Source organism: Hylobates moloch, unplaced genomic scaffold (genome assembly GCF_009828535.3).
Source record: "Hylobates moloch isolate HMO894 unplaced genomic scaffold, HMol_V3 SCAFFOLD_1, whole genome shotgun sequence".
NCBI classification, from domain to species: domain Eukaryota; kingdom Metazoa; phylum Chordata; class Mammalia; order Primates; family Hylobatidae; genus Hylobates; species Hylobates moloch.
In genome coordinates, this window is record NW_026652276.1 from 38,079,985 (window position 1) to 38,152,073 (window position 72,089).

The 72,089-nt window shown below is 40.1% G+C and overlaps 1 protein-coding gene across 1 annotated transcript; it reads right to left on the minus strand.

Moving 5' to 3' along the window:
- Positions 1-24,976: 24,976 nt before the first annotated feature.
- Positions 24,977-49,770, minus strand: ICOS (inducible T cell costimulator). Its single transcript, XM_032753353.2, has 5 exons — positions 49,661-49,770; positions 30,571-30,906; positions 29,753-29,859; positions 28,668-28,752; positions 24,977-26,991 (listed from the first exon to the last, which is right to left on the minus strand). The coding sequence occupies exons 1-5, from the start codon at positions 49,716-49,718 to the stop codon at positions 26,978-26,980; spliced, it is 600 nt and encodes a 199-aa protein (XP_032609244.1). The 5' UTR covers positions 49,719-49,770; the 3' UTR covers positions 24,977-26,977.
- Positions 49,771-72,089: the final 22,319 nt, after the last annotated feature.

Below are 72,089 nucleotides of genomic sequence, written 5' to 3' on the forward strand. Positions count from 1 at the left end.
GAGAAGTACACACGGCACCGTATTTGTTTTCTTTTATCCGTCGCCCGCCTCCCACTCTTCTCCCCATGTCCCCAAAGTCTATTGTATCATTCTTATGCCTTTGTGTCCTCATAGCTTAGCTCCCACAATTCTCAAAAGAAGATACACAAATGGCCAACAAACATATGAAAAATGCTCAACATCACTAATGATCAGGGAAATGCAAATCAACCACAATGTGTTACCACCTTACTCCTGCAAGAATAGCCGTAATCAAAAAATAAAAAAACAGTAGATGTTGGTGTGGATGCAGTGATCAGGGAACACTTCTACACTGCTGGTGGAAATGTAGATTAGTACAGCTGCTATGGAAAACAGTGTGGAGATTCCTTAAACAGCTAAAAATAGAACTACCATTTGATCCAGCAATCCCACTACTGGATATCTACCCAGAGGAAAAGAAGTCATTATTCAAAGCACTTTTTAAGGGCACAACAAGGAGAGCTTGAGTTGAGTAGGGTGCTTGAAATGGTAATATTTAGTGCCTCGAGGCACCAGTGTATGCTCTTGATGATGAAGATAATTGAAAAAGGGGAAAACCCGAGTGACTTCAAGTAAGCCTATATTCACAAGCCTACAAAGTCAGGCTGGTAGTCTGAGTTAAGGATCTTTTGTGGGTTGAGCTTGACTTAATATCCCACCCCTTCCTTTACCAACAGTGCATTCAAAAGAGAGAAATGAAAACTGTATTTTGGAAATCACATAAAGGAAAGAAATCGGGTCCATTTGGTCTACATAAGAGAAGATGGAGAAGAGGTTTGCTAACCACCTTCCAGGATGAAACATGACATCATACCAGGGTTGGTGGATCTGTCCTAGTAGGGCTTCAGTAATACTTGCATGAATTATTTTCATTAACAGCAAAAAGAAATGGGTTTAAATTTCATCAAATAAGAGATATATTCTAGTGAGAACTACTAAAAACCTACAGGAAACACCCATCTCTAAGAATGAAGTAGAAGGCAGGAGAATGGATTACATTTCTTCTTGGGGTCATAATGTATATGAGCACATGAAAGTTCATCTCACATATAATTGTTTTTGTGGTTTCTCTAGGATTATTTGGAATGAAAATTATTGTATTTGTCTATGTGTTCCCAAGTTCCTATCAATATATTTCACACAAGGAAGAGATAAAAGCTTCCTGTAGGTCAAGAGATTGAGAGCAATCTGGCCAACATGGTGAAACCCCGTCTCTACTAAAAGTACAAAAAATTAGCTGGGCATGGTGGCATGCACCTGTAGTCCCAGTTACTCAGGAGGCTGAGGCAGGAGAATCGCTTGAACCCAGGAGGCAGAGGTTACAGTGAGCCAAGATTGCGCCACTGCACTCCAGTGTGGCAATAGAGCAAGACTCCATCTCAAATAAATAAATAAATAAATAGCTTTCTGTGGCTACAAGCTTTCCTTACTGACCCTAAAGGCACCAGAGGATCATGAAAGTGGAACGAGAAGCCTAAGAGAGGGGAGGAAAGGAGAGATGAGAGTGCTCAGAATCACAAAAGGCCTTGGCACCAAGGAAACAAACGACACCTGAATCAAAGCAGAAATCAGGGACTCCACATTCACCAGAGCCCAAGCTGCCCCATCAGAGGAATAAGAACTGTAGACAACACTAATTACAAAGCGCAAAATGAAGACAGAAGACAGATTGGTCTATACCAGGCCAACCGAGGCCAAGTTTGTAGAACTCCTGCCTGCTCTCCATCCCAAGGAGATTACCCCTCCTTGTGAAATCCCAAGTCAAGACAGAAAATGTAATTTTTAGGGTAAATTTGCTCATTAAATTGGCAAACAATATATGTTTTCGAAACTTTTCCTCTTTCTCTGAAGCTACCAGACTGTCTGAAACTTAGAAAGAACAATGATATCTGATGAAAATGTTCCACTATCGATTCTCTAGAAGACACCAGAAAAACCTGTTACTTGAGAAAAGCTAAGTTTATTGAACTTGTTGAAGTAAGGGAGAACAGTCTCAAAATAAACAACTGAGGCAGGCTATCTCCAGAGTTTTAGGGTCTAGGCTGGGTGACTTTAAAGTAGATATCACAAGGCAGAAAGCTAGTTGGGACTGGGGAGAATATATGACAAAATACATTGACACAGTGGACACAGGGAGGCAGGAGCATTAATGCTGGTCTTTCTGGACAAGCTGTCAGAAGTAAGCCGCTGAGCTGGCGTTACAGGTTGGGCTCTCCATGAAGTCTGCTTGGGGCAGCTTAGTATTCAGGATGATTATTAGGAAGGCCTTTGAGACCACACCTATGGAATAGATGAGGAGGAAGCTCATTGGCCAGAGGGAGAATTCAAGCTGTGATGCAGCCTCCACAATGCAGCCTCACTCCACATTAGCCAGAGGGAGAAGTCAAGCTATGATGCAGTTTTAATCAATGCCCACCCCCAGCCCAGGCAGCTCTGGATTTAAAATGACCCATCAGAAATGCCCCACATTGGGCCATGCTATAGGACATAGGCTGCACCTGAATGAAATTGCCTTGAGCAAAGCAGCTTTCTGCAGCTAAGCAACCCCTGAGCGGAATGATGGATACAGGCTTTCTCCCAGTAGTATTCCCAGCAGAGAGGGCAGGAGTCTTTCCCTGAAGAGGGATCTGGGCAGGGTGGTCCACAGTCTCATCAACCATGAGCATGCATTCCCTGAAAAAGCAGCTATTAGTGTTGTTTGGTCTTAGCATTGTTTAGCAGAGGAATTGGAAACTCTGTCTGGTCTTATTGTTTAACACAGGGACAAAGAATTAGGACAGTTTCAGTTTGCAAAACAAGTTTAGCTTTTCTCCTCCCCACATCTAAATTTATCTGGAGCTCAGAGAAAGGGGTACCCTTCCTTTCTATCAACTGCATTTTGCATCCCATTCATCCTCACCCACATTTCTCCATTCATGTGATCCTTTATCCTACACGTATTGCATTACCCCTCACCACTGATAACCTCTTCTCTACCTAGAAATTTCCTCAAGTGCAGTGAATTTTTTAATATTATTTATTTTGATTCATAAATTTCTACATAGTCATTCACCTTCTTTTTACCAACAAATGTCTTTTCTTAAAAAAAAGAAAAGTTCCTACTCGTTCCTCTTCTCCCACCAACTCTTCCGGTTCTAACTTTGCTCTTCTATTGAAACTATCCTCTGGTAAGTCACCGATAATCTGCCTTGAAGCGTATAGGATTTGCTTATCTTGACCATCTTCTACTTGAAACTCACTCTTTGCTTCTTGTATTCTGCAGGCTTCCTTCTGCCTTTAAGACATTTATTTTTTAAGTCATGTTCACTGTCTCTTCTTCATTATCACTCAGAAATGAAGATGATTTGCATTTCTGTCTTCTCCACTCTAGCTACACTTACCTAGTTAATGTTTTCTACTCATGCAAAGAACACTGCCATGTGAATAACATATCCCTGACACTCAATATCCAATGGCCAGGAAGAAATCTGCAAATGGTCGATTTGCCAGGTTCTCAAACCTGTCATCTCTAAAAATAGACACAACATATCAAGACTTCAAGACCACACTTTTTGTACTTTCTGTCTATATTCCTAGGTAGAACCCTATTTTATACAGAATATAGTTGTATATTGATCAGGGTTCAGTCAGGAGAATGAAAACCACATCACTTATTTAATAGGAAGAATTTAATATGGGGAATAAATTAAACAGGCATTAGAGGATTGAAAGGGCAAAACAAAGGGAACAGTGAGGTAAACAGTGACTGCAGAAAGCAGCTACCACTCCTAGGGCTAGTAGTGCAAAGGGTAGAGGTCAGGCTTATCAGAACCTAGAAGCTTGGATCTGGGGAGAGGGCACTGCCCAGTTGGTGCTGCGGCCTCAGAAGCTCAGACGAGGAGCCTTGTGATGCCGAGACACAAACCTCTGAGGAGAGGATACCAACCAGCTTGTGTTTCTGAGGCATCTGGATCACAGCTGCATTTCAGGAATGTGAGAACCAACTAGAAATCAGAATGCATTGTGGCGGCCTAGTGTAAAAACCATTGTTGTGGTGATCCTGACAAGAACAGCAAGCAAAACAGGGAGAACTATGCCCGTTCTCCCTGCTCCAGACCTCACATGAAGCAGTTGGCAAAACAGAAACACAGTCTGCAGAGTCTCAGCCACAGCATCCCAGGGCAGGGACTAGAGGGTGAATTTAGAACTCACAGGCAATAATTTAATAACCAGCATCTGTACCACAACCCTCTAAACCAGGGGTCGGCAAGTCACAGCCTTTAGGCCAGATGTTCTATTAAATAAAGTTTTATTGACACACAGCCTTGTCATTTGTTTCTGTATTGTCTACTGGTGCTTTCAAGCTACAATGGTAGCATTGAATAATTGCCATAGAGATTGTATGGCTCACAAAACCTAAAATACGTATATCCGCCCTTTACAGAAAAAGTTTGCTTATCCTTGTTTTAAACTGCCAAGGCTGAGGGACTTTATTATGTTGACAACTCTGCTTCCTTCATCCTCAACTGAGAATCATCTGCCAACTTCTACTGGTTACACCTCTACTATATTATCATCCTTTCTTGCCTTTATTTCCTCAGTTGTCTTCTCTCCTATTGACCATCTCCTTTCACCTGTCGTTAGTCAATTTACATCCTGCTGTCAGATTATTCTTTGGAAAACTCATGTCTGGAAATGTTCCTGCCCTGTTGAAACACCTCCAATGCTCCCTCCATTTGATTAAAAAATATTAAATCTAAAGCCTTGACCATTGTCTGGCTGCAAACTACATGTCCTGGCTCATGGCCCACCACTGTCATGCATTCAAGTCCCTGGTCTCTAACAAACCCTACTCCCTATTTTTGTGATTTTGCATTGATTCCTCTGGTTTGAAAGAATCCAAAAAATAACTCTCCTACTCCCTACATGAGCTAAAAACCAGTTGAGAAATAGACTCTCAATGGGAGACATAAAAATGGAGATCCACATTTTAGATATAATGCTATAAAAGCTAGGATGGAGTATGTGGCTGATATGTGACTCTATGTCCCACACAGATCTCATTTTGAATTGTACTCCCATAATTCCCACATGTTATATATGGGAGGGACCGGTGGGGGATAGTTGAATCAGTCTTTCCCGTGCTGTTCTCATGATAGTGAATAAGTCTCACCAGATCTGATGGCTTTATAAGGTGAAGTTTTCCTGCACAAGCTCTCTTTGCCTGCTGCCATCCACATAAGATGTGACTTGCTCCTCCTTGCCTTCCACCATGTTTGTGAGGCTGCCCCAGCCACATGGAACTGTAAGTCCAATTAAACCTCTTTCTTTTGTAAATTGCCCAGTCTCAAATATGTCTTTATCAGCAGCATGAAAACGGACTAATACAGTGGCTAATTTGTGCAATAAAAAGGGTATACTGATACTCTCTACTATGCTACCTCCCATTCATACTCTAGTGAGATCTTGGGAAAGCCCAATGAAGGGAAAAACTTGGCTCTGAAAATTCAAACACTATCCGGGATCTCTGCCTCACACTGATAGAGAAAATAATGGAGATTTACATCCCAGTGCTTGGAATTTTGTAATAGACCAGCTCCATCAAACAGATAAACATGGACCAATGGGCGTCTCCTACTGGTCAGAGTGGGTGGAATAAGAAAGAAAATGGGCAAAAGACAAGGGCATTAGCTAAGGACCCTCCTGTTTAAAAAAAAAAAAACAGATTGATGGGGAGCAGGAAGTTCTCCAATCATTTCCCCTTTTTTTCCTCTTACCTTTTGGAATTAACATTAACCTTGAAGTATATCAACCAAGACTGTGACCCTCCTCTGCAAGGGAGGAGACCAGCTATTCATCAAAACAGTCCTATTCTCACCTTCATGGGCTGCTTCTTCAATACCACCTACTGCTTATTTGGTGTCCTCCTGTGACTACTGATAGGAAACATAAAATTGCTCCCAGACAGTACATTAATTAGATTAACTCCATATCTGCACTGTATCCAGGGCTGACAATTTTCTCCCTCTTCTATTTCCCGTCCCAAATTATCCCCAACTCTGCTGCCCAATATAGCTCACCAGAGGTTATGCAAGATGATTAAATGGCAATACTAATATATTTCACTAATAAATTTCTAACAACATAAAGATTCCCAAAATTTTCATATAAACTCCCTCACATTGTGAAATTCCCAGAAGAAATGGAGGTCCAAAGATTAAATTCTCTTGCAAGTTAAAGTCCAAATAATCTAATGTGCAAAAGCATTAATATCCTTAATTCTTTCTCCCCAAGTTATTATTCCACTTAGGCTCAGCTAAAGGGCTCAGGCTTAGATAGCTGGTGGAGTCTAAATTCCTTCAAACACTGCTGCCTTGGATTTTAGCACTACACCCATAAAATTTAGAAATCAAGCAAATCCCAGCCCTTAAAGAGATCATCTCAGACAAAACTGTTTCCTGAACACAATACTTAGTCTAGACTCACATTAATGTGGCCAAGGACCATGGCAGTGAATCAGTGGTACTATGGGAAGAAGGGTAGTCAGAGAGAAGGAAACAACTTCTTCCTGTTTGTTGGCTGCATATATATCTTTTGTGAATAGTATACATACCAGTTGGCATCTTCAAATCTTGTGCCCATTTTTAATTGGGGTGTTTTTCTTCTAATTATTGAGTTATATCTTCTGGATATAAGTCCCTTGTAAGATATAAGTATTAACAATATTTTCTACCAGTCTATGACTTGTCTTTTTATTTTCTTAATAGTATGTTTCAAAAACAGAAAGTCCAATTTATGAAATCTAAGTTATAATTTTTTCCATAATTTATATTTTGGTTTCCTTCCTAAGAAATCTTTAAGTCATAAAATTTTGTCTTATGCTTCCTTCTAGGAGATTTATAGTTTTGATTATTTTATTTAAGTTTATGATCCATTTTGAGTTATTATTATTATTATTATTGGAGATGGAGTCACACTCTGTCATCCAGGATGGAGTGCAGTGGCATGATCTCAGCTCACTGTAACCTCCTCCACTTGGGTTCAAGCGATTCTCCTGCCTCAACTTCCCAAGTAGCTGGGATTACAGGCACGTACCACCATGCCCAGCTAATTTTTGTATTTTTAGTAGTGACAGGGTTTCACCATGTTGACCAGGATGGTCTTGAACTCCTGACCTCAGGTGATCCGCCCACCTTGGCCTCTCAAAGTAGCTGGGATTACAGGTGTGAACCACCACACCTGACCTTGAGTTAATTTTTGAGTATGGTGTGAGGTAAGGGACAAAGTTTAATTTTTCCCAACAGATGTCCAATTATTACAGAGCTATTTGCATATAAACTCCCTCACATTGTGCAATTCCCAGAAGAAATTAAACTCTGCCCCTCAGCCCCCTGCTGAATTTTGCTGGTCCCTATCTTAAAAATCAATTGACTGTATATGTGGGATATGTCAATCTCTGTGTCTATCCTTATGCCAAAGTCACACTTTCTTGAATTACTATAGCTTTCTAGGAAGTCTTAAATCAGATCATATAAATCTACCAACTTTCCTTTTTTTTTTTTTAGTTTCATTTATTCTATTTCCTTTGCACTTTCATATAAATTTTAGAAGCATCTTGTGAATTTATACCAAAAATCCTGCTAGGTTTTGATTGGCATTTTATTGACTCGATTGTCATCTTCCAATTAATTAGCATGGTTTATATCTCTCAATTTATTCAAGTTCTCTCTAATTTCTCTTTTTGTAGTTTTCAGTGTTTTTATTTTAGTTTTCAGAACACAGGTCTTTCACATCTTTTGCTAATTTCATTCTACGTTTATAATATATTTCACTAATTTTATTTCACTTTAAATTGTTTTTTATTTATTTCCCAATTGTTTGCTTTGTTGTGGCATATAAACATGATATTGATGTTTGTATATTAACATTTTATTCTGTGACCTTGCTAAATCACTAGTTCTTAAAGCTTTTTATAGATTCCTTATGAATTCCTACATACACAATAATGTAGTCTTGGTATAAAGACAGATTTTTTTTCTTCGTTTCTAATCTGCATGTATTTTACTTATTTTTCTTGTGTTTTTGCACTAATGAGGACTGTCAGTACAATGTTGAAAAGAAGTGGTGATAGCAGACATCCTTACCTTCTTCCTGTGGTAGAAAGTATGGTGCTATCTGTAGGATTTTCTTAAATGGCCCTTATCAAATTGAAGAAGTACCTTTCTATTTCTAGTTTGCCAAGAGTTTGTCAAATGCTTTTTCTGTATATATGATGATCACATATTTTTCACCTTTATTTTATTAATATGGTGAAGCATGTTAATTTGATTTTTGGATGTTAAACCAACTCTGCATTCCTGGGACAAAATCAACTTGGTCACAATGCATTCTTCTTTTTATGTATTGCTGGATTAATTTGCTAGATTTTGTTAAGGATTTTTGTCACTATGTTCAAGAAAGATAGTCTAAAGTTTTTTCTTGTCATGTCTCTGTCCAGAGTAATACTGTCCTCATAAAATGAGAAGTGTTCTAACCTCCTCTAATTTTCTGAAAGAGTTTGTGTGGGATTGATGTTGTATCTTCCTTAAATGGTAGACTGCACCAGTCAAGACACATCTGGATACAGTTTTCATTTTGAAAAGTTTTTAATTACAAATTCAATGCTTTAAATATGAGGATATTTAGGTCTTCTTGAGTCACTTTTAGTAATTTGTCTTTCAAGGGATTTATCTATTTCATCTGTGTTACCAAATTTATTGCGATGATGTTTTTCATAATATACCAGTTAATTTTTGTATTTCTAGTAGTGATGAGGTTTCACCATGTTGGCCAGGCTGGTCTCAGCCTCCTGACCTCAGATGATCTGCCCACCTCAGCCTCCCGAAGTGCTGGGATTACAGGCATGAGCCACCGCGCCTGGCCATCGTTTTCATTTGTTTATTAATAAAATGCATCAACCTTTGATGATCAAAACTTAGCTTGGGCCCCTGAAACCTAAAGTCATAGCCACTGCTTATGACATTATTATTCTATTTGGTAAGAATTGAGGGCAAGTGATCTGGCACTGCCTCCTCAGACCTAGCACTAAGGTTTTGAAGCTAGACTCTCACACAGTAATGTTTTCTGGCACTAGAGAGCTGCATTATTCAAGGTCCTCTAGAGGGACAGGATTAATAGGACAGATGTATATAAAAAGGGGGGTTTATTAAGGAGTACTGACTCATACAATCACAAGGAGAAGTCCCACAATAGTCTGTCTGCAAGCTGAGGAGCAAGGAAGCCAGTCCAAGTCCTAAAACCTTGAAAGTAGGGAAGCGGACAGTGCAGCCTTCATTCTGTGGCCAAAGGCCTGAGAGCCCCTGGCAAACCACTGGTGTAGGTCCAAGAGTCAAAAAGCTGAAGAACTTCGAGTCCAATATTAGAGGGCAGGAAGCATTCAGCATGCGAGAAAGATGGAGGCCAGAAGACTTAGCCAGTCTAGTCCTCTCATGTTCCTCTGCCTGCTTTTATCCTAGTCGTGCTGGCAGCTATGGTTCCCATATTGAGGGTGGGTCTGCGTCTCCCATTTCAGTAACTCAAATACTAAACTCCTTTGGCATCACCCTCACAGACACACCTAGGAACAATACTTTGCAACCTTCAATCCAATCAAGTTGACACTCAATCAATATTAATCAATATTAATCAATATTAACTATCACGGGAGCTTCGTTGCTGTATTAGTTTCCTGTTGCTGCTGTAATAAATTACCATAAATTTGGCTAAAAACAACACAGATTTATTAACTTCTAGTTCTAGAAGGCAGAAGTCAGAAATAGGCCTCACTGGGCTAAAATCAAGGTGTCAGCAGAGCTGCATTTCTTCTGGAGGCTCCAGGTGTCAGTCCATTTCCTTGCTTTTTCTGACATTGTCTGCATTCCTTGCCTCATAGCCCCCTTTCAAACATCCCTCCAACTCCTGCTTTCATCGTGACATCTCCTTCATGACTCTCCTGCCTCCCTCTTTCCCTTGTAAGGACCCTTGTGATTACAACGGGCCCACTCAGATAATCCAGGTGAACTTCAAGATCCTTGACTTAATCACATCTGCAAAGTCCTTTTGCTGTGTAAGGTAACATACCCACAGGTTCCAGAGATTAGAATGTGGACCTCTGTAGGGCAGCATTATTTTACCTAAAACAGCTGTCTTTGTTATTTAACGTTCTGATCTTCCGCTGGAAGGCCTGCCTAAGAAACATGGTAAAAGCAACAAACACTGACTCACCTACTTGTTCCTAAAATGATGTAATTCTTACTTCAGTCTTACATGAAATATGCCAAGTTGCATCTGAGAAATTAAAGGTCAGGTGAAGCTCCCAGAATTTGCTAAGATCCTCCACCAAAGCTGCAAATGTGCAAAGACACCTGCCTCACAAACTCTAAGACTATATATACTTGCTCCAGTTAACTGTTCTGACAGAGTTGAAGAGCTCCCCTGGCCCAAGGTATTAAAACTTCCCAATCAAGGATCTCAACCTTCATGTATTGTTTTGCTCTAGAAGTGTCCCAATGGCTGTCGCCTGCCATTCAGTTTAAGAAGACTAAGTAATAATGGGTTAAAGACTGGGAACCTTACTCTAATAGAGCACCCTACTCATAAAATATAAGGAAAGTGAGATAATTATTATTATTTTTTTTTGAGATGGAGATTCGCTCTTTTTGCCCAGGCTGGAGTGCAATGGCATGATCTCGGCTCACTGCAACCTCTGCCTCCCGGGTTCAAGCGATTCTCCTGCCTCAGCCTCCCATGTAGCTGGGATTACAGGCCGCCTGCTACCACAGCCGGCTAATTTTTTGTATTTTTAGTACAGATGGGGTTTCACCATGTTGGCCAGGGTGGTCTCGATCTCTCGACCTCGTGATCCACCCACCTCAGCCTCCCAAAGTGGAGTGCAGTGGTCATTCTCAGCTCACTGTAACCTCCACCTCCTGGGTTCAAGCATTTCTCCTGCCTCAGCGTCCAGAGTAGCTGGGATTACAAGAGCCTGCGACCATATCAGACTAATTTTTGTATTTTTAGTAGAGATGGGGTTTCACCATGTTGGCCAGGCTGTTCTCAAACTCCTGACCTCAAGTGATCCACCATCCTCAGCCTCCCACAGTGCTAGGATTACAGGCGTGAGCCACCGTGCCCAGCCAATTATCCTTTCTTACTCTCCTCCACCTGAAATATCCCTCCAACATTTGTACATCCTGATAGTGCCCTATTTCCATCTGTCAAAGTCTTATTCACCTTTTAAGTTTTAATTCACATACAGCTTATTAATTAAAGATTCCTACCTCTCTTGTATCTCCCAGCCTGTCAATACAATATAACAATTTTCACTTGGCTTAGGTTCTTACTATGTTCAATATTGTCTCTTTTATCTCTATGAAATTATAGTTCCTTGAAGGCATTAATCAGGATTTGCACTGATTTTGCCAGACAAAGCAAAAAAAAATCTTTATTTCACAGTGATGGGGACCCATTGACACCAAGGGCAGGGCAGGCTTCTGGCTAAGCAAGGCAATCGGGTCTTTTCTTAACATGGGTTTAAACTGTACTGATGCTTTTATTCCCCGTGGCATCTAGTAGAGTGCCTTGCACACAGTAGGCTTATTTTTTCCCTAATAAATAAGAAAATGCTAGGTAAGAGTAAAGAAGAAAAGTTTATCATATGGAGGAAAGTTTATTTTGTGTTACTCTACAATGAGAATTAGAACCAAAGAGCAATATCACAAGGAAACGAGCTTCAGCTCAACATAATGAAGAGCTTTCCAACATTTGAATTTGTTCTAAAGCAGAATGAGTCCCCACGTGAGAGTGAGCTCTGACACTAACCGCACTCAAGCAAAAGCTGAAGGGCCCTTTTCCAGGATTTCTACAGAAACAATTCAGACATTGACTAGGAGGTTAGACTAGACTCCATGACATATACCTTTCCTTGCTCTCTGAATATTTATTGACAGTCACCTGTTGACCACCTAGACTCTTGATTGTCCTAGACTTATGTTGTCCATTTGTGTTTTATATATTTATTGCCTCAAGCCTGGTCTGCCCTGAACGGTGCATTGACTGGTCCCTAATTTTCTTCTTCCCATATATTTTTCAGTTACTCAGACCGACCAAGAATATTTCATCAACAGGTGAACTATAAGCAATCAGACATGAAGCAACAGCCATCAAGAAATAGTAAAGCAGAAGTAATTATGCCATGAGAAAACCTGTTACGCATTTTCACCTGGACGAGGAGCCCATCCTAAGCAGAGGCAGGCTCAAAGCTCAAGATGGGCCATACCACAATTGGTGGTTAGGTAAGCAGATTTTACCTGCTGGAGTTGCAGTGTCTGAGTAAAATATAGAGTCTGATAAGATTGAAGTAGGGCTCTGAGACTTTATTGACTGACAAAAAACACTTCTCTTACTCAGAATGCTAGGTGAAGGTTAGTACAGGCACATTCTTTCTTGAGTGGTGATGATGATAATTGCACAACTCTCAGGTCTTAGCCAAAACGGTGAGTAGTAGAGCTGCAAATAAACTAAAAGGATTTAGCAGAAGTGAAAGGATAGGGTCTGGGTCCCAGAACTCAGGGATCTAGTCCTCATTCCCATGAACGCTTTCATTGAAGCAACAGTTGTTGGCCAGAGCTTCTCATGTACGACAAGAACTTGGAGCATGAAGAGCGTTACAGAAGTGTCTCTTGTGTCAGGGGCAGAGTGGGGAGTTGGGAGAACATTGGTCTTGGAGAGCAGACAAGCCTGGAGGTGAAGCAAGTCTTGGAGAAGAGGGAGAAGATTCTCCCGCCATTGGCTCTCATCCACTTGCTGACCACCCAGAATCTTTCGCCTACTTCCCCCTTTATCCTCTTCACAGCCTCCCCCAGTGGGTAGAGGAAGATGGGAGATAAGAGAGGAGAGTGAATATTTAGGGACTGAATAAAAGGCACGTGAAGTCAGATTGGGTAGAATAAAGCAAGTGGAGAAAGAGATAAGCGAGAGTTTCTGTTCTGCTTCTGACACTGACTAGGAGTGTACACACAGGTAAATCATCACCCTTCTAGAAACTATCTGTGATGTTGGACTGAGGATACCTGGAGAGTCTGTGGTTGAGGGGCCTCTGTTCTGCTGAGCTTTATAAATACTTTTCCTTGTGATCAGATTTAATGTCTCAAACCTTGGCTTATTCACATACTGATTATTCCAGACAGCTGAAAATCTGGACAGTTGAATTTCTGCAACATTTTGCTTGAAATCCAGGATTCAACATAATTGTTTCTTTAGGGTGAGAGAGTGGAGTTAGAGAAGAGTGGGAAGGTATTCTGATTATTTTAAATTACTCCTTCAATCCTCATATACTAATAGGATTGACTCTCAAAACCCTGTTTGGGAACTGTTAGGTGGACCCAAGCTTCGACTGGAAGGCAGGCAATGGTTCCCATATTTCTCATGTTCATTCACTTGGGTTTCTTTATGTGAAAAGAAGAGTGCTTCCCAGAAATAGCCATTTTTGTTGACCGTTGCCAGGAAATAAATTCAGACACCATAGCATTTAACATATACCATGGGATGGAGGAAATTAGAAGATAGCCACCCTGATTTCCATTAGAGGGGAAACTCTGACTCAAAATAATTTAATTTAGGCTAGCCCACTTCCCATATAAATAAAGTGAAAAAGCACTAAATGTTAATGCCAACTTCTTCTAGGATTTTGGAAATCTTGCCAGATAAAGCAAAAAAAAAAAAAAAAAAACTTAAAACTTTATTTCACAGTGATGACAACTCAGTGATACCAGGGGTAGGGCAGGCTCCTGGCTGAGTGAGGCAGTTGAGTCTTTTCTCAACATGGGTTTAGACTGTACTGATGCTCAAGTATAGTTTGTTCTTCAGGGCCAGAGTGCTTACTTTGATTGACTCACTAGCAAAGAAACCAATGGGGCTGCAGCTCCTTTTGGTACAAGTAATGAAAAGGAAACTAGAATTGAAGGAATTGAGTTAACTATTACCCCCAGGACTAATGCCCACAGTCACCGTTTTCCTCCACCCCAGCACCTGCATTACTAAGAGTAATGAGCTTCAGCTGCCCAGTGGGCTGGAGTCTAAGCTCTGCTCATGACTGTCAGACTCAGACTTGGCATATGGCCCACTAGACTAACAACCTAAAAAATCTAGAAATGGGAACTTTCTCAAGAAGGGGTATGGAGTTTCAGAACAAGAGGCTTAGAGAAGAAGGTGGGGAATCCTAATATAGAAACCCAGGTTGGGAGTGGAAGGAAGGGTGCATAGCGGATTCTCCATCCACACCCCACCCAAAGCCTCTGTTTTGATGTGACTTTCTCATGAAACTCAAGGTGTAATATAGTAGATAATGTTATTTGCTAGAAATCGAATTCAGGGTAAGAAGTGTAATACTTCCCAGGATGGTCTAGTAAAATGATTGTGCACATTGGAAGTGTGAACGTGTGAGGAAGGTGGCAAGAAGATATTTAGAGGACGCCTTATGGTTAGGAGACTGCGGAAGGCTGAATAAGGCCCCCCAAAATAGATGCAGGTCCTGCAAATAATAGTATATGGCCAAAGGAACTTTGCACATATGATTAGTTAAGGATCTTGAAATGGAATTATCTTGGATTAGTTGATCAATGTAATCACAAATGCGCTTAGAAGAGGATAGCAGAGGGAGATTCAACTACAGAAAAGGAGAAAGCAATGTGACCATGGCAGCAGGGATAAGAGCAATGTGGCCAAATCCAAGGAATGTTGGCAGTCACGCCAATGTGGAAAAGAGAAAATGGATTCTTCCCTGGAGTCTCCAGAAGGACTGGCCCCGCCAACATTCTGACTTTAGCCCAGTAGAACTAATTTTAGACTTCTGGCCTTCAGAACTGTAAGAAAATAAATTTGTACTGTTTTAAGCCACCAAGTTTGGTAATTTGTTATAACAACCCTAGATAAACAATACAGGGATGATGTAAATGAGGAAGGGAGAGAGCATACTATTTTATCAGCTGCTTCAATTAGGAAAATGTGGAGAAGAGATAAAAGTGATGTTCAGACTGCTAAGATAAAGGAGAAGTCAAACAAGGAGGTGCTTTAGGAGAAGTCAAACAAGGAGGTGCTGTTTCATGGGCTACCTCCAGGTATGTAGAGGTATTGATAATGAGAAGAAAGGTTTTTTTAATGAAAATTTGCAGCTGGGCATAGTGACGTATGCCTGTAATCTCAGCACTCTGGGAGGCTGAGATGGGAGGATCACTTGAGGCCAGGAGTTCAAGACCAGCCTGTGCAACATAGCAAGACTCCATCTCTACAAAAGATTTCAAAAATTAACCAAGTATGGTGGCATATGTCTGTGGTCCTACCTACTCTGGAGGCTGAGGTGGGAGGATCACTTGAGCTCAGGAGTTCAAGACTGCAAGTGAGCTATGATCATGCCACTGCACTCCATCCTGTGCAACAGAGCAAGATCCTATCTCTATTTTAAAAATAAAAGAAAGAAAGAAAAAAATTTTTTGTTTTCCCATGCTTTTAAAATGAAACTCATACCCATTCTGGCATGTGCTCAAAAGACTAGGAAAAGATAGCCTTCTCAGTTAAAATGTATTTCTGATGGACCATCATTTCTTTGAATGGAACTCCAAGTAAACTCAGAGGTACCTGGATTTTATACAGGGATTTTGTGCTAATTTATGTGACATTTTGGAATTCAGCCTCAAGAGGGCATTTTCATCATGACTCCAAATAATTGGAAAAATGATGGAAAAAATGTCACATTTATTAAGCATCATCTGTAATTGTTTTGGATTATCACCATAAAACCATAAAGACAGAACAGAAATAGGCCATATTAAGGAGAAATCACATTTTAGAACTCAGTATTTTTGTCAAAAAAATCATATGCTATTATACTATTTATGAACACTGAAGATTAAAACTTCTCCCATATGAAGCTAGGACTTAGTTGTTAACCTGTCTCAATGGAGACTCTTTCTTAAGGAGAAAAGAGGTCAGTGGCACATATCCATGGTTTAGTTGAAGGCTTTGGCCAACTCCACCCCCAGAGACTAGGTTCCCAGTGAACCTGCCTGACCACAACCTCTAGCTTCTTGAAAATGAAAAAATATATAGCAAGCACTATGAAGGAGCCTAAAGGAGAAAGGATGACTTTTAGTCATGCTTAGGGCGTGTTCCTGAAATGAGACACAAGAATAGGTAGATTTGGAAAGACTAAAAAAGTGAGAGGATTGGTATTAGGAGTTATTGACAGATTTGATGACAGCCTGTCTCACTGCCTTAGAAATCTGGCAAGGCAGTAAAGAGTTAAGATTCATACATTGAATTCCTAAGCACTAATCAGCAAGGTAGAAGGAAATAAAACATGGCATGAAGTGAAAAACACCAAAGCATAGCTTGCCTTTTTGTGGTAAAGACTTGGAGAATTCACCATCTTTCTCGTTTTACTGAGAACACAGACCCTGGAGGAGGGGATTAAATGTTGATAGTAATACACTCATCCTCATGGAAAATTCCAAATTCCTCAGTTCCTCATTTTCATCAAACAAAGGTTAACAGCTAGGCTGAGTATAGTCTATCTTCTGTGGCGCCAAGAGAAATCTTATCCACCAAGCAAAAAGGAAAAAAATGGAGTGAGTTGGAAGTGAGAAGAGGACCTAGAGACACAAATAAAACGTGGTCCCCTCTTGTGACGAATGTGGACTTCGTGAAGAAAAAAACGGAACAAGGCAGAGAACATTAGTTGTCAGAATTCAAGCTGAGACTCCTACAGAAGGAGGTGAGACTGTGGGAAGACTTCAGGTCCCAGGGTCCTGATGTCGAATGGGGATGGAGCAAAAGGAGCCGGCCATATTTTGGTGCAATTCAGTCAGATTCTCCACAGAAATACACAGTAGTTTAAAAAATTAAGTGAAGAGGGCTAATGAAGGGATTGTTTCAAAAGTGTGGAAGGAGTCAAGAGATAAACAAGGAAGGATGAAGCACCAGGGAACTGTGGAAAACCCTTTATTTCCCCAAGGTTTGGAGGAGCAAAGGAGGTGTCTTAGTTTGAGCTCTTCTAGAAACAAGCACTGAGACAAGAATTCCAGGGTGAAAAGTTTACATGGCAGGTGAAGAAAACGCCAGTAGGAACACGGGAAAGTGAGACAGGGAAGGAACATCTACCAGTAACGTGCATCTAGCCAGTGATCGTGGTAGGCAATGGAACTTATCACCACAGCACACTGTGGGAGGTGGTGCAAAGCATAAGCCATAGGATCATCCACCCTAGCCCAAAGATCCACTGTGGTCCTGAGCAGGCCCAGGCACGGTATGGAGAGCATCCTCAAGGAGGAATGACCCAGCCTGGAGTGTTGGAGCCCAAACAAGGTGAAAAGGGAATCCACGGTATGGGAGAGCCCAGCATGGGGAGACACAGCGCCACCTGGGCAAAGTGGGTAACAGGAACAGGCAGTCTGGAATGAGAAGTCAGAGCAGAGGCAGAGAGAGGAGGGAACCACGTGGGGAAGGAGTGAGGAAGAAGATGGGAGGTGAGTTTCATACTAGGGGATTGATCAAATAATGAATGTAGTAAGGATCTAAGAGTGAGGTTTCTCACTGTCAGAAGAAGGATAAATAAAATAAAGGGATAAGTCTAGAATGAATCACCATGTAGTGTTGTATCGGAATTAATGGCTTGGGTGTGAACTCATGGATTTCTAGGTAGGATAAACAAATATATAGGCAGACTAATGTGTATGTGGATGCATATATATATACATTTACATCTACTTATACATATTATATAAATATATATTTGTATTCACACATACACATATATTCACACACATTTATGTCTACATTTATATTTATACACATATTTATCTATTTATCTGGATAGATATCTATCCCTAGCTCTGTCCACTCATGGGACCTAGGAGCAATGAGATTCCAATAGCAATGAGCAGAACTAATGCCTAGGTCTTGGCTTCTCAAACCATCTCTCAAAGAAACCAGGGCTCTTGGAGAAGCAGCTGATTCCAGCACTGGGACAGTGAAAGCTCAACTGAGGATGGACTAGCTCATTCTGCCAGAAAGCAAGAGTGCGGAAAGAACATTGGGGACATGGTGGAAGAACACAAGACCCAGCTAGAATGGGCTCCTGCTGGCCAAGAATGGGGCAATTTCAGTATCAAAACAGAATAATGATAGTAACAAATTTTTATCTGTTGAATAAAGTAGGATGCCATGATGCCATACAGATATAAATGAACAAATAAATAAAATTTTTCACAAGGAACAGAAGATTTACAAAGTTTCAAAGTATTTTCTCATAAAATCTTTATTAGGCCGGGTGCGGTGGCTCACGCCTGTAATCTCAGCACTTTGGGAGGCCGAGGCAGGCGGATCACGAGGTCAGGAGATCGAGACCATCCTGGCTAACACAGTGAAACCCCATCTCTACTAAAAATACAAAAAATTAGCCGGGCGAGGTGGCAGGCGCCTGTAGTCCCAGCTACTCGGGAGGCTGAGGCAGGAGAATGGCGTGAACCCTGGGGGGCGGAGCCTGCAGTGAGCCGAGATCGCACCACTGCACTCCAGCCTGGGTGAAAGAGCGAGACTCCGTCTCAAAAAAAAAAAAAAAAAAAAACTTTATTAAAATATAAAGCAGACAAGAGTTACTTTGTGGTGGAGAAGGTTGACACACACCACCTTAGTCAAGTGATGACAATGAACATTATCAGTAATGTAACAAATCAAAACTGTGAGCTGCCTGCAATTAAAAGAGTGCAATGTCACTTCTGTGTTATTTCTGCCAAAGACGAAGAACCTGATTTTAATCATAAAGAAACATCAGACTGACCCAAACAAGGGATGTTCTACAAAACAACTGCTTCTAATCTTCAAAAGTGTCAAGGCCATGAAGTCTAGACTGAGAAACTGTCCAGACTGGACACTACAGAAACATATTGTCAGGCCTCTGAGCCCAAGCTAAGCCATCATATCTCCTGCAACCTGCATGTACACATCCACATGGCCGGTTCCTGCCTTAACTGATGACATGGTCTTGTGAAATTCCTTCTCCTGGCTCATCCTGGCTCAAAAGCTCCCCTACTGAACACCTTGTGACCCCTACTCTGCCTGCCAGAGAACAACCCCCCTTTGACTGTAATTTTCCTTTACCTACCCAAATCCTATAAAATGGCCCCACCCCTATCTCCCTTTGCTGACTCTCTTTTTGGACTCAGCCCACCTGCACCCAGGTGAAATAAACAGCTTTATTGCTCACACAAAGCCTGTTTGGTGGTCTCTTCACATGGACACGCATGAAAGTTGGTGTCGTGACTCGGATTGGGGGACCTCCCTTGGGAGATCAATCCCCTGTCCTCCTGTTCTTTGCTCCATGAGAAAGATCCACCTATGACCTCAGGTCCTCAGACCCACCAGCCCAAGAAACATCTCACCAATTTCAAATCCGGTAAGCGGCCTCTTTTTACTCTCTTCTCCAACCTCCCTCACTATCCCTCAACCTCTTTCTCCTTTCAGTCTTGGCGCCACACTTCAATCTCTCCCTTCTTTTAATTTCAATTCCTTTCATTTTCTGGTAAAGACAAAGGAGACATGTTTTATCTGTGGACCCAAAACTCTGGTGTCGGTCACGGACTGGGAAGGCAGCCTTCCCTTGGTGTTTAATCATTGCAGGGATGCCTCTCTGATTATTCACCCATGTTTCAGAGGTGTCAGACCACGCAGGGACGCCTGCCTTGGTCCTTCACCTTTAGCAGCAAGTCCCGCTTTTCTGGGGGAGGGGAAAGTACCCCAACCCCTTCTCTCCATGTCTCTACCCCTTCTCCACCTTTCTGGGGGGAAAGAAACCCCCAACCCCTTCTCCTTCACCCTTAGTGGCAAGTCCCACTTTTCTAGGGGAGGAACAAGTACCCCAACCTCGTATCTCTGTGCCCCAATCCCTTATTTCCACGCCCTGACTCCTTATATCTCTGTGCCCTGATCCCTTATTTCTGTGCCCCAACCTCTTATATCTCTGCACCCCAATCCCTTATTTCCATGCCCCGACCTCGTATCTCTGTGCCCCGACCCCTTTCCCACTTTTCTGGAGGGTAAGAACCCCTGAACCCCTTCCCTCTGTGTCTCTACTCTCTCTTTTCTCTGGGCTTGCCTCCTTCACTATGGGCAAACTTCCACCCTCCATTCCTCCTTCTTCTCCCTTAGCCTGTGTTCTTAAGAACTTAAAACCTCTTCAACTCTCACCTGACCTAAAATCTAAGCATCTTATTTTCTTCTGCAATGCCGCTTGACCCCAATACAAACTCGAAAGTAGTTCCAAATAGCCAGAAAATGGCACTTTCAATTTTTCCATCCTGCAAGATCTACATAACTCTTGTCGTAAAATAGGCAAATGTTCTGAGGTGCCTGACATCCAGGCATTCTTTTACACATCGGTCCCTTCCTAGTCTCTGTGCCCAGTGCAACTCGTCCCAAATCTTCCTTCTTTCCCTCCCACCTGTCCCTTCAGTCCCAACCCCAAGCGTCGCTGAGTCTTTCTAATCTTCCTTTTCTACAGACCTATCTGACCTCTCCCCTCCTCGCCAGGCTGAGCTAGGTCTCAATTCTTCCTCAGCCTCTGCTCCTCCACCCTATAATCCTTTTATCACCTCCCCTCCTCACACCTGGTCCGGCTTACAGTTTCATTCCGTGTCTAGCCCTCCCCCACCTGCCCAGCAATTTACTCTTAAAAAGGTGGCTGAAGCTAAAGGCATAGTCAAGGTTAATGCTCCTTTTTCTTTATCAGACCTCTCCCAAATCAGTGAGTGTTTAGGCTCTTTCATCAAATATGAAAAACCCAGCCCAGTTCATGACTCATTTGGCAGCAACCCTAAGACACTTTACAGCCCTAGACCCTAAAAGGTCAAAAGGCTGTCTTATTCTCGAAATACATTTTATTACCCAATCTGCTCCTGACATTAAATAAAACTCCAAAAATTAAATTCCAGCCCCCAAACCCCACAACAGGATTTAATTAACCTCCCCTTCAAGGTGTACAATAATAGAAAAAAGTTGCAATTCCTTGCCTCCATTGTGAGACAAACCCCAGCCGCATCTCCAGCACACAAGAACTTCCAAACACCTGAACCGCAGCGGCCAGGCATTCCTCCAGAACCTCCCCCCCCACCCTGCCAGGAGCTTGCTACAAGTGCCAGAAATTTGGCCACCAGGCCAAGGAATGCCTGTAGCCCAGTATTCCTCCTAAGCTGCATCCCATCTGTACAAGACCCCACTGGAAATCGGACTGTCCAACTCACCTGGCAGCCACTCCCAGAGCCCCTGGAACTCTGGCCCAAGGCTCTCTGACTCCTTCCCAGATCTTCTTGGCTTAGCAGCTGAAGACTGACGCTGCCCGATTGCCTCGGAAGCCCCCTAGACCATCACGGACGCCGAGCTTCAGGTAACTCTCACAGTGGAAGCTTACGTAAGTCCGTCCCCTTCTTAATCAATACAGAGACTACCCACTCCACCTTACCTTATTTTCAAGGGCCTGGTTTTCCCTTGCCTCCATAACTGTTGTGGCTATTGACAGCCAGGCTTCTAAGCCTCTTAAAACTCCCCAACTCTTGTGCCAACTTAGACAATACTCTTTTAAGCACTCCTTTTAGTTATCCCCACCTGCCCAGTTCCCTTATTAGGCCGAGACACTTTAACTAAATTATCTGCTTCCCTGACTATTCCTGGATTACAGCTACATCTCATTGCTGCCCTTCTTCCCAATCCAAAGCCTCCTTTGCATCCTCCTCTTATATTCCCCACCATAACCCACAAGTATAAGATACCTCTACTCCCTCCTTGGCGACCGATCATGCACCCCTTACCATCTCATTAAAACCTAATCACCCTTACCCCACTCAATGCCAATATCCCATCCCACAGCATGCTTTGAAAGGATTAAAGCCTGCTATCACTCACCTGCTACAGCATGGCCTTTTAAAGCCTATAAACTCTCCTTACAATTCCCCCATTTTACCTGTCCTAAAACCAGACAAGCCTTACAAGTTAGTTCAGGATCTATGCCTTATCAACCAAATTGTTTTGCCTATCCACCCCATGGTGCCAAACCCATATACTCTCCTATCCTCAATACCTCCCTCCACAATCCATTATTCTGTTCTGGATCTCCAACATGCTTTCTTTACTATTCCTTTGTGCCCATCATCCCAGCCTCTCTTCGCTTTCACTTGGACTGACCCTGACACCCATCAGTCTCAGCAAATTACTTGGGCTGTACCGCCACAAAGCTTCACAGACAGCCCCCATTACTTCAGTCAAGCCCAAATTTCTTCCTCATCTGTTACCTATCTCGGCATAATTCTCATAAAAACACACGTGCTCTCCCTGTTGATCGTGTCCGATTAATCTCCCAAACCTCAATCCCTTACAAAACAACAACTCCTTTCCTTCCTAGGCATGATTAGTGCAGTCAGAATTCTTACACAAGAGCCAGGACGGCACCCTGTAGCCTTTCTGTCCAAACAACTTGACCTTACTGTTTTAGCCTAGCCCTCATGTCTCCGTGTAGCGGCTGCTGCCACCCTAATAATTTTAGAGTCCCTCAAAATCACAAACTATGCTCAACTTACTCTCTACATTTCTCATAACTTCCAAAATCTATTTTCTTCCTCATACCTGACGCATATACTTTCTGTGCCCCGGCTCCTTCAGCTGTACTCACTCTTTGTTAAGTCCCACAATTACCATTGTTCCTGGCCCGGACTTCAATCTGGCCTCCCACATTATTCCTGATACCACACCTGACCTCCATGACTATATCTCTTTGATCCACCTGACATTCACCCCATTTCCCCACATTTCCTTCTTCCCTGTTTCTCACCCTGATCACACTTAGTTTATTGATGGCAGTTCCACCAGGCCTAATCGCCACACACCAGCAAAGGCAGGCTATGCTACATTACAAGCCACTAGCCCGCCTCTTAGAACCTCTCATTTCCTTTCCGTCGTGGAAATCTGTCCTCAAGGAAATAACTTCTCAGTGTTCCATCTGCTATTCTACTACTCCTCAGGGATTATTCAGGCCCCCTCCCTTCCCTACACATCAAGCTTGAAGATTTGCCCCCACCCAGGACTGGCAAATTAGCTTTACTCAACGTGCCCCAAGCCAGATAACTAAAATACCTCTTAGTCTAGGTAGTCACTTTCACTGGATAGGTAGAGGCCTTTCCTACAGGGTCTGAGAAGGCCACCGCAGTCATTTCTTCCCTTCAGTCAGACATAATTCCTCAGTTTAGCCTTCCCACCTCTATACAGTCTGATAACGGACCAGCCTTTATTAGCCAAATCAGCCAAGCAGTTTTTCAGGCTCTTGGTGTTCAGTGAAACCTTTATATCCCCTACAGTCCTCAGTCTTCAGGAAAAGTAGAACAGACTAATGGTCTTTTAAAAACACACCTCACCAAGCTCAGCCACCAACTTAAAAAGGACTGGACAATACTTTTACCACTTTCCCTTCTCAGAAGTCAGACCTGTCCTCAGAATGCTACAGGGTACAGCCCATTTGAGCTCCTGTATAGATGCTCCTTTTTATTAGGCCCCAGTCTCATTCCAGACACCAGACTAACTTACACTGTGCCCCAAAAAAACTTGTCACCCCTACTATCTTCTGTCTAGTCATACTCCTATTCACCGTTCTCAACTAGTCATACATGCCCTGCTCTTGTTTACACTGCCGGTTTACACTGTTTCTCCAAGCCATCACAGCTGATATCTCCTGGTGCTATCCCCAAACTGCCACTCTTAACTCTTGAAGTAAATAAGTAATCTTTACTGGCAAGGCTATGCTGAATCTCCTTAGGTACTCTCTAATTAGATGTCCTAGGTCCTCCCAATTCTTAGACCTTTAATACCTGTTTTTCTCCTCTTACTCTGTTTAGTTTTTCAATTCATACAAAAGCGTATCCAGGCCATCACCAGTAATTCTAAATGACAAATGTTTCTTCTAACAGTCCCACAATATCACCCCTTACCACAAAATCTTCCTTCAGCTTAATCTCTCCCACTCTAGGTTCCCACGCCGCCCCTAATCCCTCCCGAAGCAGCCCTGAGAAACATCGCCCATCATCTCTCCATACCACCCCCCAAAATTTTCACCGTCCCAATACTTTACCACTATTTCATTTTATTTTTCTTATTAATATAAGAAGACAGGAATGTCAGGCCTCTGAACCCAAGCTAAGCCATCATATCCCCTGTGACCTGCACGTATACATCTAGACGGCCAGTTTCTGCCTTAACTGATGACATTATCTTGTGAAATTCCTTCTCCTGGTTCATCCTGGCTCAAAATCTCCCCTACTGAGCACCTTGTGAACCCCACTCCGCCCGCCAGAGAACAACCCCCCTTTGACTGTAATTTTCCTTTACCTACCCAAATCCTATAAAACGGCCCCACCCCTATCTCCCTTCGCTGACTCTCTTTTCGGACTCAGCCCACCTGCACCCAGGTGAAATAAACAGTTTTATTGCTCACACAAAGCCTGTTTGGTGGTCTCTTCACACAGACGCGCATGAAACATATCAACTAAATGCACAGGGCTAATGTTGAAGGCGCTCTGAGGATTGGATGGTAGCAACGTATCAATGTTAATTTTCTGAAGGCTAGACTATAGTTAGGAAGGACAGTGTTCTTGTTTGCAAAAAAATACCATTCAGAGGTGATAGGACATTAGATCAGAAACTTACTCAGGAAAAGAACAGTCCTTTTGCTGTGCTTCCAACTGTTTTATAAGTTTGTGGCTATTTCAAAATTTAAAAAAAAAAAGAAAATAAAGAAAGCAACTGTTCCAAGCAATATAACTATCTTCAAGTACAATGTCAAATTTGTACATGCTAGTTAAGGTAATCAATTCCCTGCCCCCCACCCCAAGAAAAACACAGTGAGGTATTTTCAGTTGCTGAATATCAAATATTTATTCTTTCCCTTCTTACTACTGCTAAAATCTCTTTGATAAGTGGCTCCTCTTAAAACCGGATTTGATTTCACAGAAATTTTGTCCTTTAATAATTCATCTTGAGGTGTCCCATGCTGAGGATGAGGATGTGTTGAGGCACAGCTTGGGCAACAAGGCCAGGTGGGCCACCATGAAGGTTCTCCTCCCCGTACCCCACCCCACACACAGAAACCTGCAAACAACTCAGGGAACACCTGTGCAAAGCCAGCCAGGTTGTCCAAGTCAGCTGAAAACAGAACACCATACTAGATTCAAATTACAAGTTCAGTACTGTACTGTACACATCCAGCATTACACATGCTTAAGATAATATAAGTATGCATAATGACACATCGGGTCTCACTTGTAAACTATAAGCATGCAACTACAAAATGTTAAACTACAACATAATCCCAATTTACCTAAAGTTACAAATGTTGTTGCATAGACATTGGCTGCTTCAGAAGCCTTGGGCATGCAGGCAGGAAGTAGAGAAAATATTCCAGCTAAGAATAATCACATTCCATATATTTAGGAATCTTTCTAGCCAAGTCATATTCTAAACAAGGCTATCTCAAAGGGCCAGGGCCAATTTCCAGGCTTTGTGGTTTTTAGGAGAGGGAATTGTGCCCTGACACATATGTGCTCTTCACAGATCCTGGAATTATGAATGCAGGTAGACCCACTGTGATTCCCAGGGTGACTTCAGCCTCTGGGAGCAAGAATACCTAGTGACCCCTGGCTCAGGGGAGTCTCTCAACCCTGGAATTCCACCCAGGTCTGGAGGGCTGCTCCAGGCTGATGGGGACCATTTTAACCTGTCAAGCCCAGAGGCACCATGGGTATAGTCTGACAGCAACCTACAGTAACTGCAGCTTTCAGGCTAAATGAATATTCTGCTCTACCCCGGGAGAATGCTTGCCCATTAAAGATGATTTTGTTTGCAATTTTAATATGATCTACAAAAAGAGCTAAACTTGTAATTAATAGCACCATGAAAACACAGATAATGGTAGAAAATAGGATAATAAAATAAATTTGTTTTCAATTCCGGGCAATGTTTCCTACCACTAACATGAACACAGTAAACCATTTTAACTGAATTTGAGAAAAGAACATGTCTGTCTGGAGCAAAAATATTCTTGTAGGGAGAATATAGGCAAATATATTCATTATGAATTTTATATACATATGTGTGTATATATGTATGCATAGATATATAAAACTATTGAGCAGCAGAGGAAAGAATGTAAGACATAGCTCTCTATTGAGAGTGGCTGGTTGGGCTGTCAAGCAGTCATGTAGAAGTATTTTTAAAAAGAAAATTGAGGGCACAAGAAAGCATCTAAAGTCTTGGTAAAATGGTCAACTGGGGTTCAGCAATTGAAGGAGAGTACTGCATATGTACTAATGTACAGTTCACATCAACATCTCAGAAATAAAATAGCTCCAGCTTTGAAGCATCTCCCTTGACTGATTAAAAGAGGAATTCTCATCCTTACAGAAAGAAGAGGTAATATGATAGTGAAATGCGGACAGATGCTGGTCCTTGGCTGCTCATTTGCTTTGCAGATTCAGTACCACTGGCATCTTTAAAACACTTTTTTCTGTAAATGTGTTTGTTTTGCTGGCTGGTGCACTGCTAGGAGCAGATGTGGAGACAGGGATTCCACTCCCAGTGAGGTCTATTTGTTGAGCACACAGGAGCTGGGCTTTCTCTAAAGCTGGTTGCAAGAGGGTGTTTGTTTTGAGAGGACTCAGCAGTACCAAGGCAGTCTGTTAAAATCCCCATTGACTGATACAGTCACTCGTCCAGATTGAACAAAACACCAGCAGAAGATGTATGTAGTTAAATCAAATCAGACTCTCCATGGTCCAGGAAATAAGAGAATCTTGCACTTCAAGTTGTGGAAAACTGGTCAACGTGGTTCATGCCTGGGTGCCAGAGTTCCAGATTATAGGGTCACATCTGTAACAAAAATTTAGCATAAATTCTCTAAATGCTCTCCATGTGCCAGTTCCCTACAAGATGCTTTCCCCTTTCCATTGCCTTTCATACACACACACACACACACACACACACCATGCAAACTCATCTTTATGCTTCAAGACCCAGCACCAGTTCCCCATTTCCAGAGAAGTTTAACTCTTGACTCCTATAACAGACATTATCTAAACTCATCACTTGGAAACTGTCCACCTCTGATTTCAGCTGCTTCTGGGGTGGAAAGTTCTGCATGGGATGACTGTTCTAGCACAACAGCCCCACTGCATTTCACTGCTTTTCCGCCTCCAGACTTTCTCTGAAGATTCATCCCAAGTAGGCTCATCCCAAGTAGAGGCACAGCTCAGGGATGAGGGAAAGCTAATGCCCTCCGCAGGCAACCCCAAATCAGTGAGGATGGAGCCAGTGGTTGCCATCCTTCAGGAGAATAATTCTGGGAGGCATCTGTGCACTTCTCAGAGGTCCAATGAAGTCAGGCCTCTGTGGCCTGGAGCTGAGACCTCGATAATAATGCGCCCTTCATTTGCTTCTCCTTGTTCGCTGTCTCACTCTCCCTGCCCCCTCACTCCTTCTTCCTGGGATCACCTCCCAAATAAACTACTTGCACCCAAGTCCTTATCTCAGGTTCTGCTTGTGGGAATCCAAACAGACAGAACACATTAAGCAAAGAGATTGAGAGATCATATATTTTTTCAACAGCAAAGTAATGAAACATAAGCTCTTTGCAAGTGTCAAAGCTATGATATTAACTGTCTAGGGAACCAAAAGGGCCACTGAACACTTTGAGCATCAATTTCTGTCACCTAAAAAACGAAATGTGAACTCAAGGATCCTTTTTAGCTCTCATCCCATGCTATAATTCCATGACAACGCAAGCTATGTGTGTCCCCTTTAGACAGTCTGTAGCCACTGAGGGGTGGCAAAATGCAGTGGTTTCTGTCTCATTACACATCGCACATCATTCAAACCTCAAGGGCATAAGACATGAATTTTCCACAATGGAAGCTTCAAACTTTCTGGGTGCTCCTCAAACTTGGCAACTTTCAGTTTTCTAACTCTTAACAGAGAAGATCAAATTTCCAAGTTACTGAGACTTCTAAAGCCATCCAAGTTCTCTAAACTTGCACACTCTTTACATCAAAATAACCAAATATCTTCATCAATTTCTCCTTCTTCCCTCTAGCAGCATCAGCACAGATCTCTCTTCCTAATCTCAGTCCAAAATTAGCATATATCTGTCCAAATTCCCCAGAGTGCCTCACTCAGTAACTCACACTTAACTGACGCTCAATAAATGCTCATCGAATGACTAAATGAACCCTTCAACAAAAAACATTTAGAATCATCCCAACTTTTGAAACATCAATTGGAAAATTGCCTTGATACAATGGTGGCTTATGAACTGTTTGTGAGTTTAGTTTCAATAGTGGCTTACAAACCTATTGCTTGTTTGTTTTCAATATACTGCAGAAAATATAAATCTAGTTAAAGTGAGAAATCCAGATTTTCACAGAAAATACTAGACTTAGGCCTTGGAGATGTTTTCCTTTCCTTTAAAATTTAAAAAAATAAATAAATAACATTCCAGTCTTACTGTCAAGAAACCTCTTCCCTACCCAAACCACCAAATGGAGTCATACCTGTGAGTCTAGATTTTTTGGCTGTGTTCACTGCTCTCATGAACATGTATTCACCATTAGGGTCGTGCATACTGGATGAATACTTCTGAAAGAAAAAGCCAGAAACCTGCTTGGTCATCTTTTCTTCTCCATCTCTTTGTTTTTCGACTGTTTTCTATTCTTTGTTGAAGTGGTATGTGACAAAAACATGATAATGTGACTTAGGTTCCTGGCTTTAGGCTAAGTAGAGCTTTCTACTGAACTTTTTTCCTCATTTTTGCCTTTATTGTTTCTTTCCCAATAGACTTAGACCATGGGCCCCATCTCATTTTCTTCCTTCTTTATGTCTCTTTTCAAATTCCAGTCTTCCACAGATATACACTGGCCAATGACCACACCGTGGATATACTTGAGTACTAGCATACTCGCGTAATAAGCAGAGTGTTGTCAGTTCTTTGATTGAGAACCTGTAATGCAAGAGACCCAAAAGAATATCCCCCAGCAGAGGGAGACTTTTGTTGTTGTCATTGTTGTTTATCTTTCTAAATAGCTCCTCAGTGGTTTTCTTTAAAAGCAAGGAGTCTAATAACCTACCATGTAAAGAAGTTGTCAATTTCCTCCTCAGCTACAATTGACACCTTAGAAGGCTTTCTTGCTGACTGTTTTTAACTTACCAGCTAAGCAAAACTTATAACTAATAGTTTCATCTCTGCCCTGCCTCTCAGGAACCTTAGATTCAAATTTGCAGCCCACGCATAATAATTTTTTAAAAATCAGAGTCATCTATTTTTATGTTTTAACCTTCCTCCTGACCTTTAGTCTTCTCTTGGCCTCAATTTCCTCATCTAGTTTAAACAATAATAATAATAATGTAACTCTCTGTAAGCCATCAAGTCAAGTCCTCTTTGGAATGTGTGGGCTATAAAACAAATAAATAAACTTCTGTTCCAAGTGATTAGTTTAATTAGTACCTATGTCTTAGGAGGAAGGAATTGTCTCCCTGTTGGTCAAACTAATCTGACAAGAGCCATGTGTACTTTTGATGAGGAAATAATCACTGATGTACATCAGTAAAGCAGATACAAGGAAAGACAGAAATAGCTTACCTTTTTTGTAAGCCAACAAATAAGTACACATCCAAAAATGCAGACTACAACAAAGGCTGCACATCCTATGGGTAACCAGAACTTCAGTTGGCAACAAAGTTGTGATTCTGGATTCGAAAAAAAGGTATGTTAATGAAAAATTCTGAGAATCAAATCTCCTCTTTCAGTGCTGAACCACAAGTTCTTTTACCAAATTTTAAAAAGCTATTTAATCAAATGAAGCTTTTCTTTATTATAGTCATGAAATCCAGTAAGTGGGCAAGTTATTAGACTAACATCATCTCAGTATTATGGCAAGGATCCAGGAACTAAAACTTAAAAGGTTATGCATATAATGTATTTACAAATGTGGTTAATAGAAAGGGCTTTTCTGCCCATATTTTTATAAAAGAGGTAGTAGTAAAAGTAATATTATAAAACTATGATTTTCAATCATCATACTTCATTCCACAAACACAGTGCAAAACCAAACCTTAAATCTTAGGTGAATAGAGATAATACCCATTATTAAGCCATGAGTTTAAGTATTTGTCTTAATGTTTTTCCTGATTTTTAATAGCATATGTGTTTAAAACGCAATATGATCTATTTCTGACTTAGCAGTCTATGGGATTACATTGCATACTGCTTAACAATACTAATTATGATTAATAGTAAATCATCACCTGTATATCTTCATTATAAATGATTGCCATCAACTGCATCTAAGTAAACTTCAACACAAAAGATATTTATTTGTCTAATTGTTTTCATTAGTGAGAAAAGTTGTCCAAACATATATATACTCTTAAGTTTGGAAAATGAAAGCAATGTCTTACCATAAATATGCAAATATCCTCCCGTAAGAGTTACTTTAAAAGGAGGAGGATCAAAAATTGATAGGTTGCAGAAGTAATAGTTGGCATGAGAACGGTCCAAGTTGTATAGAAAAAAAGAGACACTGTTGTTGGATAACTGAGAATGGCAGAATTTCAGACTCTTAATGGACACTGTGTTTCCACTTCCTTTTGTCTTAGTGAGATCGCAGAGTATTTGCCCCCCTTTCAGCAACTGCATTTTAAATTGCTGGACAATGTCAGGATATTTGCATAAAATTTGTACACCTCCGTTGTGAAATATAAACATCTCATAATTGGCAGAACCATTGATTTCTCCTGCATAAAAAGAAAAAAACAAAGCAAAAGTGATATTTTATAATGTTGCGCTAATAATTATATTTTAACATAAAAGTAATTTATTCTATGCATAAAGTCATCTCTGTTACACCAGAATAAAACAGCTTCACATTCTCCCTCCACCCCTCAAGGAAGAACATAAGATAAAACTATGTCCTAGAGAAAAAAAAATCCTAACCAGAAACTTGCTTGTCATATGTGAATACAGAATATACTAAATATTACATAATATATTTACATAGTATGTATGAATCAAACAGATATGGTCTCTGTCCTTTGGTAGCTTTCATATTGGAGGCAGATGGTAAAGGAATAAATATGTAGTAATGAAATATAATTTGTGATAGGAATGGAGTACTATTTAAATAAAGGTGGTAGGGTCAGGTAGGTTATAATTTTGATTATAGAATCAGAAAATGCCGCCTTAAGGAAGTGAGTTTTAAAACTGGAATTAAAGGATTAGTAGCACTTAGCTAAACAGAGAGATATGGAAAAAGTTGAAGTTCAGGAAAAACTTCATTTATTAGTAGGTATGTCTTGGGGAGAAGGAATTGTCTACCTGTTGCTCAAACTACTCTGACAAGAACCACATGTACTTCTGATGAGTAAATAATCACTGTTGTACATCAGTAAAGCAGATACAAGGAAAGACAGAAATTGCTCACTTTGTAAAAGTACAAAGTAGTTTAAAAATGAATAATTGTATATATACGTTATACATGTATATATATTACATATTATATATTAAAATATATGTATTATATGTATATTACAATATATAGAGACTCTGTGTGTATATATATACAAACAATTGTATACATATACATACATGTATACACACACACATTATGTCCTCCTGCTAGAGAGCAAAAGAACAGGCTAATCATTTTCAAATGGCAGAAATGTATTTTCTCCAAACCTCATCCACTGAGAACTGAATCAAGACCTGATAATAAAGATAAAGCCCCAGATTTTTGTTTACTTTTTCTCTCTCTTTCTTTTCTTTTCTTTCCTTAGAAAAGGTTTTACTCTGTTTCCCAGGCTACAGTGCAGTGGCATGATCCTAGCTCATTGTAGACTCCACTTCCTAGGCTCAAGGGACCCTCCTGCCTCAGCATCCCAAGAAGCTGGGAATACAGGCACACACCACCATATCTGGCTAATTTTGAAAAAGAAATTTTGTAGAGACAGGTCTTGCTATGTTGCCCAGGCTGGTCCTGAACTCCTGGCCTCAAGCAATCCTCCTGCCTCAGCCTCTTAAAGTGCTGGGATTACAGACGTGAACCACCATGCCCAGCCCCACTTTTTCATTTTCTGAAATAAATGTATGCTTATAGGAAGCCAAGGTTGTTTTTGCAAGCTACATGGGAATCACAGAAGGAAAAAACTGAAATCATCTTGGCCTGGTGGTTGCGGATTCTGAGTTATTAGACTATAAATTCAAACTGCTCATTGCTTTCTCTTTCTTTTTGTTTTATTTCCCTTTTTAATATGACAAATTTTCATGCTGAAATTGTTTCGGAAAATTATTAGCATGCTGGTTTTTTCCTAAGTTTTGAAATCTTGGTCTTTGTTTTTGAGAAAACTATGTAAGTGTGAAAAATTTTAAGGAAAAAAATTACCTAGTTCTACAGTGAAATAGAAATACTATTCGTATATTTTTGCTCCTTATCTTGCAAAAACATACTTATCATTTATAGCAAACATGTTATTTTCTGTTCTGCTATTGTTATTTTATGTCATAAACATTTCATTTTTTACATAGTCATCATAATTATCGTTTTTAATGACTATATTATTGGCCAAAATGTTAATCTATCATAATTTGTTAAAACTAAAATACTAATGTTGGATATTGGGATTATTTTCAGCGTTTTGCTTTTATGTAAATATTTTGACATTTGGTCAAAATGTTTATAAGTTATAATACTATGTATTGCCATTTTGCTTTCTGAAATTTGTAACAGGATTAGCATTATGCAGGAGGGGCTATTTGTCACACCTCTACTTACACTAGTTGCCTTAATTTTATTTAAGATTCACAATTACTTATTTTCTTAATATCCCTAGGCTTCAATTTATATTTCCCCTATATATCTTCAATTTGGGTGATTTGATTGTGAAAATAAGCACAAGTGTTCTAGTCTTCAGTTATAGCAGTCCCTATTATTCAAACTAATTCTCACACCAAAACAACCAAAAATGTTGAACAAATGTCCAAAAATATTATTAAAAGCATTAAAGAGTGGGACACAAAGGAGGAGAAATTACCAGGCTAAATTTGAAGAGAGAACCAGAACCTCGAGAGACAGGCAAAGCTTGGAAGCTGCTTTTACTCTGAAAGCATTGCTGTTCTTTCAAATTCAAACTTTTGTTTTTATGTCTCGACTCCCAGAATCTGCAGAGTGAGGGATCTAGCAGAAAACCCTCTCCCCAATAAATTGAGATCCCAAAGAGTTACATTCTTGGAGCACAAGTAAACCAGAAATAAACACAGACCTCATTCAGATTAGATGGTCCAAAAAAATCTTCTGGACTTCAATGGTCTAGAAAACCTCAATCCTTGAATTTTCTTTAAGGAGATTTGCATTATTATTACCCTTCAGCTTTTGAAAGTAAAAATGCAAACTATTACAAGAAGAAAAGGTTTACATCTTAGGCCTCAAAAACTTTCCTACAAATAATATTCACATTCAATGGCAAACACATCATAAAAATAATGAGGCATACAAGAAAACAAGGGAACAACAGAAACAACAAACCGCAAAAACAAACTCATGATTTATATATTTGAATTCTCAGATCCCCAAAATAAAGTAATTAAGCTTATTATGTTTAAGCAAATAAGAGAAAAACTTGTAATAATATCTGTAGTACACAGGAAAACTTAAGTCAACTAATTTGAAAAAGAACCTACAAGAATCGGCCAAAAAAATGCACTAACTGAGATTTAAAACTCAATAGATAAGTTTAATATATATTAGAGTTAAAGAGAAAATTGGTGAACCAGCAGATAGCTTGGAAAAATTAGTTAGAACCCAGTCACACTCTACAGATTCAAGAATCCCAACAATTCACAAGCATATTTTTTAAAAGTATGCACACCTAGATGTATCTTAGTGAAAATCCTAAAAGCAGCCAGAGAAAAGAGACTGATTACCTTCCAAGGAGCAACTATTAGACTGTTTCAGCATCAACGATAAGAGCCCTGATATGGTGGAATTATAACGTATACCTCCAATGTGCTAAAAGAAACATCTGTCAACATAGAACACATTGTCTAGAAAGATGGTGAAGGTATATGTAATTTGAAGCTTTTCTAAGTGAAGTATACATGTTGTGATTTCTTCCATAATTACTAAAAAATAGAAATAGCTAATATAATCTGAATTAGTATCACAAAATTCAGCCTAATGTTTTGTCTAAAGAGGGAGAAAGAGTTGGAATCAGAAGGAAACAGGGGTGCTGACAATCTTGTATTTCTTGACCTGTGGTGATTATGAGGGTGAGGTAGTATACTTTAGCATTATTCATTAAATTATACATTTTTTTTCACTTTTCTATATGTATGTTTTGTTTTATAATAACAAGTATGTTTAAAAGCATACAGAAGGAAAATAATACTTGCTTCGTTTTAAAAACTAGAGGGAACAATATAAACAAGAGGCAAAGAAAAAAAAACTGTTGGCATGAGAACAGGTGCAGTCTACATTAGATTAAAACGTAGGGTATTTTGCTTGGAGCCTTATTTGTCTGACAGTAAAACATGTTGCCCCACTGTTGCTTTGATGCGTATGTCTCTACCGTCTGCTGCAGAAGATAAAATCAGTGGACGGGTTCTCGGTTCCTTTAGAAATGTTCACAAAAAATTTCCCAGAGACTTTAGAATGGCAGCAAGTAAACCACAAAGATCTTGGAGCCAAAGCGTCTACGGTCACTATGTATACACAGACATAGACGCATTGTCTTCTACTTCCGAAGATGATTTTGTCAGCAGATTTTTCCCCCATTGTGCCCGCACTGTGGCAAACACACGAGGGCATGAATGGTTGGCAGTGCCGTGTGGTGGAAGTGCATTGCAGTGGATCCCAAGGAAACCAGAGGCAAATTCTGGCTCTGCCACTAGCAAGGCTCTGTGGCTAGGGTACTCCTGTGGAATTCAGCCTCCTCATCCGTGAAATGAGGAAGTGAAACAACAACATCTTAATGTTATTTCTAACACTTGCTTTCTCTGGATTCAGGATCAGAATATATCCAGATAAGACTGCAAACAACTGAGAGAGCTAATTCTTTGCTGTTGGGTAAGTCCTCCAAAGGGAGGTTCCTGTTAACCACTTTCTGTCTCAATATCATAACGGGCTATTCCAGAAAGTCAGAATAAATTAAAATAAAGGAGACTATCTTTCTTGCCCACAAAAGTATTTAGGTAGGACTAGGAATGCTGTGCCTCAATTTTTCTTGACTGGCATGTTGAGAGTGTGTGCCACTGACATCAGCTGAAGATTTCAAAGTGTCATTTCTATTGGACACTCTTTTTTTTTTTTTTTTGAGACAGAGTCTTGTTCTGTCGCCAGCAGGCTGGAGTGCAGTGGTGCAATCTTAGCTCACTGCAACCTCTGCCTCCTAGGTTCAAGCAATTCTCCTGCCTCAGCTTCCCAAGTAGCTGGGACTACAGTCACGCGCCACCACGCCCAGCTAATTTTTGTATTTTTAGTACAGACGGGGTTTCACCGTGTTGGCCAGGATGGTCTCGATCTCTTGACCTCATGATCGGCCTGCCTTGGCCTCCCAAAGTGCTGGGATTACAGGCGTGAGCCACTGCGCCTGGCCTGGACACTTTTAATTATTCATTTTATTATTTTTAACTTAAAAACTACCTGGACAGCCTATTTATTATGAAATGTAGTGATCAGAAGGCTGACTTAGGTTTCCACATATCCAGTGTTTAAACTTTCCATCTGGAAAACCACTTGGCAGCTCTAAGTCTGCAGTTTGGATGTTTTTAACTATAGCATTTAATTAATTACTTCATAACTATTTTGGCAGATATAGAACAGATATGCTTGCTATAGCTTGAATGTTTGTCCCCCTATGACTGACACTCATATTGAAAATTAATCCCCAGTGTAATAGAATTGGGAGGTGGGGCCTTTAAGAGATGATTGGCAGAACCCTCATGAATAGCTTAATCCAATTCATGGGTTAACAGATTATAGGTTATCACAGGAGTGGGTTAATTATCATGAGAGTTAGTATGTTATAAACAGCCAGATTGGCTGTCTCTCAAGAACCTCCTCATCATGTAATCCTCTGTATTGTCTTGGGCCTCTGAAGAGTGTCCCCACCAAGAGAAGGCCCTCACCAGATTTCGCCCCTAGGCCTCAGCCTAGACCTCGGCCCCTAGACCGCTAGACTTAGGCCCCAGCCTCCAGAACTGTAAGAAATACATTTCTTTTCTTTATAAATTACCTAGTCTCCGGTATTCAGTGATAGCAACAGAAAATGGACTGAGACAACGCTCAAATGACAAATTACAAATTCTTCTTAGCCTTTGGTAACATTTGAAAATAGTATTAAAGGAGACTGCCCCTTATAACCATGACTAAAGCATTTAATGGATAGACAATTTAAGGAAGATCTGAATACGTTAGTTTCTTATAACTGCAAAAGCAGCTAGGATCTTTTCTCCATCCTTCTTGGATGTTCTTATCTCCAAGTCTAATACTCAGCCTGGAATGCTGGTATGATAGCATCACTTTTATAGATAGTGTCTTCTCTGATTGGTAGGGTGTCAAATCTATTTGGTCAATTCTGTTGCCATACCAGTAGTTAAAAATTGTCAGTGTTCCCCTTACCAGTCTCTCTCTTCTTGTTCTTTCTTCCTTTCTCTCATGTTTGCCTTTTCTTCCCATACCACCTTTTAATATAAAATCTTCTCCAAAATATCCTCTCTCACAGTATCTTTGATATGCTCCTCATGCTTCCTAACATAACATTTCCATTATCAATAAATTTCATCAACACTGTTCATGTTTCAAGCATCCTATAAATGCCCTCAGCTTTACACCTTTTGTTTCCTGTAACTTGATTCAACCTCTTCTCAGCATCATACACAGTCACACCTGGTGACCTCTTTTGTGTACATACAGACAACTGAAGGCCCAGATTAAATTATTTGCCCGAGGTCACACAGCTTCCTGGGTGCGTGAAAGATTTTTTGGTTCAATCCACAGTCAAAGTGTCACTAGCAACAATCAACAGAAGTATAATAGAAACAGGCAACCACAGGAAGCTAGACAGTGGTCACTAACAACTGAGTCTTACAGGACCACTGCTAAAAATCTGTGTGCAGGAAGAACGCCTAATTTCCGGCACCTCTGTTTTATGTCCAACAGAATCTATCGACTTCTCCTCCATCTCAGCTTCAACTGGTCCAAACCATTGTCATCTCTCTCTGGGACTACAAGAGCTTCCTAACTACAAGAGCTTCTGCTTTTACTGTTGCCCATTTACAATCCATTCTCCACAGAGAAACCAGAATGACCTTCTTAGGTACATAATCCAATAGAGTCATTGTTCCGCTTATAAAACCTCCAGGGGCTTCTCATTTCACTTACAGTAAAATCTAAGTCCTTACCCTGGTTTCCCATGACTTACATGACCTGTCCTACCTCTCCCCATTTTATACCAGTCACACACTACACCACAGTCACACTGCCCTTCTTTCTGTTCCTCAAACACACAAAGCTGCTTCCCAGGGCTTTTAATTTGTCATTTCTCCACCTAGATCATTCTCTCTGATTTTCACACGGCTGCTTCTTCGTCATCGTTCAAGAGTAATGACACTTCTTCAGTGACCACTGGCCACCCAATCTAAAGAATATATCCAGGTCATTGTCTAGTATGTTAACTGAGATAAAGCATTTATCACTGTCTGAAATTATCTGGTTTATCTGATTGTTTTCTTCTTTATTGTCTGGCTACTCCACTCTAATGTAAGCTTTAAAATCAGGGACCTTGTTGGTCTTATTCACAAATCCATCCCAAGTATCTACAATAATACCTGGTGTGTTGTAAGCTGCAATCAGTATTTATTGGATGGATGAAAGCATGGTTGGATGGGCAAACAAATGAATATGTAGATGGTGACATTTTAAATCTGAGGAAATGGAGCATAGGATTTATAATATAAGAGCCAAAAGGGCTTCTAGAAATGACAAGTTAAACCTTTCATTTTGCATTTTCCATCTGCATTTATCAAATTAAACTAGAGCCAGAAGAGGTGACTATCTTGCCCAGGATTACATAGCTCATAGCTGGGACATGATCCCAGATATAGCTATGCCATGTTGCTTTTCTTCTGGAAACAAGTACATGAAGATACACAATCATGCGTACAAGACACTACCCCAACTGAGACGTCATGTTCTAATAGAAATTATCTGTCTGAGCTTTAAAGAAAAACTTTCTTTACCTACAAATATCCACTGGGCTCATAAATACTTATTTAGACAGTTGATGATTCTCTTGGGTCTTATATATCTATGGAGGGCAGGACAACTTTGTTCCATCCAAGTGAGCAACAAACAAACAAGTTGCTCACTTGGATGTCCCAAAGCACAGCCATTACATTTGCCCAATATATGGCCAGGACAAGAACCCCTGGACCAATGGTTGTTCTAATACACCAAGATGTTTTATAAACACAGCATGTTAGTGATTTGTGACATAAACATCATCCTGTATCTTTTGGCACTTAATATGTTCCTAAAAACACAAAAAGGAATGTGTGGTCTTGGATCCTGGTGATGAGTCTTAAAATCTGAATATCAAACATGAGGTTTTGTTTTGCTACCATATCTGTTTACTTTTTATTGGAAACCCTAGATTATAATCAGTCTAGAGAACAGGTACTATATTTTCTTCATCACATAGAGTACTGTGTCTAACAGGGCATATTCTTCCCAATAGAGGCTCAAGTCTGTTAACTGCTGCTAACAATAATTTTTATAGGCCAGGCACGGTGGCTCATGCCTGTAATCCAGCACTTTGGGAGGCCAAGCCAGGAGGATCACGAGGTCAAGAGATTGAGACCATCCTGGCCAACATGGTGAAACTCTGTCTCTACTAAAAATACAAAAATTAGCCGGGCGTGGTGGCGTGCGCCTGTAGTCCCAGCTACTCAGGAGGCTGAGGCAGGAGAATCGCTTGAACCTGGGAGTCGGAGGTTGCAGTGAGCCGAGATCACACCACTGCACTCCAGCCTGGCAACAAGCAAGACTCCATCTCAAAAAATAATAATAATAATAATTTTTATAATATTACTGTTGATATCAATAGACTAATATTTCCAAGAGTGAAATAAAAATCTTTATATTAAGTGATCTCTTTAGGTTTTCAAAATTTATAAAGCACAAGAACATTTTCTTCTTCTTTTGGGAGACTATTAAGAAAATTTCTGAAGAAAAGGTCATTCACCTGAGAATTGCACTATAGTGCAGATGAGTTCATTTGCAAGTTGATGCTTTTAATATCTGAACTACTTCATTTCTCCAGTATAAGACACTCTTGCCCAGACCCATCCTGCTGGGACTCTGCAAGCAGTTGTATTGTTCCTGGTTGAAAATTCTCTGGAGGAAACATTTAAAGAACCCACTCAGTGCAGAGCGTGTGAGATATCAGAAGTGTAATTTTATTTTCTTTAACTCAGACTTCTAACCACAAACCTCCACAAAGGTCTCAGAGTGATGGAAAGATAAGATCTCCTGAGTTGGTAATCATTGATAGTGCTTATTAAACACATTTTCTGTAATCAAACAATGATAAGTATTAGCTTAGCACAGCACATGAATGTGACACAAGAGGCAAAAGTCTAAAAATTGCAATGTTTATATTAGGTTTTAGTTATATTTGATGTTTTACTAAGAAATTCTGGCATTTAAAAAAAAAGTACTTCCTACCACTTTTCTCACCTTTCATGAAAGCAATGTCATGTCTTACGAGTCTACTAGCTAAAACCTTTAGAACCCTGGTTAGTAGATTTTTATATATGCATCATTTTCAAACTTACATTGCTATTCAAAGGCACCCATAATCTAAAGAAGTGATTCAGGCAAGGAAGGGAGGGAGGATAGACAAGATAAACTCAATCTAATCTAAATGCCTAATATTTGGAGAAAAAAAAAAAGCAAAAAAAAAAAAAATGGGAAGAAGAAAAGTGAGGAGAAAAAGCCAAAAGAGTGCTCATGAACACACACACAATGTGTGCATTGTTTTACTCTCCAAGGAACTCCACATGGGGTACAAAACAACCCTTTGGTTCTCTAAGTGTGTATAATAAGAAAAATGAAAGATTGATTTTCTCCTAGTTAAAATTTATTTCTTCATGAAAAATGAAAAAATCCCAGTGGTATTATAAAACTTCGTAGCAATATTTACAAAGTAATTAATTTGCAAACAAATTATTTTGTTAGTTACTTCATTGCCTTTGATTTGAAACTATTGTACTAGGGAAATCATATGAGATTAAATGAACCCAACTCTCTTCCACAGAGTGGGAGGGAGAGAGGATTTTATCCACACCTCTAAATACCCACATTGCTTGTCATTGCTCAGCTACTGGGCACATGGACAGGGTGTTCACTGCCTGAACTCATTTGCACCTATGGCTCCAGCTCTCATGTCTACCCCCAGGAGCCCACATTTTCTCTCCAGCCCAAACTTCTAGTTCCTTGTTTCCAAATTCCTTTCGACATCACTATCTGAAAGTACCCTAACACATCAAGTGTAACCTTTCCAAACTGAGCTCAGTACAGTCATGCGCTGCATAAATGACATGTCGGTCAATGATGGACTGTATATGGGGTGGCGGTCCCATAAGATTATAATACAGAAATTTTTAATGTCCCTTTTATGTGTTTAGTTACACAAATATTTACCATTGTGCTACCATGGGCTGCAGTATTCAGTACAGTAACATGCTATACAGGTTTGTAGCCTAAAAGCAATACGCTACTCCACATAGCCTAGGTAGTGCGGTAGGCTCTACCATCTAGTAGACACCATTGTGTCAGTACGCTCGATGATGTTCACACAACAAAATCACTAAGGACACATTTCTCAGAATGTATTCCCATTGTCAAGTGGCACATGACTGTATTCATTCACCAAACCCAAACCCTGTCTTTTCAGGGAGTCACTAGTCTGACCCTAGGAACCTCAGAGTCTTCCTCATTTCTTCCTCTCTCTGATTTTCATCATCCAATTGGTCACCAAGTCCAGTTGACTCTAGCTCATGAATATCTCTTAAATTCAATTATTTTTCTCCATTCCCATTGCCAATCCACAGCTTTTTCATGTCTTCCCTTATCTGTGGAAGCATCCTCTTGACTGGCCTTCTCAATACTGATCTCTCTCTTCCCCATCCCTCCTCCATGCTGCTCCCAAAATTATGTTTCAGAAAAGCACTTCACTCCCCAGTTTAAAAGTCTCTATTAGTGTTCTATTGCTTATAAGGTATTTTAAAATATATATATCTGGCTTGACCCAAAATGCTTTCACAATCTCATAGGCCATCTATTGAAGCCACACTGAACTTTTTGGCCATTTCTTTCACACTTCTGTTCTTTACTACTAGAATATGCTTCACACTTCATTATTTCTGTTACCATAAACTAAAACATCTGATTACCCCTTAATCTGAGAAGAAATTCTCATTCATTCTTCAAGAACCCGTTTAAATGTCAACTTCTCTCTTGAGATATTTCCAAGACCACCAGACAAAGACTCTTATTTCTATGCTCCCAATAATACTTTGTTTAGGCCAGTATATTTTAGTGCATAGCATCTTGGATCATCATTATTTTTGTCTGTCTTCCTCATTTAACCATGAGCTCCACAAAGATAAGGACTGCATTACAGTTGCCTAAATAATCCCAGGACCTTGAACATAGTGGAAGCTCAATCATATTAAATAAAAGAATTAATATTAATAGAAGAATACAAAGGCTAAGCATGTTTGGTAAATATCTTTGTAATGGACCAAGAAGAGGAGCAGGAAAAGTAGAGCAAGGGATCCTATTTACTGAAGATTGGGAGATACTTATTTCCCAGTCAAAAAGAAAAGACTCATGGGAAAGGGAGACCCTCCTCTCCCAAACACATACTCTGACTGGAGAAGCTGAAGTTCTGTTTGTGGAGAAGTTTCTGACTTTATCTGGAGGTGAGTCAAGTTAGAGAGCCAAACGGAGCAAAATACAAGGGTAGAGGAAGCTGCAGAAAGGCTCTAGGAGCTCAACCAATCCCCAAGCAGCCCATTCCTGCCAGGCACCACAGGGATCCATCTGGAGGGTGGCCAGAGGAGCAGGGTATAAAACTCCACAGGGAGAAGGAATTCTCTAGCAGAACTTTGTAACTATTTGAACAGGGCAAGAAGTCTCCTGGCCTGAACTGCGGGGAGGCAGTGAATCCAGCATGCAGACTTCACATGCAGGGGAAGAACTAAAGCCCTTTTCTTTCACAGCTGGGAGGCAGAAAGCCTTGTGCAAGTTTTCAAGCCAGTCTCGCCCTCGGCCTGGAAACAGACTTGGGGCTGTTTGAGGAGGCCTGGTGAAAGTGAGACCAGCCCTTCGGTTTGCATGGGATCTGGATGAGGCCGGTGACTGCCAGTTTTCCCCCACTTCCCTGACAACCTGCATGACTCAGCAGAGGCAGCCATAATCCTCCTAGGTACACAACTCCAGTGACCTGGGAATCTAACCCACATCCCCCACAGCAGCCACAGCAAGACCTGACCAAGGAGAGTCTGAGCTCAGACATGTCTAGCCCTGCCCCCACCTGATGGTCCTTCCCTACCCACCCTGGTTAGCAAAAGACAAAGGGCATATAATCTTGGGAGTTCTAGGGCCCCACCCACCACCAGACCCTCTCTATACTATTACAGCTCATGCTTTCTGGAAAGCACCACCTCATGGCAGGAGGCCAACTGGCACAAAAATAGAGCATTAAACCACCAAAGCTAAAGGCCCTCATGGAGTCCATTGCACCCTTTGCCACCTCCACCAGAACAGGCACTGGTATCCATGGCTGAGAGACCCATAGACGGTTCACATCACAGGAATCTGTGCAGACAACCCCCAGTACCAGCCCGGAGCTGGGTAGACTCGCTAGGTGGCTAGGCCCAGAAGAGAGACAACAATCACTGCAGTTTGGCTCACTGGAAGCCACATACATAGGAAAAGAGGGAGAGTATGACATCAAGGAAACACTCCATGGGACAAAAAAAAATCTGAAGAACAGCCTTCAGCCCTAGACCTTCCCTCTGACAGTGCCTACCCAAATGAGAAGGAACCAGAAAACCAACTCTGGTAATACGACAAAACAAGGCTCTTCGACACCCCCAAAAAATCACACTAGTTCACCAGCAATGGATCCAAACCAAGAAGAAATTCTTCATTTACCTGAAAAAGAATTCAGGAGGTTAGTTATTAAGCTAATCAGGGAGGGACCAGAGAAAGGTGAAGCCCAATGCAAGGAAATCCAAAAAATGATACAAGAAGTGAAGGGAGAAATATTCAAGGAAATAGCTTAAAGAAAAAACAATAAAAAATTCAGGAAACTTTGGACACACTTTTAGAAATGTGAAATGCTCTGGAAAGTCTCAGCAATAGAATTGAACAACTAGAAGAAAGAAATTCAGAGCTTGAAGACAATGTCTTTGAATTAACCCAGTCCAACAAAAACAAAGAAAAAAGAATAAGATAATTTGACACCAGGGTCCACACACTTACTTAATCTCTTCACCTAATAATCTAGTCCAACCCCCTCATTGTACAGAAACTAAAGTATCAGAGCTAAAGAGATTTGCTGAGAAATGAAAAAACAAAAAGAAGCTTTTAACATTAAGGTAGATATGAAAATGAATTTCAGGTATTTATTTTCCTTCTAGGTATATTGGATATATTATCACCCCTAATACTTAAAGTAGTATTCACATTGGTGGCCACATATGTGTTCTGTGATTGAAAGGGTTATTATATATCAAAAAATTATTTTAAAGTGACTTAGATATGAAATTACATTGTACATAACACACTCATTTCCCTAGACATTTTCATTCATCAGCCATCATGTATTAAGCTGGGCTGTCATTGTACCTGGGTTCTTCTCTGATGAAGTCTAAATTCTTAATGATTTTCCCATCACTTATCTGCCTGTAGAAATGTACAGAAATGGATTCCCATATAGAAGAAACTTTCATCGTAATTAAATAAGTGCAAATAGGCACATCTATGAGATTTTTGCATTAGTCCTAGATAGTGCAAAGTAAACAGAACTTTAATTGTGAGTGCAGTAGAGAGCTTGTTGTTATTGTTGTTTTTGCATGTACAGATTCTTTGATGCAAAGTCCTAGGAGAACACAAACACGGGCTGTAAAAAAAATCTATTTATCAAATTCAAAAAAGTTACCTTTAAATGATCATTAATTGCTTATTGAAAGTGCTGTGTCTGTGTCAACATGGCTCAAATAAACAGATCCTAACAGCACTCATGGTCAACTGGATGGAAACTCCTGAGTCTATCACCCTATTTGGGGACAACCTGTTTCTTTTTTTTTCTTCAAGCAAAGTAGATACAAGCATCATTATGTTATACATGAACCAGAAGGAAGTTCATATCCCCAGTTTCTAACTCTATATCTAACTTGCAAATCTTTACCTGTTTTGGTCAACCTTACAGGCCAAACTACTGAAAAAAAAAATCATTTTTTGACTAACACTTTCAATTTGTGTGACATATACCCTACATACTTAAGTTCCACTTTCCAAAATATAATTGTGAATTTTTATAAGAAGATTTCAAATGCCACATTTCTTTTTTCACTTTGAATGACCAAAAAGTGCCATTTAACAGACCTAGTTTATTAGAACAGCAGTAGTACTGAGATGCCATTTACAGAGAAATTGTGACCTTTTCTTCAGTTATTGCAAGCTACAAATGATTTTAAAATACATTTTTAAAAATATGCAAAGCCCAGTGAGTCATTTTGCATATAAAACTCTATATTCTTAGAGTAGGGAAGCAGTATATGTTGTAGATTTTGCTGTTTACAACTGTGAATACTGGGATGAATTTTTTTAAGCCAAATAATGCTATGAATCCTACAGTGAGTAAAGATAAGAATTTCAGTCCCCCCTACATGCCTGCATTTTGTCTCTACCAAGAAATGGGAATATGCTACTGGTAACTTAAAACTGAAATATCCATTTCATCTGAAGGAGTTGTGGTTAACAAGCAACAGCAAGTTGTGAAAGCCATTTTGTTCACAAATGATGAAAAAATAAGGGACTCAAGATCTTACATAAGAATAAGAGACATTTCTAGAAAGAGTGGGGAAAAACAGCATAAGGTATGATTAAACAAATACTAGGAAAAAATGACTGAAATGAAGAATAAAGCTTGAGTCTAGAGATTGAAAACTTTCACCCAGTCTTAAAAAAAAAAAAAAATTAATAGAAGGGCCAGGTGCGGTGGCTCACTCCTGTAATCCCAGCACTTTGGGAGGCAGAGGCGGAGGTGGGCGGATCACGAGATCAGGAGATTGAGACCATCCTGGCTAACACGGTGAAAACCCGTCTCTACTAAAAATACAAAAAAAGTAGCCAGGCGTGGTGGCGGGCCCCCGTAGTCTCAACTACTTGGGAGGCTGAGGCAGGAGAATCACTTCAACCTGGGAGGTGGAGGTTGCAGTGAGCTGAGATTGCGCCACTGCACTCCAGCCTGGGTGACAGAGTGAGACTCTGCCTCAAAAAAAAAAATTAATAGAAACACACAGAAAGAGAAACAGAGGGAGAGAGTTACACATATCCTGGAAGAATTCCTGAATTCCCATACTGAAGTAAATAGCTTTCAAGATTACGAAATTCTAGAGTTTTTTGGTTTTTTTTTTTACAAAGGAATGAGAATTAGACTACCATCAAACTCTTCACCCACAACCCTAGAAGCCAGCAGACAGTGGAGGAATATCTGCAACCACTAAGAAGAAAGGCTGCCATCCAGGACTCCTATTCCTAGGAAAGATATCAGTCACTCATCAAGGTAAAAGGAAGACACCCTTACCTCTGCTGGAATTCAGAGAGTTGGGGATATTTAACGAAAATAAGAGAAGTCTTCTGATCATTAGGTTAGAACAGAGATCACAAGACAGGAGCAGATGTCCAGAATGATGTTGTCACTGAACGTATGTGATGTAAGTGTTAAGAAAGGATTCTTGAAACAGAAGAGAAATACTATAAGAGGAAACCTAGCAATTATCTGCAACTATAAGTTTTAAATTATTTCCACAAAACCCACGTATGGAGCAGGGTGCACAGTCTGGGGGCAGTGTGAGAGTGGGAAAGGAAGAACATTGTTAAGTTCTCATATCAGCGCAGCGGGTGGGGACTAGGCACATCAGACAAAGGCATTTTCATTATTTTCATACAATGATAAACAAGTAGACATTCAATTAAGATTCTCTGAACATGATAATTACTTAGTAAACTAAGAACTGTAGTCGACCTTCCAAATTAACCAGAGGCAAAGAGGAGAGTCAAAAGAAATTTCATCACACCAACAAAAATAAAAGAGAAAAAGAGGATAAAACAAAGAAAAGTAAGTAGTAAATAAACATAGAAATAAAATCAAGTAGAGGCTTATGCTGACTGGGAACGGCCTGAATTCATCTATCAAAAGAAAAAATTGACAACTGGGATTTTTGTTAAATCTAACAAGAACACTCTGGAAGGGGGTGCTGCCAAGAGATGACATTTACTCAGTCGTGGAGAGGCTGAGAGGGGTTCCAAGGTCAGCCATCTTCACAGACTTCTTTCAGACGCTGGAGACACTGAGGGGCTCTTTTCCCGAGTGGAATTCAGGAATCACTAATGGAATGCCTCAGTGACAAAGGAAGGCTCAAAGTGGCCTTGAGGTCTATCCTCTCAGCTTCCTCACGGAACACATCATAATACATGCACGTTTATTAGACACCCTCTGTCATCAGCCCTTCCCACTCTGGTGTATTATCCACACTGCTTTTAAAGTAGTCTTTCTAAAACCAGAATTCATCCCATCACTCATATGGTCCCTGTTGCCTATAAGGTCTACAAAGAGGGTCTTCAAAATGTAGTTAGACATTCACATTTTTCCTAGATATTTTTATAATTAAAAGCGTCCTATTGTTCCAAATTCATTAAAAAAAAAAAAACAAGACTTTGTTAAATTCTACATTAAGATCCATCAAAGACTGGAAATCGCCAAGATTCCCATCCTTCTTAATTCACAACCAAATAACAAAGGTGATCAGGATCATTGAGATTTATGTTCCTTTAGATTTATGTTACACCTCCACTACTTCAACACAGTTTAGAAAGAACGTAGATGTTGGAGTCACATTAGAGTTCTAATTTTGGTTCTGCCACCAATTACTGTGTAACAAATCACTTAGCCTTTCCTGGTTGGAAGTTCTTCGAACACTGACTAAAGATAAGAATGCCTACATCTTCATGGCATGGGAAAGCCTATGTAAATTGGGAGGATTGAAAATATGACAGAGGACAAGCAAGTGCTTAGTTTACTTGAGTTTGGCTCTTTTTGTTTACAATGGCAGTTTCTGGATACATGCATTGTGGAGATATTTTAAATAGGATCATTGCTAGCAGATTTATCGTTACCATTTAGCCACTCGTGCCTCGGGTTTGCCACATGCCAAACAGCATGCCACATTGCATGGTTTTCTTTATAATGAGAGTGAACATTGGTTGTATTCATTTAGAATCTACGATGAATATTATTCCATAATACAAATTATTCATCAGCTTAATCTGGAAACTTAAAATAATCCTACCTAAGGCTGGATCTCACCTTCCACAGAATTGACACCAATGCTACTTTAATTCTGCTGAGCATAATACCACAACCAGAACTGCCCAAATTGGTTTGGCCTAGTTGAATGATTTTTATCAATACAAACAAACCCTTCCACGAATGGTACCAGTGTTCTTGGAAGAATATCCAAAATCTTGAACATAGACCATATGGTCTGAATGGTCTGGCCTCTGCTTTCCTTTCCAGCCTCATCTTGGACCAACTTGGACCAGTTGGTCATCTTGGACCAAGCTCAGCCTCTTCCCTCTTTGTGCTCAGGCACATCTGTCTGCTTTCTTCTAGTTCCCTAACCTTACCTCATTCCTTCCTGCCACAGGCTCTTTGCACTTGTTCCTTCCATGGTATGGAATGTTCTTCCCTACCTTCATACCATTCTCCCCATTGATTGCTACTTGTCCTTGAAATCTCCACTCAAGTGCCACTTGCACAGGAAAGACTTCAATGAACCCTTCTCCTCAGCTACACCTCCACACCTACCCAATCTAGTCAAGCTCCTTGTTACATTCCCTCATATAATTGAGTTTTGCCTGTAATTATCATTAATCAATGGGATTATTTGATTAATATATCTCTCTCTACCATGCAGTTACCTTCTGAAGAACAGGGGCTGACCTGGTTTTGCTCATCCTTGTACATACACCATCTGGCACAGTACCTGCTACCAGGCAGGTGCGCAATGCTACATGAGTAAATGGATGAATGAAGAATGAATATGAATTCCAAAGCTGCTCATGTCATTTATGCCGCTAAAGGACTTCATGAGATTCTAGAAAAGGCATAAACCAGCAAGTAGCCCAAAACTGTCTTTGTGCTCATTCTACATTCCTCAGTCCTCTTAACAGCACTTAACTCACTTTGAGCCAGCACAAGATGAAATATTTGATCAATTTGATTTCATTTTTTTAAATTTTTTGTAAGAACAGTGAAGTCTATTTTTTTACCACTGAAAAAACGTATCCCTAGATAGGATCACACCTACTAAAAGTTCTGCCTTCACTTTTAGTTTATTTGATTATGTAAGTTATTTAATATTACTTAACTTTCCTTTTTTCAACCTCAAGAATAGGGTTCAGTGTGAAGGAGAAAACAAAAGTAGTACAAATTATATACAGTAAAAAGCAACAGAAACATATGTATTAACTTACATTGTATGTAACATTATTTAAATTGTCCATATAGAGTCTGCTATATGCCATTCAAGAGAAGGAATCAGGGACTCCAGAATGATTTTTTTGTAAGGTCTACAGGGGCTAGGAAGTATTTTTACGTTATCCTTTCCTCCTTGGCTTTTTAGGGTGAACTCTGATACTTAGTGTCAATAAAAACTCTATGGTGCCCTGGACATTTCAGATAACAGATCATCCAGGTAAGATTAAAATCAAAATCCTTCTTTTCAAAGCCTTCCCATTTTATTTTCTACCACAGAAAGAATTCCCAGTTCAAATGCCAGAGCTATTTAATTTTCATTCTGTTGACACAAGTCATTTTGCCTTTCATCTTTCTCTAAGAACAGTAAGCCACTCTGCTATTTTATCCACTGACAGGTAACTCCAAGCAGGTAATTTAAAAATTTAATGGTCTGATGAAACATTTTTTTCATCTCAAGACACAGTATCAAAGGCAGCAATGCAAACTCAATGCCATCCACAGTGACATGAGTGACATGGTGCCCTTGGCCATATCCTGAAACTATTCCTACTTTCAAAAACCAAAACCACTTTCTTTTGGGTGCATAGTTTTCCTACCTTTGCTTTTTCTTAATGTTTACTTGAATTATAACTGAATAAGAAATATTCAATACACCACTTACCTGTTAAAACTTTAATGTGCAAGCAGAAGAGAAAGAAATACCAGAGGCCTGACTTCATGTTTGCCAGAAACAGTTAACAGTCCTCGCGTTCAGTGTTCAAAGCTGGCAGTGAATTCAGGCTCTCGGTTGTTTTCTATTTGCTGGAAAGGAAGTGGGTTTTCTGGGAGTTTATGTAGTGTCACGCTTACCATCAAATCAAGGGGCTGTCTCTTCTTTGATGCCAATGGCTATATGAAAGGCATTATTGCTTACGACATGAGTTAAACAATGCATGGATTATTGATGATTTTGAAGACAGAGGAAAACATTACCCTTATTCTGGTTCCTATAAAACAAGTTAAAGAGATTATGCCTGTATTTTTCAGAACCACCCTACTTCTCTGAATCAATAGTTATGGGGGATAACAGGACCTAAAAATACTCACATGGTGAATAAAACACATATTTTGACACATTTCTATCTTATGCTAGGTGCTCCAGCGATAAGAAAGCCTTTGAAATAGGACAAAAAAACAAACAAAATTATTATAGAAATTGAAGCGAAAAGACCTGAAAGAAGAGCATCATAGGAATCTAAGAAATGATATTTATGTGGCATTCATTGTAGATTGCAATGTTTCAAATGATGGGGTGAGTTTTAAACTAACTTAAACCCTGCTCCTCATACTACAGCAGAGTCTGTAGGAACCAGGCATTCCTCACCTAGGGCTCAGTGAGACCAAGAACGTTTAAAAGGCTGCCGTGGTCTCTCTATCCCTGCAGGGAGGTAAAGTAGACAATAACAACAACGACAATAATAATTACATAAATAATTATATGTATATGTACTTAAATGTTTTATACAAAATAGTATATCTTAATGCAAAATGTAAAAAATTAAATGTAAAATAATATATTTTATATATAAAATATACCTATTTTTATGTATGAATATAGCTAATATTACATTTATGTTTTATATGCATGTAAATGGTTACTGTTTATATATATATTTACATCATAGCTATAGTTTATACATATATTAACTCATTTAATCTTCTTAATCATCCCAATGGTGACCACTAATCTCCCATTTTACAGATGAGGAAAACTGAGGCATAGAGAGGTAAAGAACCTGGCCCAAGTCATATAGTAAGTGTCAGTGCTAGGATTTGGAGAGTCTGGCTCCAGAGTCCTCACTCTTAACTGAAGCAGGTAGAACCACCCATACCAAGGCCTGCTGATTCCTCCATCCAGAGGTCTGAACGGGCTTCCAGGATGCTAGATCCAGGCTGGACTTCCCTTAGCCTGCAGAGATGACATTTAGATGAGAAGCTGAAATCAGCTGGCCAGGGAAACCAAGGTGTGAGTCCAAAAGGTCCAGGCTCTGAAACAGATTCCAGGTTTGGAGCTTTAGGCCAGCCACTAGGAATGCCAGACCACAGCCAAGGGGTCTGCAAGGTAAGGAGGAGGCTGATCCTGAAGGGATCCCCCTTGCTGCTGAAGCTTCCCCTAGATACCTTCTGTAGGGCTCCTGGGTCTCAGCAGTGGATGTGAAGGAAGCTGTTTGAGGGACTGAGCTAGCCTGAGCAGTAGAGCCTGGGCTGCCAGGACCCCTGGGACCTTGCTACCCCAATCTCCTCCCTTTTCACTGTACTCCCCGTAGCATCATGAGGAAAGGCTTCCAGCCCCACCAGTACTGTGCTGGAGTCCTTTTCCAGCACACAGGCAGGCAATGGAGAACAATTGACTTCTTCCAACCTAGTTGAGGCCTAGCTCTGGAACTGAGTATAGGGAGCTTTAACATCACTTGAGAAAAGCTGTCATAAGTTCTAGAGCTCAGGGCTGTTGCACAGAGAAAAATACAAAGCAGAAACCTAATAATAAACATGCAATGAGGACACAGTGTGTGCCAGACACCGGGCTCCATGTGCATTGTCTGATTCCGTTCTCAACTCAACGAGGGGGAGTCTGTTATTTACTCTCATTTCATAGATGAGGAAACTGAGAGTTAGAGAAATTCAGACATTGCCCGGAGTCACAGAATTGATGAGCAATGGAGCCTGTTCAAATCCAGATGGTGAAACTCTGGATTCCAAACTCTTAACTACCTCACCATACTCACACGCTTATCCTCACTTATTTGGCTAGAAATTACTGGAAGCATTACTTTTTTTGGTCTCCTGTTTTCATGGTGGAAGGATACTTAGGTCCTAGAGGAAATTCCAAGATAATTTGAATGCAAAAAAAGATGTCCTGGTCAATTGGAGGTGTAATGTTTCTACCTCAAGGGGAGAAAAGTCGCACAAGTTACGGTTACATTCAGCTTTAGTTCAACTGGATATGTGTGGTTTTGTTTGATATGTATCTGTCTGCTTTTTCCCAACCCTCTCGCTTCTCAGTTTGTCGGACACTGGGTGGTAAATTGATCCGATAGTGGAGAAGAGCTCGCTTTTATGTAAACAATGTTTTATGTCAAAGTCCTGTTTCAATGATCCTTCCCATACCTCGCCTTCTGAAAAATCTTGGTCAAGAATAAAAGTACTTGTGGTTTAAAATATTCAGAACTGCTTTCACGTGCCTGGAAAATTAACTGGGCAAAAATTTCCATTCACCTCAGAGGAAGTGCTTTTTGTTTGCTTTTAATTTTTTTTTCATTCCATGACTTAAGATGGTTTTGATTTGTGTATGCAGATGCCTGGGGTGAGGGTGGGGCATGGAAAGTTGGTTACATTAAAAGTGTTTTTTATTTCTTGCCTCCTGGGCACCAGAGTTCATCATGCAGCATGCTTGCTTTTCTGAAGGGCTGTAGGTGAATGTCTTTCTTTTGCTTTGCTTGCAACTTACCGAAAGCAACATTTGTCTGAGTAGAGGAGCTCAGACACCAGCATGGTTGAGTCCAAGCAATAGGTTAGAAAGCACCCTCCAAATATCTATGCTTCACCTAAGCTTGGTTTGCCATTCTGAAAGAGACAAACATCAAAAGTGAGAGGTCCTTCCTAATCACAATTGCTTCTCCTCCTACCTTGCCTATACTGTTGAATGGTACCACCAACCAGCCTTCTCCCTTTTCCTGCTGATTCACCGATAAACCCCAATTACTCTACTTCCTAACTGTCTCTCAAGTATTTTTTCCTCCTCACTTGCCAAGGTCACTGACTTAGATCAGGCCTCTGTCATTTCTATTCCCACCCTTGTCCCATTTTGGTCCATCTTCATGCTACATTTTACAAAGAGTAATCTTTGTAAAATGTAAATAGAATTCATCTGTGTCCCCGCCCCTCCCAGGATCCTCCACTGGCTTCCTCTCTTAGCTAAGGCCCACACCCCTTCAAGACCCCTTATGAAGGGCAGCTCCTTCCCCAGTTCAGCCTCATCTCTTGCCACATCTGTTCTTTCTTCCTTCTGTACTAAATGTTTCCGTCACATTGAATGACATGAAGTTCTCCAAATTCCCCAAACTAACTCTTCCTTCTACTGCCAGGAGCCATCATTTTGTCTGTGCTTCCCTTCCTCACCACCCTAGCCTACCTTCTTTGGCAGATATTCCACCATTCTTCAGGCCTTTGCTTCCATACCCATCCATTCATCAAAGAAATCTTCCCCAACCAATGTCATTCACTCCCAACCACCCCCATAATTAATGTCCATTTAGTGGCTTTTCTGCATCCTCCCAATGCTCCTCTGTGTCCCCCATCCTAGAAATCATTATGTTACCAGTGGAAGGTATCCAAGTTACCAGCAGAAAATCCGTACAGGTCTGCAGCAACCTCATTTCTTGCCTTTTCAGAAAAAATAATTTGACTGAGAAGCATAAGGCAGAAATAGAGACCAAGGCACATTTCAGAGCAGGAATAGAAGTTTATTTTAAAAAGCTTTAGAACAGAAAAAAGGAGCGTGTGCTTGGAAGAGGCCCAAGGTCAAGTGCGGTGTTTAACCTTGATTTTAGGACTTTATAGGCTGGCCCCTTTCACAGGGTTCTTCCCTTAGGGTGGGCTGCTAGCATGTGCAGTGCACTCCTTACCCTTAGGAGATGAGCACGTGCAGTGTGTTTAGGAAACTGTACGTGTGCTCATCTGAGGCTTTCTTCCCTTTTCTGGTGGTGTGCCTCCAGAAGCCATTTTGTCTCTTGATGTGCAGGCCCAGGAAGTTGCTTCTACCTGGTACCTGCATTCAATTAACACTTTAGTGCAACAGGTGTGGACCATCAGGAAATGACCTCTCCCTGGCACCAGCTGCCAATTTATCACTTTTAGAGAGGCAATGTGATAATTGTCAAACCATCACCCAGCATTCCTATGAGTGGGGGAAGAGCCCTCTCCTGCCCAGCTCATGCTTGTCTAGCTACCTGTAACAATTGTAACAATTATACCACTGTAATGGCCTGTTTGCTTTCCAACAGCTTCTACTAAACTGTGAGAAACATCAGAACAAGAACTGAAGATGTCTTCTGTTTTTTTTGTTACTGTTTGTTTGTTTGAGACGGAGTCTTACTCTGTCACCACGCTGGAGTGCGGTGGCAACCTCTCGGCTCACTGCAACCTCCACCTCCCGGGTTCAGGCGATTCTCCTGCCTCAGCCTCCCGAGTAGCTGGGGCAACAGGTGCACGCCATCATGCCCAGCTAATTTCTGTATTTTTAGTAGAGACGGGGTTTCACCATGTTGGCCAGGATAGTCTCGATCTCTTGACCTCATGATCTGCCCGCCTCAGCCTAAGGATGCCTTCTTTGCAAGTATGTTTGCAATGCTCCACAACTACTTATTGAGTGAACAAGTGTTTGAAGAATCCTTGATTTTTGGAGGAACCATATGACCTTAAGAATGCTCACCAATGATAATTTTTCACTCTGAATCATAATGTGAGAGCAGAAAATTATCAAAATGTGTTTATATTTCACATCGAAATAAATTGAATAAATATATAATTCATCATCCTGATTCATCTCTCATCTGATCACTTGCCCATCTCTAATCATAAAACAAAAATATATTCCATTTTGACAGCCAAATATTTTCTCATTTAAAGTTATTAATTAATCCATAAAGCCCAGAAAACTAATTATATATTTCCATGAGGGGTGAAAAAAATCAGCATGAGATGTGACTGCCAAATGATGATTGATATTTTTAACAAATATACTGCAACTTATTCATGTTGGCCTTCATTCCAATGATAGTATATTCTTCAAAACATCAGTAAGGCACCTCTCTGGATCCCATTCCTTCCAGCCTCTGCAGAGTTCAGGCTCCCTTAGTTCTGTCTTTGGCTCCTGAGTCACCATTCTACAGTTCTGTATTCATCTGTTCTCATGCTGGTATGAAGAAATACCTGAGACTGAGTAATTTACAAAGATAAGACATTTACTTGACTCACAGTTCCGCATGGCTGGGGAGGTCTAAGGAAAGTTACACTCATGGCAGAAGGCACCTCTTCATAGGGCAGCAGGAGAGAGAATGAGTGCCAGCAAGGGAAATGCCAGATGCTTATAAAACCATCAGATCTCATGAGAACTCACTCACTATCATGAGAACAACATGGGGGAAACCACCCTCGTGATTCAATTACCTCCCATCACATCCTTCCCATGACACATGGGGATTCTGGGGATTACAATTCAAGATGAGATTTGGGTGGGGATACAGCCAAACCATACAGCCAAACCTACCCTTGGCCCCTCCCAAATCTCATGTCCTTACATTTCAAAACACCATCATGTCTTCCCAACAGTCCCCCAAAGTCTTAGCTCATTCCGGCATTAACCCAAAAGTCCAAGTCCAAAGTCTCATCTGAAACAAGGCAAGTCCCTTCCACCTATGAGCCTGTAAAGTCAAAAGCAAGTTACTTACTTCCTACATACAATGGGAGTGGTATGGTTTGGCTGTGTACCCACCCAAATCTCACCTTGAATTGTAATAATTCCCATGTGTCAAGGGCAGGGCCAGGTGGAGATAACTGAGTCGTGGAGGTGTTTTCCCCCATACTGTTCTCATGGTAGTGAATAAGTCCCATGAGACCTAATGGTTTTATAAATAGGAGTTCCCCTGCACAAGCCCTCCTGCCACCATGTAAGACACGCCTTCACTTCTCCTTTGCCTTCCACCACGATTGTGAGGCCTTCCCAGCCATGTGGAACTGTGAGTCCATTAAACCTCTTTCCTTTATAAATTACCCAGTCTCAGGAATGTCTTTAGTAGCAGTGTGAGAACAGACGAATACAGGGGGTACAGGCATTGGGTAAATACACCCATTCCAAATGGTAGAAATTGGCCAAAATGAAGGGGCTACAGGCCCCATGCAAGTCTGAAATCCAATAGGGCAGTCACTAAACCTTAAAGTTCTGAAATGATCTCCTTTGATTCCATGTCTCATATCCAGGGTATGCTGATGCAAGAGGTAGGCTTACAAAACCATCAGATCTCATGAGAATTCACTATCATGAGAACAGCATGAGGGAAACTGCCCCCACGATTCAATTATCTCCCACTGGGTCCCTCTCATGACCCATGGGATTAAGGAGATTACAGTTCAAGATGAGATTTGCGTGGCGCACAGCCAAACCATGCCAAGTTCCTTCTCTATGGTTTATAACCAGCTAGAATCTCTCCAGTCATTCACACACACACACACACACACACACACACACACACAGCTACAGCTGTACACTGCTGCTAGGGAATATGAATCCAGTGTAACCATCTCTTCTGATTTTTTCCAAAGACACATGAAATTCTAGTTTTTGTGGGAAATATCCCCATTTTTAAATTTTGGAGCTTATTCAAAAAATTTAAAATACACTGTGAGCCAACATTATGGGAAGCAAACAAAACATATCTAAAGATCCAGTTTGGCCCATGGACTATTCATTTTTAACTTCTGCTTTAAAGGATGACACTCAATTGGCAGTACATACATATATATATATGCACATAAAATTCAAAGACCTTTGTTTTAGACCTGACTCTGTCACTTACCAGCTGTGTGGTCTTGAGAAAGATGCCTAACCTCTCTGAGGGAAAGTTCACTCATTTGTAATCACAGAGGATCGTTGTGAGGACCAAAAGGTGATGTATATAAAAGCTCTTAAAAGCTATTACAAAGGCCGGGAGCGGTGGCTCACGCCTGTAATCCCAACACTTTAGGAGGCCAAGGCAGGCGGATCACGAGGTCCGGAGATCGAGATCATCCTGACTGACACGGTGAAACCCCGTCTCTACTAAAAATACAAAAAATTAACCAGGTGTGATGGCGGGCGCCTGTAGTCCCAGCTACTTGGGAGGCTGAGGCAGGAGAATGGCGTGAACCCGGGAGGCGGAGCTTGCAGTGAGCCGAGATCGTGCCACTGCACTCCAGCCTCGGTGACAGTTGTGACTCCATCTCAAAAAAAAAAAAAAAAAAAAAAAAAAAAAATTACATAATGCCAAAAATATAGTTATTATTATTTTAAAGTTTCATGACTTTTTAATCATCATTGATATTTTTGAAATATTTTATTATGTTTGGACTCATCCCCAATTTTTGTACACAGGATTAAGACTGGTTAGCCTCTTTCAGAAAAATCATGAAAATAGTAACATTGGTCTTCTTTGAGTGGCTGTTCAAAGTAAGATTTTAAGATTTTAATAACCTCTTCCCAGTAATTGATGTATTTTTAGGACATAAAATGATAACTTCAAACTATGCAATGCATTCCATTTCAAAACTGCTCTCTTTTTTCTTTTCTTTGGAAGCAGCTTAAATGGCAAAAATAACCTCTTCTCCAAATTCAATTGAAAGCCTAAATGGCCTTCACCCAAGAAGCTTAGATAGGCTGGAACACTACACTGGAATTTGGTAGAAATTATAGAGATTAAGTCCAATTATATTAGGTTTCTTGGGTTATGCTTTGTGTGAATGGATGACACCTACTGGTATAAACTGAAAATTGGCTTTCTCTTTTCAAAAAGAAAAATAACTGCTCATCTCTCAGATCAAGAAGGGAAAAAAATAACCTCCAGCAGAGTCCAACACTGTTAAACGTATAATCGCCAGATGTACCAGCCAAAGATTTTGTGAAATCATGAGAAAATGTTCATGATACAGTAAATGAAAAAAGCAAGCTACATGTACAACATATATATAAGCTTAATGTTTAAAAAATTTATATAAAAATCTATAAAGAAAAATATACAAAAACAATATATAGAAAAAGGGAAAGGATAGGCACCAGAATGTTAATTTGCTAATTAATATGCTAGGTATAACTAATGATTATTTTTCCTTTATGTTTTCTGCACTTTCAAAACCTTCTCCTATGCCCATGTAGCAATTCAGCAAACAAAATTCGATGTAATTTTGTTTCCACCAATTGGATGTGCCAATACCTCACTTGCTTTTGGAACTGCATTAATGCATTAATGGCAGACAAGCGGTAGACATCTATTTTGCTAGCACAAATGGTCACAGCAGGATAGTCTTATAGTCAGTTGATTCGAGACATGGCAGCCTCTAACAATGGTCATGGCAGCTTTTATTTTTATGAGAAAAACCATGTAAGTCTGGGGGCTGGGAGTTATTTCTAGAAGCTAAGCCCAAGAATCTGCCTCTCCAGCCCTTCCAAATATTTTGTAATATCTAGTAACAAATCTTTTTCTGGTTAAACTAGAGAGAATGGTTTTAGGTTTCTTGGGTTTTTATTAATTTATTATAACAGCAATAAACAAATACTCTGTGTGTGAGTGTGTGTGTGATTGTTTTTTCTTCCATAAAGTTTTACAAAATTACCTTATGTATGAGGAAGCAGAATACCTAAAGCGCAAAGAATGAAAGTGATAAAATAACTCAATAAATTATGGCCAGGCAATGCCCTTGTTGGTGATGTTTTTTTAAAAATATCCATTGTCACCTAATTTTTTTTGCCAAATGAACCTGAAAATCATGTTTAAATTTTCACAAGTTCTCCCTGCCCAATCTTTCTGCTCTCCATATTCCACTGGAATTTTGATTCCATACAGTGCTGAGTGCCTAGACTTCCACGTTACTACTTGGAGATCCCAAAAGCATCCCACAGCCTAGTAATTCATAGCTTTTACAAGCCATTTTATTTTAAAAGTTAGATGAAGTTTTAACAGATGCCATTATGAGTGCTATGAGAATGTGCATATGTGAAACTAACCTCATACTTTTTATCAATGTCCACCTTTATTTCTTAATCACTATATCATATATTGAACAGACTTTGGTGGCTTTAAGAAATTAACATACAACAAGAATTGTCCCAGCCGGGCATGGTGGCTCATGCCTGTAATTACAGCACTTTGGGAGACCAAGGCAGGTGGATCACTTGAGATCAGGAGTTTGAGACCAGACTGGACAACATGGTGAAACCCTATCTCTACTAAAAATACAAAAATTATCTGGGTGTGGTGGCGAGTGCCTGTAATCCCAGTTACTTGGGAGGCTGAGGCAGGAGAATCGCTTGAATCTGGGAGGCAGAGGTTGCAGTGAACCAAGATGGCATCACTGCACTCCAGCCTCAGCGACAGAGCGAGAGACTCCATCTCAAAAAAAAAAAAAAAAGAATTGTCCCCATTCTGAAGTATTGAACCACTTGAGAAGAGGGGCAAGGATCTCACAGACATTAGTAGGGTTAGACAGGGAATTATAAGAAATGATGACTGAGGTAAGTAATTGTCCAAAAAAATAGAAATGGTTGAAAAGTTTAATGGAGAAGATGGAGTGACAGATCACAATGTCTTGGTGATTAAGGCAGGTAAAAGAGATAATAAAAACAGAAAATATATTAACTCACATTTGTATGGGATGGTACAGTGTGCGTAACACCTGCACACGTTATATGTTTAAAACCAATGACCTTGCACAGAATGGATATTATCACCTGCATCTAGTTAGAATGGAAACCTAAGTCTCAAAGAAGTTAAATGGTTTGCCCAAATTTGCTAAGCCAGGACCAGAACTCATATATACTCACTTCTAGATTAGTGCTGTTACAAGTGTCTAGAAAGAAAAAGAGAAACAAAGGTGTTAGGCTTACTGAAGTTTATCCTGGAGGCTTGGTTCTATCTCAGACTCTCTGAGTTTACATTTTCTTGTGCCTAATGAATACAATTGTAAAAACTACTAGACCCAGTCTCCCCTCTGCTGGCCATTTCCCAAAATTATTTCCCAAATTAGAGATGCACTGAAGTGTCCAGACCTCTCTTATTTTACCTCTTAATAAGTCATTTGAAATAAAAAATAAAACCGGTATTGGTAGATGTGGTTATAAAGCCATGAAAATTAATATAACACTCTATTATCCAAACCCCCACATTAAGTCTTTAGAATTATTTTATGACAGGTACACTAGATTTACTATCAAGACACTGTAAACCCAATCTGGACCTCCAGCCCAGAGGATGAGCTGTTTCCTCATACAGCATACTGAATCAAAATCTCCAGGGAACACAGGTCGAGTGAGAATTGTCAGAGTGAAATTAAAGTTCATCCAAAAGAAAACATCGTTTTAGTAAAAAAAGAGTAAGGACGATTACTAGGCCTGTCACACATTAAACCATATTATAAAGTTATAATAATTCAATCATTTTAGACTGGAATAAAGATAGACAATTAACAGAATAGACTATATATCCAGAACTAGGTATTTGTGTATATAAGAATTTAATGTTTGATACCATCATTGCACTGGATGCGGTTCAGCTGCAGATAACAGAAACCATTCTCTCTAGTTTAAGCAGAAAAGGATTTGTTACCGGATATTACAAAATATTTGGAAGGGCTGGAGAGGCAGATTCTTGGGCTTAGCTTCTAGAAATAACTCCCAGCCCCCAGACTTACATGGTTTTTATCATAATAATAAAAGCTGCCATGAGCACTGTTAGAGGCTGCCATGTCTCGAATCAACTGGCTATAAGACTATCCTGCTGTGACCATTTGTGCTAGCAAAATAGATGTCTACCGCTTGTCTGCCATTAATGCAGTTCCAAAAGCAAGTGAGGTATTGGCACATCCAATTGGTGGAAACAAAATTTACATCTGAAACATAGCTGCAAGGAACCCCAGGAAAGGTCATTTTCAAATTTTCAGCCTCTATAATACAGGAAGGCTCACTTGGACATTAGAGTGGAATTTGAGCAAGTGAATTCCAGTATCTACCAAAAATAGCATTTCACATCAGCTAGAAAAGAAGAGTTATTTAATAAATGATGACAAAGCATTTGGGTAGCTAGTTGAAAAAAGATGTATTTAGAACTATACCTTACACTCTACATCAAAATTAACTGCTTATAAATTAAAAAGTTAAATTATAAAATTCACACTAATAAATGAAAGAACATAAAGAAATATTTTCTACGTATAAAAGAAACCTTGTAGAGAAATGTTAATAGATTGGATCCAAAAGGAATTTTGTACACAGCATACAATGATTATAATTCACGACATTCAAGACAATACTTACAGGAAGGAGGCAAAGGATTAATATTTGTCATATTTTAAATCCTTATGCAAATTGACTGAAAACATTAAGACCCCATAGATGGATATGCAAAGCACTTGAATGTTAAATTGACAAAAAAGGGAAAATGTAAGAAGATGTGCATGAGTATGATAAATAGTTAAAAATAGAAAGAAAAATGGGTCAAAACATAATATCAAAGAAAAATTCAAGAAAAAACTATTTTATATTAATAAAAAGTATAATTCACAATGAAGCTTTAGTAGTCATAAATTTTCATATTTGTATAATATGTCATGGAAATCTATGAAGTAAAACTACCAGAAATATATGTAAAATTGATGGAAACACAATCATTATGAGAGATTGCATTAAGTCTGATAATTTGAATAAGCAAAATGTATAGAGAATTTGAATAAAAATGTAAAAATTTGACTTATTAGATACATATTAAACTTCTAGTTTATTAGAAAATCTATCTGCTTTTCCAACACGTGGAACATTTATGAAAAGCAACTATGTATTAGAAGGCAAAGAAACCCTCAATATAAATTCAAAGGCAGGAAATTTATATCTTTATTGATCACTATGCAATAAACCTAAAAATTAGTAAGAAGCATTTAAGTGTTAAAACATAGCTACTTGACAATTTCACATATCCCTCTCTAACTCTACGGTCAAAAGTAAATAGGCCAGGCGTGGTGGTGCACACCCATAATCCCAGCACTTTGGGAGGCCGAGGTGGGCATATCACTTGAGGTCAGGAGTTCGAGACCAGCCTGGCCAACGTGGTAAAATCTCATCTCTACTAAAAATACAAAAATTAGCTGGGCTTGCTGGGGCATGCTTGTAATCCAAGCTACTCGGGAGGCTGAGGCAGGAGAATCATTTGAACCTGGGAGGCGGTGGTTGCAGTGAGCCAAGACAAGGCCACCACACTTCAGCCTAGAAAACAGAATGAGATTCCACCTCAAAAAAAAAAAAAAAAACAGTAAATTGCAATTACAGACTACTTGGAGAAAGTAGGGTAATAAAATATAACTTACCAAAACAAATTAGATGTGGCCAGCCCAAGTTATAATTGGGAAAAAATGTATTCATACACCTTTGGTTCTTTATATTATTTAACAAGAATGAAATGACACTAATGAGCCAATCATTTAAATCAAGAGATACAAAAAGAAAACCTAAATACGCCTTTAAAAAGTAGAAACATAGAATTAATATATATTTATAAATGGAAAAAATACTGAATTAGGAAAGAGAAAAAATTGTAAATAATAAAACAAAATTCCTGTTTTCACTTTTAAAAATATTAATTTGAGCAAGACTCTCTTAGCATGAGGAAAAGGAAAATACATATGCACAATATTAAAAGAGAAGGAAATAATACAGATACTGGTAGATTTTTTAAATTTCAAAGAAAATACAACACAAAATACCATGTAACTTTTAAAAACATGGTTGAAATGGCCAGTGTTCTGGGACACAGAAAACTGACACAGAAATAAGAAACTGAACAGACTCATAAGCTTGGAAGAAAATAGGAATAGAACTAAGAAACTAACCCATGCAAAAGGGCTGAACCCTGACTATTCTACAAGTGAGTTATTTAATGACTCAAAAAGTAGAAAATTCCCATGCTATTTAGGCTAGTCTGGAGCACTAGAGGTAAAAATGGAAATTCTTCAGGTTGTTGTGTGAAGTTGATATAATGTTAATGACAAAATGTAACAAGCTTAACTCTAAAAAAGATTAACAAACCAATCTCACTTATGAATATACATACATTCTAAATTAAATACTAAAAAATCTAGTCCAGTGGTTTCTTAAGGAAATAATTCACTAGATAGGATTTACTCCCAACATGCAAAGATTGCTTAATAATAAAATGCCTGTATCTCAGTAACATTGCATGATTTTTAAAAAGAAAAATCTGTGAATACATCAGAACTAGAAGGATATTTCCCAGCCTGATGAAAAGTCATACCACATATCACCAGACATTGTCATGTTTACTTATGAAACACTGAAGGGATCCCCTGAGGTTAAAAGGAAGGCACTACCCCTGTTGTTTTTCAATATCCAGAAAGATATTTAAAAGAAATAATTGTTATACCTTTTTAAAAAGAGAGGAAACAATTATCAGATGTTTGCTCTGATGTCACTGATTACCAAGAAAATCCAAGAGAATGAATAAGGAAGTTTAGTAAGGCAGCCAAGGACAAAGAAAATATAAGAAAAGCCAAATGTCAGGGGGAAAATGAATGGTTAGAAAATTATAAGGGGGAAAATAACAATAAACAGGCACAGTTTATATCAAGAAAGCTATGAAACTTTCAGAGGGACATTAACAGAAGATTTGAATAAATATAAAGGCATACAATGCTTCTCAATGAGAAGACGCAATGTTATAAAAATATTAATTCTCTCCAAATTATTTTATAAATATAATATTTTTACAACCAAAATACCAATTGTATTGATCACATGTGGGAGTCTGACAAAATGATCCAGGAATTCTTTGGAAGAATGAAGTTGAGAATAACCAAGACAATTAATGGGCTAGAAGAAGAAGTGATGAGTGGTTGAGCCTACGAATAGGCGTAAGAATTAAACTGAACACAAAATCCAAAACCAAATCCTAATAATACAGGTATTCAGTAAAATGACAGATGCATAGAATTTCAAGTCTGTGGGAAAAATACGTATTTCTCATTAAACAAAGTGTTAGGAATAATTAGCCAAACTTTTGGGGAAAAAAATGGAATTAGAACTCTACCTCATATAATACGGCAAAATAAATTCATGAATCAAGATGTACAAAAATGAAATCGTAAATAAATTTGAAGAAAATTTAGATTAGAAAAGTATTCCCTAGCTGCTTGGAAGGGTGAACTCCTTCCTCGTTATTTATCAGACATTCTCCTTATCTGCATTGATAGCCTTTTTTTTTTTAAGCCAGAATCATGTGCCAAAAAATGGCATATTTAAGAAAATATATAGATAAATACTTCATCTATATGTTTAGAAAGGTATTTTGAAACCTAAAACAAAGGAAATTTAAAAGAAAAACCTTGATATACTTACTTCCTAAAAACCCACACGTTTTCCTGCATCAAAAAATTTAAAACTAAAAGTAAAATGGTGAAGGGAGAAAAAATATTTGCAACTTATGTGACGGCCAAAGACCAATGAGATCAATACATAAAACTTCTTACAAATTATTAATAAGATGAAAAAAATTTTAATTAACGTCTAAATAGGCAATTAACCCACACGCATAAAAAGCCTAAGTAGGCAATTCCCAAAAAAAGAAAGGCAGAAGTCCAAAATATACATTAAGACAAAAAAAGTTCAAGCTCACTAGTTAGCAAAAATGAATGAGATATATGAAACCACAAGATTTTTTTCCTATCAATTTTGGAAAAAATTAAAGACATTGAAATGATATTTAAAAGATATTCAATGATGTTCCAAGAATATTAATAAAATCTAATGTTCAGTTTTAGTAAGGAAATAAGTAATGGACATTTTTATCCACAGCTAGTGGGAGTGAACATTGATACAACCTTCTAAACAGCAATTTGGTAGCAAATATCAGGAGTCTTAAACCATATCACATGACCTCCTGACCAAGCAGCACCCTCCCAGGAGCCCTGATCCATCCGTTTATCAGACATTTCCCAGCAGGTCAGGGTCGCCATTAAAGTTCAAGTTAGGACTCCAAACCCATATACATAAATGCATCTATATCTATAGTATAAATTACCTTTACAGATGTTCCCGATTTACAATGTGGTTGCATCCAAATAAACCCATTGTAAGTTGAAAATATCCCAAGTTGAAAATACATTTAATACACCTAACCTACCAGGCATTGTAGCTTAGCCTAGCCTACCTTAAACATGCTCAGAACACCTATATTAAGCCTACAGTTTGGCAAAGGCGTCCAACACGAAGCCTGTTTTATAATAAAGTGTTGACTCTCATTAAATTTATTGAATACTGCACTGAAAGTGAAAAACAGAATGTTTGTATATGGCTATGCACCATTAACATACACAGCTGAAGGCACACTGGGACCTGAAGGAGGTTTGAGGCATTGAACTAGTTAATTGCCAGATGATAAGGATACTACAGGGACAGGTCATCAATTCCTCTCTCTTCTGCTGAGCCTCTGTAGAAGGCAGTGGGGCATTGACACTTGTTGATGGCTTAGCAGGCACAGTGTTTTTCAGAAAGGTATCAAGAATCGGCTGCTTATCCTCGAGACAGCATGGCTGACTGGGAGCTGAGAACTGCGGCCTCTGCCTAACATAACAAAAGAGTATTGTATCACATATGGCTGGCTCCAGAAAAGATCAAAATTCAAAATTTGAAGTTAAGTTTCTACTAAATGAGTATGGGTTTTGCACCATCATAAAGTCAAAAAATCCTAAGTCAAACCATCCTGAGTCAGGGACCATCTGCACAAACATCAGACATCCATGTGTTGTCTTACCTCCCTCACAGCCATGTGGAAGGTACCTTCCAAATGATTGAATAATTTTTTTTGTTTTTGAGACAGAGTCTTGCTCTATCCCCCAGGCTGGAGTGCAGTGGCATGATCTCGGCTCACTGCAACCTCCACCTCCCAGGTTCAAGTGATTCTCATGCCTCAGCCTCCCAAGTAGCTGAGATTACAGGTGCGTACCACCACGCCTGGCTAATTTTTGTATTTTTAGTAGAGACAGGGTTTTGCCATGTTGGCCAGGATGGTCTCGAACTCCTGACCTCAAGTGATCCACCAGCCTCAGCCTCCCAAAGTGCTGAGATTACAGGCGTGAACCACTGCACCCAGCTAAATTTTATTTTTTAAGTGTTTAGTGTCAGATGGACAAAGCCTGAACAGTATGTGCCAGAGTACATACCTATTCCAGCTTTGAAAATTTGTCCTGGAAATACCCTTAGAAACATATTGATAGCCTGAAAGATAACAGCAAAACAAATAGAAAATGTAATTGGAACTTTTCTACTTATCCTTCTTAGACTGAGGGAAAGAGACTCTGAAATATATTTAAGATAAAGATGTATAAGAAACAATAGCAACTTCTAAATGTGCTATATTTTTCATTGCTCTAGTAGCCTTGTTGCTATTATATAAAAAACTAAAAAATTAATGCTGTGTGTTGCTATGAATGGGGATGGCCTGTGTCTGCATTTTGCATTATTTTATCAAACAAGTGATTTTTTTTTTTTTTTTGAGACAAGGTTTCACTCTCTTGACCAGGCTGGAGTAAAGTGACACAATCTTGGCTCACTGCAACCTCTGCCCCCGGGGCTCAGGCAATCCTCCCACCTCAGTCTCCCAAGTAGCTGGGACTACAAGCATGTGCCACCACATTTGGCTAGTTTTTGTTTTTCTTTTTTTTTTTTTTTTTTTTTTTGTAGAGACAGGGTTTGGCCATGTTGCCCAGGCTGGTCTTGAACTCCTGGGCTCAAGCGATTTGCCCACCTCGGCCTCCCACAGTACTGGGATTACAGGCATGAGCCACTGCACCTGGCCAACAAGTCATATTCTTTACAATTGATAGATGGCTTCAATTTCCCCCTAAAAGATGCCAGTTGACAGCCTATAAAGCATTGTATTTTTCTGCTAACAAATGTATTTTCAACAATGCTAATTCTCATCATGCAACACAAAAGCACCTACTGAACCAAGGCTACATAATGATAAACAAGATGTGTAGAACCCAACATAAAACAATACTGACTTTAAGATCACAGAGAATATATTAGTGACAGATTTCCATTGTAAGTGACCAAAACCCAAATGGCTTAAGAAAATGAATTATTGACTCATAAAACTTAAACTCAGGAAAATCTAGCTTCAGGTACAGCTAGATCCAGAAATCTATCTTTCCTTTTATCTCTTTTTTGCTGTTTTTTGTGTTGACTTCATTCTGAAGCAGGTTCTTCCAAGAATCTCTATGCTTCTCTCCTCCCAGCTTTGCAAGCTCAATAGCTTATAAAAAGTATAGCATGCCGGGTGCGGTGGCTCATGCCTGTAATCCCAGCATGTTGGGAAGCCAAGGCAGGTGGATCAACTGAGGTCAGGAGTTCAAGACCAGCCTGGCCAACATGGCAAAATCCTGTCTCTACTAAAAATGCAGGGGAATCGCTTGAATCCGGGAGGCGCAGTTTGCAGTGAGCCAAGATCGTGCCACTGCACTCCAGCCTGGGTGGCAGAGTGAGGCTCAGTCTCAAAAAAAAACAAAAAAAGTATAGCATTGGCAAAAGGCCTAGGTGTGATGCGCTGGACAGACACAGGTCACATGCCTGTTTTTGAAATAATTCCAGCAGCAAAAGAGATGCAGAGCTCTGTTCAGCTAGGCCTGCCCATGTGCCCATCCCTGGAGCCCAGGAATGAGGTCTGCTGTACGCCAACCACATGAACTAAGAGACAGGGGAATAGTGGCCCCTAAAGGAAAATCTAGGTGCTATTACCAGAAAAGAAGGAAAGAAATGTTGAGCAGACAAAAACAGCAGAGGTCTGCACAGATGGGAAGATGCTTTCTTTATGTTGACACTGGGGATAAAATAAATGCTCAAAGAAGGCACAGTACAAAAACTTACTGAGGTAGGATATATAGTGAAGCTTTTAGACTAAGTCATTGCCAGTGATTAACGGAAGCTTTTTCTTAGTCATTTCACCTTTCAAAATAGAGGGGAAACTGGGAGTCTGGAATTAGCACTCATTGTTTGACTGTTCAAAGGCCTGGTATAGTTTGATGCTCAAGTACCTCATATTCGACAAGAAATGAAAACCTCGGGGTGAGAAGGACCCTCTTTCACCCTCCTCTGTGCTGTGCGATGCCAAGGCTTACAGAGCACCTCGACTCCCCCAGCCTCTGGCTTCCGCTTGCTCTCAGCTGCTGGAGTTCTGGCTGGAGACGGGAGGGCAGGAGGAAAGTGAGGCTGGAGTGTTTGTTCCCGAGGCGCCCTTCCTGCAAAACCACAGCTCCTCTCAGGGAGCCTTCTCGAACAGCTACGGCGACCCTTGCAGCTCTGCCTGGGTTCTGGTAAGCATTCTCTCCCCGACTTTCAGATCTGGAGGTGGGAACAGCTTCCTGCTGTTGCTTGCCCTGGGATGCTTCTGTACCTTCTTTAGCCCTGCCCACACCTTGGCTAATCATCATTAATTATACTCTCCTCAGTCACTCGAACTTGAGTTTATTGCCTGCTTCCTTGGAGCGGGGCAGTGGCCCAACTGAGTCAAGGACCAATTTTGTAAAGAGATAAATATAGTAAGTGCCTGGCTATCTATTGTTATTTCAGGGATGAGGCAATACAAAGGCCTTTAGCTCACTGGCCTTCTCACCTATTGATCTACTCACTAATACGTGAATTTCCTTTAAGTGGAAACAAAGCCTTTCATTACACTGCGTTTACATAGCGTATAAACTTCCCTGACCTCAAATTGCTCCACTATAGAAATGACTGACATCAGATTCTTTCTTGAGGAATAGCCTTGACCATAAAGGGAGATAGAACAGTGAAGTTCAGAATCTGATAATGACAAATAAGATGGTGATGACCAGGCATGGTGGCTTATGCCTGTAATCCCAGCATTTTGGGAGGCCGAGGCAGGAGAATCACTTGCTCCCAGGAGTTTGAGACAAGTCTGGGCAACATAGGGAGACTCTGTCTTTACCAAAAGTCTAAAAAAATTTTTTTTTTTTTGAGACGGAGTCTTTCTCTGTCGCCCAGGCTGGAGTGCAGTGGCACGATCTCGGCTCACTGCAACCTCCGCCTCCCGGGTTCACGCCATTCTCCTGCCTCAGCCTCTCCGAGTAGCTGGGACTACAGGCGCCCGCCACCACACCCGGCTAATTTTTTGTATTTTTGGTAGAGACGGGGTTTCACCGTGGTCTCGATCTCCTGACCTCGTGATCCGCCCGCCTTGGCCTCCCAAAGTGCTGGGATTACAAGCGTGAGCCACCGCGCCCAAAAATTAGCTGGGTATGGTGGGGTGCTTCTGTGGTTCCAGCTACTTGGGAGGCTGAAGTGGGAGGATTGCTTGAGCCTGAGAGCCATGCTTGCACCACTGCACCCAGCCTAGGTGAGAAAGCAAGAGCCTGTCTCAAAAAAAAAAAAAGATAGTGACAACATAGTGAAGAAAGGACCCAGAAAAAACCTACAAGACTATGCATACCAAAGAAAGACTATGTGTACCAAAGACGGACGTTTTCAGCTCCTAATTTTGAAGGCTGACTCTAAAGCTAAGCATCTCTTCTTTACCAACCTAGAACAAATTAGATTACCCACAATATGGGCTGAATCCTGTCCCCCTCAAAATTCCCATGTTGAAATTACAAGTCCCAGTACCTCAGAATGTGACTGTATTTGGAGATAAGGCCTTTAAAGAGATAATGAAGGTAAAATGCAATCATATGGGTGGGATCTAATCTAATCTGACTGGTGTCCTTATAAGAAAAAATCAGTACACACAGAGACCATGTGAAGAACACAGAGAGAAGACGACCATGTACAGCCAAGAAGAGAGGCATAGAATAAATCTTTCCCTCCTGACCCTCAGAAAATCCAACCCTGACAGCACCTTGATCTTCAACTTCTAGGCTCCAGCATTGTGAGAACTTTCTGTTGTTTAAGCCACCCAGTCTGTAATACTTTGTTGTGGCAGCCTAACAAATTAATACACCCACTCCCAAAGTTCCCAAGGTAAAGACTTACTCAAAGAGAAAGAAAAAGCCGAATTTCTCCGCCAGACCAAAAAAACCAAATCAATCCACTGTGTCAGCATCCTGAAGCTGCAACTTGTGTATATCAACCTAAGGCAAAGTCATGGCCACTTTCTTACCTACCCATCCATCAATAACTGCCATCAGATGCATCTTTTGGGACAACAAAATAATTAGCACATTTACTTACCAGCCATTTGGGGGAACTGATGTACGGTTGGACCACTGACTCTTCTACCAACTGTTGGGACAAAGCTTCGTTTATAAGCAAGGACTTGGCATTTTAGAACTCAATGTGTCATCTCTTCTTGCACAATGATACTGTATTAAGGTCTACTTACTGGGTAAAGAGGTATGGAAAGTCACTAATAAACTCAACTGATGGTAAAAGAACAAGAACTCAAATTACAAAATGAGGTAAGATAAGATCCCTGAATCTTAGAGGTCAGTTTCTTACCTGACTACTAGGTATTCTTACTCCAACAAAGGTTATTGATAGATCCTTATTGGAGACAGCTGGGTCTCTTTGAAGCCGTAGCCTGACCTAACCCAACCACCTTAATTTGCAGGATCTGCTCACTAAGGTTTAGTCTTTTGAGTTTGTTGTTTGTCCCTGCCGTATATGAACAGGGGAAGTTTAAACAGCAGTGGAGAGCAAAGCAAAGAGCCTCAAACAATCATATATTTTTTTTCTCTCCATTGGAATAAATACTACCCAGATATCCCCTGTTTCCATTGCAATTACTAAAAGGTAGTGGAATCTTTTGTGAAAGTTGTGCTTGGGAACCCATTGCCTTAGAATAAAAGCATTAAGTAGGCTTAGGAGTGAATCTAAAAAGAAAGAAAGAAAATCAGGCCAGGTGCAGTGGCTCACGCCCATAATTCCAAAACTTTGGGAGGCCGAGGCGGGCGGATCACCTGAGGTCAGGAGTTGGAGACCAACCTGGCCAACATGGTGAAACCCCGTCTCTACTAAAAATACAAAAATTAGCCGGGCGTGGTGGCGGGCGCCTGCATCCCAGCTACTCGGGAGGCTGAGGCAGGAGAATTGCTTGAACCTGAGAGGCGGAGGTTGCAGTGGCCAGGATCATGCCACTGCACTCCAGCTTGGGCATCAGAGCGAGACTCAGTCTCGAAAAAAAAAAAAAAAAATCAAAACCAAATTGCTAAATTTTAGAGATCTCAGACTCAACGATTAAAAAGTCCTGGGTAATAAAAGTCATTTGTTTTATATTGTCCTATTTTAGTTTCAATTTCCAAAGATGTTCATTTTTACTTGACTCACTGAGGAACTGTGTTCCTAATGATCATGGATACAAATGAGTTTTTCCTTCAAATATATAAAATGAGAAGTTTTCCTGCATCCTTACATGTGATTTTTATTAGATCCAGTGCCCAGGAATTCTTCCAGTGAAATCCAACTTGATTTCAAAATAGAAAAACTGGATTCCCTTCACAGACTCTTTGCTTGGCTACAAACTGTTGAAGCAACTGTGCTTCCTTCAGAGAGGCCGGTTGTCCAGTGCAGAGATGAAGAGCTGGCTGCAGAGACAGGCCTTTCGGGTTTGAATCAGGCTTCGCAGTCTCTCGAGCTGCAGGTTCGTGGGCAAGTGAGGGAACCACTCAGGGTTCAACTTTCTCATCTGTAAAATGAAGATCATGACAGTACCTATCTCCTGTTAGTTTGTTGTGGGAACTGTGTTAAGTAAGTTAACATAGTAAAGCATTTCGACTAACGTGCTAACATAAACCTAGTATGATATAAAACCTAGTGTTTTATTTTCTCAATAAGTACTGGCTGCTGCTGCTGTTGTTGTAACAACAACAAAAAAAAAAAACACCTAACTTCTCACCTCTTATCCATCAAAGTTGTCTCAGCTCTGTGGCCTACGCCATTAAAACAAACAATGGACTTGTAATGCCCGTGTGAATCAAAGGGTGGCCTGTCTGGTAAACAGCTGGAGCTGTCAGGTTCCCTGAGCTGGGGCTGTGGTGGTAGTGAGGTTTTGTGGCACAAGTTTTCTCAGTGGGTTTTGCTCTGAAGATGCAGAGGTTGTTTACCTTTAAAAAAAAAAAAAATCTTTTTCTTGCTCTACTTGTAAGATTTAGTAAAAACATGAAGCTATTCGTTACTTTGTGTGCTCCAAAAGCTAAATATAGAAAGAAAACAACTAATACTATGAAATGTGAGAACGGAGAAGAGGTGTGATGAAGTTAAATGCAGAACTTGACATTATTTTTAGGTTTGAGGT

Coding starts and splice junctions, on each gene's coding strand:
- ICOS (XM_032753353.2), bottom strand. CDS start 49,718: ATGAAGTCAGGCCTCTGGTATTTCTTTCTCTTCTGCTTGCACATTAAA. Junction 30,907..49,660: donor GCACATTAAAGTTTTAACAG/GTAAGTGGTGTA, acceptor CTTTTTATGCAG/GAGAAATCAATGGTTCTGCC. Junction 29,860..30,570: donor AGGATATTTGCATATTTATG/GTAAGACATTGC, acceptor TTTCGAATCCAG/AATCACAACTTTGTTGCCAA.